General features: G+C 39.8%; 3 protein-coding genes, 1 long non-coding RNA gene and 1 pseudogene across 11 annotated transcripts; 3 read left to right on the top strand and 2 right to left on the bottom strand.

Moving 5' to 3' along the window:
• The first annotated feature begins 2,692 nt into the window (after positions 1-2,692).
• On the top strand, positions 2,693-9,226 carry kdm8 (lysine (K)-specific demethylase 8). Its single transcript, XM_041278350.1, has 9 exons — positions 2,693-2,952; positions 3,395-3,966; positions 4,670-4,836; positions 5,243-5,305; positions 5,470-5,472; positions 6,344-6,437; positions 7,040-7,189; positions 7,344-7,436; positions 8,581-9,226. Exons 2-9 carry the CDS (start codon positions 3,508-3,510, stop codon positions 8,743-8,745), a joined length of 1,194 nt encoding a protein of 397 aa, XP_041134284.1. The 5' UTR covers positions 2,693-2,952; positions 3,395-3,507; the 3' UTR covers positions 8,746-9,226.
• A 1,941-nt stretch (positions 9,227-11,167) lies between these two features.
• Positions 11,168-13,956, bottom strand: LOC121331139 (annotated as a pseudogene).
• Positions 13,957-17,892: 3,936 nt separating this feature from the next.
• Positions 17,893-29,541, top strand: LOC121331068. Of its 2 annotated transcripts, none has more exons than XM_041278221.1 (14): positions 17,893-18,015; positions 18,753-18,862; positions 19,242-19,386; positions 19,553-19,728; positions 20,132-20,283; positions 20,401-20,557; positions 20,735-20,855; positions 21,145-21,320; positions 21,688-21,833; positions 23,156-23,309; positions 25,294-25,390; positions 25,556-25,631; positions 26,051-26,139; positions 26,910-29,541. In XM_041278221.1, exons 2-14 carry the CDS (start codon positions 18,814-18,816, stop codon positions 28,354-28,356), a joined length of 2,985 nt encoding a protein of 994 aa, XP_041134155.1. In that variant the 5' UTR covers positions 17,893-18,015; positions 18,753-18,813; the 3' UTR covers positions 28,357-29,541. The 2 variants fall into 2 exon arrangements, with proteins under 2 accessions (XP_041134155.1, XP_041134154.1); XM_041278220.1 differs by having other exon boundaries at positions 17,893-18,037.
• Positions 29,542-34,775: 5,234 nt separating this feature from the next.
• LOC121330807 lies at positions 34,776-68,329 on the bottom strand. Of its 5 annotated transcripts, XR_005951898.1 has the most exons (10): positions 54,243-54,329; positions 53,712-53,916; positions 40,132-40,207; positions 39,572-39,654; positions 39,152-39,374; positions 38,963-39,063; positions 37,932-38,719; positions 36,029-37,204; positions 35,575-35,729; positions 34,776-35,074 (listed from the first exon to the last, which is right to left on the bottom strand). It is a non-coding gene; the product is annotated as an uncharacterized LOC121330807 (long non-coding RNA). The 5 variants fall into 5 exon arrangements; XR_005951895.1 differs by lacking the exon at positions 54,243-54,329 and adding an exon at positions 68,290-68,329 and having other exon boundaries at positions 35,575-37,204; XR_005951894.1 differs by having other exon boundaries at positions 35,575-37,204; positions 54,243-54,328.
• Positions 54,368-59,575, top strand: LOC121330805 (ubiquitin domain-containing protein UBFD1-like). 3 transcript variants are annotated; one of them, XM_041277609.1, is made up of 7 exons: positions 54,368-54,398; positions 55,320-55,574; positions 55,901-56,109; positions 57,771-57,836; positions 58,146-58,251; positions 58,857-58,939; positions 59,323-59,531. In XM_041277609.1, the coding sequence occupies exons 1-7, from the start codon at positions 54,383-54,385 to the stop codon at positions 59,431-59,433; spliced, it is 846 nt and encodes a 281-aa protein (XP_041133543.1). In that variant the 5' UTR covers positions 54,368-54,382; the 3' UTR covers positions 59,434-59,531. The 3 variants fall into 3 exon arrangements, with proteins under 3 accessions (XP_041133543.1, XP_041133545.1, XP_041133544.1); XM_041277610.1 differs by lacking the exon at positions 54,368-54,398 and adding an exon at positions 54,415-54,688 and having other exon boundaries at positions 59,323-59,575; XM_041277611.1 differs by lacking the exon at positions 59,323-59,531 and having other exon boundaries at positions 58,146-58,295; positions 58,857-58,924.
• Positions 68,330-71,507: the final 3,178 nt, after the last annotated feature.

Here is a 71,507-nt window from a genome sequence, read left to right as displayed (position 1 = left end):
GCAATGTACAGTAATTTTGTTGATTAATGAAATGAACACGAGACAGCAGCCACGGACGAGTGAACCTACGCGCAACTCTCTTTTTTTCATGATGCTGTAGTTTAGAAAGAAAATTAAAAAGTGCTATTCAGTGCTGTTCCCCTTCATGGGAAGCATGAGACACTTTGATGCACCAGCTTCAGAGATTGCTAATAGTCAGTCAAAGAGCCAGTACTTGCTGTGCATTTATCATAACTCTCCAGGCTTTAGGTTGCTTACCTATGCTTGACCATGCTTTCACTATGCTGTATTACACTGCTGTCCTTTGACTGTGGGAAGCTTTTATAAGGGTAGTCTTACACCACAACCATTGCTGTTATACCAAAAAACAAATCACAGTCGCCATGGTACCGTGGTGTACGGATGTATGACCTGAAATAAAATCAAGTTTTCATTATCTTTGAGTTTTAATTCAGCCAGGAATATCCCTACAGAGTTCATTTAAACAGCAACAACTAGAGGCTGTGGAAAACTCAAGAGAGGTGGCATGTTTCTGAAGCCGTGCTTTCATTGTGTTTGCAACTGGCACGCATATTAAACAGACTGCCCAGACCAGTACCGTTTAGCCAAATATCCTTCAAATCTGAGTAACCCAGCTTTTAATCGAATTCATCTCGACAGTGATGGATGATCACATCAACTTAAAACCTTGACTGAAGTCCAGGAACTCTGGATGGGAGCTGAGGCAAGCCCACAATGACAAATCAGGCCCTTTCAATTGTCTTTCATTCATGCAAACTTCATTAAGAGGTCTTTCCCCTGTTATTGGAGGATCTCTGATTATTGCAACAAAAGGACTTTGTCAGATTAAGGAAGAGCCGTGAAGCTTGTATTCTAGACTTCAGTTTGGAATATGTACATATTCCGAAAACAACACTGTACTGCAGACAAAACGTTGCTGCTGCTGCTGCTGCTGCTGCTGCTGCTGCATCCTGGTACCTAATCATTTAATGTAGATGAAAAACCAACAATCTGGTTGCAATTAGATTGTGTGACCTACAGCAAAGGTACCAGGATGCAGCCATTTATGTGTAGGATTGTATTTTAAATACTTCTCTATCCAGACATAACGCAAGAATCGAAATATTAATCAGCGCACTAACAAGGGGGCAGGTCATAAAGTTAATAAAGCCAATAAGAGGTAGGAAAATAGATGTTAAAACGTGGCTTAGTGCTCTTTTGAATAGGCAGACTGCTTTGACGAATCTTAAAGACTGTTAATAATTTCTTTGTGAACTTTGTGAAAGTCAAACAGACAATCAAAGGGATGGAACTGATTACTGCAGGTTGCAAGGAGGTAAATGAGTTGTGTGATCTGCTAAAACTGATTATCAAAAGTCCCATGTGAGATTAAAAGATTCCAGCACTAGCCCAGGCGCTTTTCTCCTTGAAACGCTCGCTCGCTCTCTCTCTCTCTCTCTCTCTCCTTAACACACCTCTGAAACTTTTAGAAATCACTGAGTTCCAGCGAGCATGTGGAGCAGCAGCTTCTATATGAGATTATACTGCAGGAAGAAAGGAAAAATAAAAACCTGCACCGCTGACACAAAAAGAAATTATGTGTTTAGAGAAAGGCCAGATGGTTCTGTACTGCCTCCCCCCTACCTCCAAAACACATGGCCAACAACACCTGCTGAAGTCTGACTAAACTCAGGGTGCCTCACAAGTTAGGTACAAAGTGTCTAACATTCCCAGATGTTACAGTTACATCATAATGCGTGGAGAGGTTACAGTAGGAACTTATGTAATCTAATGTATTTTATTCCAAATAAAAGATACTTTCCTGAACTAATCTCAAATATAGCACTCCTAGCTGGATTGCTATCCTCACAGACTCCCCTCTCCAATGCAATAAGCCCGACCGGCTGCATCAAGCAAGGGGCGATGCCTTTCTTAGGGACAGGTCTATCAAGTTTTACCTTTATAGAAAACAAACAAGTGCCAAGTCAGAAAAGAGAAGATACAGACAGTAATGATTAACCACAGTACCCCCTGCTACACACCTCCCCCCTGGCTACTGACTGCCACCCCAAGCATATCCATTACTTTGATTTGCAGTCAAGCCAGGTCACGTCTCACACCCATAACCTTACGCAATGGCTAATTAGACCTCTTTTACACCCCCAGTGGTAAGAAGGTGTTATAAATACGTCTTAACATACCAATAGGAAAGACTACGGAGTGGTAGTTTACCTGCAGTTTGGTGATATCTGTTCATAAACATGCTTTTACAGCAATGACAATACGACTCCCATTGCACAGCAGTTTGATCCATTCCTGGTTTTACTATGAGTTTAATAGGACACAGCTGATGTTGTTACCTCTGCACACTGGGGCTAATCACGTTCGTTTTAAGGTTGAGACATTTAATTTTTAAAAAAAGTCGCCGATTCACATAGAATTATGCTGCGGAAAATGATGCTTAGCAGCATGGATATTAAGGTGTATATCCATGCGTGATGGTAGCAACGTCATAGACAAGAAACTGATCAGAATATCACTGTTAAATTGTAGATGCATACCAATAAACTTACTCGCACACTGCGTTGTGAATCTCATCCAAATTCCCCGCGGAAATTGTGTGTAATACTTGGACCTGGCGGCACAAGGGCAGTACCTGAAAAAGCCTCGTTTCTACTCGGACAACATTTTAGGCAGCACAAGTAGTATTGCTGTGTGAATTACACTTTGTTTTTAAAGGTCGCGGTTACAATGTTTGTACCTGCAAACTCGAAATGGGTGATATCAAAACGTCGTGAGTGCGATTAAACTGTTCTGCAGCACATAACGTTCATATACAAACAATTAGCGAAACCATGCGATTGTTTTTTTTAAAAAATGCTGCGGACAGCGTACTACTAAGCGCTAGTTAAGAATGAATTACATTGGAATACTGTATACATGTGATTACAGGTAGGTAAAAGTTACAGTAAATTAGTAGTCAACATGAGGAAATAAGTATCTAAGTGTCTGCCTAAGGACAGGCATATAAACAGTAACATTGCAAGAGTCGTTCTGTTGCCACTGTGTACCGTACTGCAAATGCAAACGCTGTACCTTATCATCGCATAGCGGAAAGCACCCCAGACTGCTACAGACAAGTGAACTCATGGTGAAGACTAATGTATAGTTTCTTTAAAATAAAATGAATAACATGTATCTCTTCTAAAACTTTAACTTCATGGCATTTTTGCAGTTTTTAAAATTAGAATGAATTTCAGATAATTTTATTGGGGGGGGGGGGGGGGATAAGCGCCTGCCTCACTAATCACAGAGGAATGGCTTTATTTGACTGCACTTCGTTGTTTAAGACTCACCGGGTCAGTCACATTGACATAACTTTCCTTGTCTCCAGTAGCAGCTTGGGAAACACATCGGATGGAAGTGCCAAATTAAGAACTCCCCAACTACAACCCGACTGTGTTTTATGTGATATAATTCAGAAGACCAACAATAAAAAAAAGAGAAATGTCCAGTAGTCTCTGGATAGAGATAAAACCAGTCTTGCCAGCCTCCAAAGCAGAGTTTGCATTGGACTTCAGCGAGAAGATAGACACGAGCCTGGTCTCACTGCTTCAGGAAGCCAGGGAGCTGCTGTATGGGGGTGCAGACGCTGCTGCAGAATGCCTGCAGACCAGTCAGATCATACTCGACTACTCCTGGGAGAAACTGAACACGGGGACCTGGAGGGATGTGGATAAGGAGTGGAGGAGGGTTTACTCGCACGGCTGTCTCTTTAAGGCAGCATGTCTCTGTCGGGCAGGGGCATCTCAGGACACTGTTGCTGAAGCCATCAGGACCTGTGATCTGGGACTGTTGATGGGAGCCTCAATAATGGACAACGTCCTTGGAAGACTGATCAACGTCCTACAGAAACATGTTCCTGTGAGAAAGAGGGCATTGAAAGATGAAGATGAAAGCGGAAAGGTGAGGGGCAAGGTCCCGGCTTCTTATTGGTTATTCACAGTAGCTAGTTTGAAGGTGGTTTACTTAAACTGAATGCCTTATTTGTGAACAGGGAAGAACTGTATAAACACTTTTTATTCTAGCCAGGTACACTAATCAAAGGTCTTTTAGCAGTTGTGTAAACTGTAGAGCTAGGGGTGCAGTGTCCATGGCTAAACGTGCAAGGATCAATTCCCACGGCTGGCAAAAACCCTGTTCTGTGGTTAATGTCTGAATGGTTTCTGTCATTACATGCAATTTCCTTGTGGTGCTGACTGCACGTTTCGGTCAAATTCAGACCACATTTGTCAGATCAGATTGACACATGTTGATACTGAGAACCTCATTTACGTCTTTACAGCTAGGAGCGTTAACGCCAGTTTAGTACCTGGGCAGTGTATAGTAGCGTGACCTTAAATAAATGAAAACACACTGATCAAATTAATGCACAAGCAACAATTCCCTCTGATTTGTCTACAGCTTAAAATGAACCCTATCTGTCAAATCAGATTAGTGTCGTCATCTTTTTTTTTTTTTTTTTTTTTTTTTTTTTTTTAGTTTTTTCTCCCTGGTGACATTGGTTCCCATCACTTGTTATATGTTAGAGTGAGTTTTATGAGCACCACAGTGTACGCAAACAAGCACATCATGTCTGGTTACTTTGTGTATTTTAAATTGGTTACAGAAACCAAGAACAGTTGTGACACCAGGAATTAAACCAGAAGCAGCAGTTTCCAGAATTCATTGCCCTTCGCTGGAGCTCTTCAGAACGAATTACTTGATTCCTCAGAAACCTGTTATAGTACAAGGTGTCATAGAGCACTGGCCGGCCTTAAAGGAGCATCAGTGGAGGTAATGGTTCTCTTCAGCGTGTTGAAGAGCAGCAGCCCTGACTCTGCACCCAGCTAAAAGTAAACCCATCTCCCAAGAGACCCTCTTCTTATGAGGCTGTTGTAAGCATAACAAGTCTTTTCAGAAAGCAAATTTGACCATCTGCTCTGTGTACAACTGAAAGCACTTAAAAGTCCAGTACTGTAATACTGACTGAGACTGCGCATTATTAGTTTGATTACTTTTGACTGTGTTTAAACTAAAAACTGCATTAAAAAGCTTTGAAAATGAGTGCGTCGCTTGGAGGTTTTGGGGCCAGAGACGGCCGCAAACGAATTGCAGGAGTTATGAGCAGGAACAGTCACTTGTAAAGACTGAGCACACTTCATTAATATGAGTGCTGTGTTTATGCAATGTGTCCCTCCAGCATTGGCTACATCCGTCAAGCCGCCGGGTGTACAGACCCTGACAGGACCTCACCGAATAACTAGTGCAGTGGCCCGAAGGTCTATGTACTACTCTCCTTTCCATGTCTTTGACGACTGTCACTTGTCCTGTCAAGTATCTATGGTAGATAGAGACGGTCCAGACATGGATGACGACAGGATAACTTATGACTACTGCTTGTTTACATAGCACATAACATTGTTGCAGCACGTACCGACATGGGATATATATATATATATATATATATATATGTATGTATGTATATATATATATATATATATATATATATATATATATATATATATATATATATATATATATATATATATATTATTTTTTTTTTCTACACAGCTGAAGAAGGGATTTAAACCTTTTGTGTACATCCAAAAACATTTTTTTAATTTGTGTACACTGCAGTTATACCTCATTTCAACCATGAGTGTATATAAGTACACGGATGAAGGCTATATTCACATCCTGAGCCATTGTTAAAAAAAAAAAAAAAAAAAAAGAAGGCATAATACCGCAGTAGTGACGTCAAAAAGAGATCATTCCTCCAGAGAAAAATATACTTGAACTTTGACCCATTCGACTCCTGGAGACCATCACTTTCAATTCAAACACAAAATGTCTTGTTTTCAATCACTCGACAACACCGGCAGTACAGAAATGTTCATTTAATGATCAACAAAATGAGAACATTCGTATCTCAGAGAAACTGGAGAAACGGATAATGACACAAACGTCTGCACGGTACTGAAACACTACGTTTAAAAAAACAAAAAACAACAACTGTACTGCTGAATCTCATCTTCTTTAATATTAACAAGGGTATCCATGTATTATAAAAACACATAGCTGGGCCTCTTCAGTGAGTCACAGGAAAACAATTCCATCTCTGGTTTCTGTGATAGTTTATAAACTCGACCTTCGCTCTCGTAGTTTATAACGTCACAGAAACCCTAGATGGAATTATTTTCCTGTAATTCACTGAAGCCCATCTATTTTATATCTAGATTTCATTATAAACATGCTTCAGCACTGTATTATATTTTAATGTATATCTAGCTATGTCTATTTAAATATTCAGATCCCATCTATATCTTTGTTTCACTCATTGGCAGGACAGAGAGAGTGGCATGGGATACTTGGCTCAACATCAGCTCTTTGATCAGGTACCGCAGGAGCACTTCTGCATTGGCTTGAAGAGCTCTTCATCATTAACAAGCTTCCAACTGGGTGATACGCAAAGATATCGAAAGCCATCAAGCATACTTCATTTGTACCTTTCAAATATATTTCATTATTTCAGTATATTTGATACTGTGATTAAATTGCAACACATGTTCTGCTTCGTTGCTCTGTGTTCCAGTAATTGGTCGAGCTTCTAGACTGAAGAGCCGTTTTTGGGAAGCTTTTATTTGGCTGGTTCATGGCTGGCAGTTTTAAGTGTGTGCCCCTAAATGTACTTACTTCGTTCACAACGTGTTTGGAACGTATTGAGCTTTAAGCTCCCAAGTGTCCAGTAGTCTGATATTGGCGATGGTTTGACGTTTAAACCACATGACCAGGTGTTCAGCAGGTGTTCTGACCACTAATGTTATGCTGTTCATGTTGATGTCATGGTTTCCTCAGTAGAGTTAATTAAGTATTGACAGTCTCCTATATAGCATATCATTGCAGGGACACATTATGCATCTATTGTATCAACACAATTGATTTTGTGGGCACTGTTCGTTTCACAGACCCTTGTTTTCTCATGTTTTGTGAAAAACAGATACCGGAACTAAAGCAGGACATCTGTATTCCAGACTACTGCTGTCTGGGAGAGGGAGACGAAGAGGACATAACTATAAACGCCTGGTTTGGGCCAGGAGGGACTGTCTCTCCCCTACACCAGGATCCCGAGAACAACTTTTTAGCACAGGTAGTGGGACACTTGTGTACGTGTGAGGAAAAGTGAAACAGTGTATCACTGTATAATGGAATACAGTATTATAGGCTTGACTGTTACAACTGTAATTTGTTTAAACTCAGTTTATTATTCTTGAACAATAATACAATGATTGTATTTATTACAGGTAGTCGGAAGCAAGTATATTCGCTTGTACTCTCCAGATGAAACTGAAAAGTTGTATCCCCACCAGAGTCAACTGCTTCACAATACTAGCCAGGTAGAAATAATAGTCTTGGGCGTTACTATATCTGTTAGCAAAATAGCATGTGTGTGTTTTTGTTTGTTTTTTTTGCAAAGATTATGAAATATTTATGTCACTGCTCAAACATCTTTCTCAATACGTGTTTCTTTGTCATACTGGTAATGATTCTTAGGGAAAATCCTTGAACACAAAAGTTGTCCCGTTTGGGTTATCCCCACTTTGGGGAAACATTGGTAACCACTACCCTAGAGACACCTAAACAAGAAGACAAAGGAATCATTAATGCATGCTGACTGTAGGACTCCCCCTATAATTCTGAAATCAATTAAGCGATGGTGCTCTGTGTGTGTGTGTGTGTGTACCACCTTATAATTTAATGGAATTATGAAGCTTTAACCATTCTGCCTTATTTACAGAACTTTACTTAAATGAAAGGGGAAGTTCGTCCAGTTATTGGTTAGTTCAGTATTTTGACCAAAATCTGTACTGTTTGATATGAATTAGTTAAATAAAAGGTTAACCTTTTGTTTCATGCTATTTTGGTATTGTGATAACATCTTGCAGGAAATGCCTTCAAAGCTTGTTTTTTTTTTTTTGTTTTGTTTTGTTTTTAAACATACTGTACTCTAAGCTAACCTTTTATTTATAAAAAAAAAATACATAAGCATGAGCCACTATGCCTTACAGTTGCATCTACATACGTCCCAGTAGCAAGATTAGAGAGAATAACAGAAAAAAAAATTAAAAAATCCTGTTCCACAGCAGGGTTAGATTTTTCAATCAAGCAAAAGAGAGCAAGGTCTAAATAATCCTGAGGGACGCTGTACTTGCTTGTACCACCGACCTCAGCAGCTGCACTGAATCTGCACTGTTATGTTTTTCTTTCACTGTGAGTTCTAATATTTACATTATTGTAAATAAACTACAGGAATTTGTTTAAACTTGGCCACTGACATTATTTATTAAATGTGTTTTCCTAGAACTGCTATTGCTAGAATGGTAGCGTCTTTTGCATTTACCACTGCAAATGCAAAAAAACAGTAACATTGTTCCACGCCACAAGTAAAGTTGCACGTCAACACGACTAGGAGGTTTATTGGATAAGGAGTTCAGTAATGTCCTCTTATTTAATACAGGTAATTGGTTTGTTGTTCTCTAGGTGGAGGTTGAAAACCCAGATTTGCAGCGGTTTCCAGATTTTGCGAAGGCCCAGTTTCAGGAATGTGTTCTCCACCCAGGAGAAGTTCTTTTTATCCCTGTGAAGTACTGGCATTATGTGCGATCCCTTGATATCAGCTTCTCTGTCAGTTTTTGGTGGTCTTGACAAACGCTACTAAGAGACATAATAGTGGTTTGTTAATAAAGTGTTTCATCACTGACCTTTGTTTGAACTTCAGTAAGAGGAACTATTTGGTGACAGTTATTGGTGTAATAAAGTGATTTTATGGTTTTATGGTGATTTTATGGTTATAGTCAGTTGGTATATTAACTTGCACAAGGGCTGCTTGCCTGTCAAGGCTGTTGCTAATTGCTGGGCCATAAAAAAAATTAAAAAACAGTTGGAAGTCCTTGTGGCTGGCTTGAGGAAATTTAAAAGCATTTGACCCCTTGCAGATTTAAGTTTGGTGATGATGACTTTGACCAGCAGTCTGTAAATGTTATTACAACAAAGATATGAAAATGTAATGCTATTATATTTTAATGTACCTGGATACTGAATCACAATAAAAACACCAGATGTCTTTTGAAGTATGCTTAATTCTTATTTTTCTTCCACACTTTGTGAAATAACATTCCCATTAAACAAAAAATATGTTCACTTCCTCAGTCTGCTAGAGCGTGATGTTTTAGGGGATGGAGCTGAGTTTTCTTTTGATGACACTGGTTGACTAGGTGAAGGAATCTGGGACTGGGACCTATTTATCACTGACAGGAAAAAAAAATCCCATAAATGCCACGAACAAGAGGAAAAAACAGTTTCACAAAATCATTGACAGATGAACTTTACATGTCACACTTTCATTTGCTACCAAATCTGTATGCTTCTCAAAACTCCAGACTCCGTGTCAACTATAGAGTAAACATGGCTTACCCTGACCATACCTCAAGATTTGATTCATGGTCAATGAATTTACTTATTGCTGCAACCAATATGATAGGGATTTTATCTTGCGTTATCTTAGTTTTGCACAGTTTGGTTAATGCTTGTTTTAGCTATACACACATTTCTTGACGTTGAAACAATAAACCCACCCCCAGTGCATTGTCTCCCAACTTTGCATCTAAACTAGATAGGTTGTACAATTTGTTATTTGCATCGCTAATTTTCAATAACATGTCCTTCAACAGTTTTTACTTGACTACTGTAGCATAAAGACATAAATGGATATGTTGTTTCTCCAATAGCACCAGTTCCAATATAATGATGTTCATCAAGTCTATGCCATTTCTCCTTTAGCTACTCCAGGATTGCCCTGAAGGACAAATGCAGCATTCAATTATTATACCTCCAGCTGTTAATAGTTAAAGCACTGGCTGCTAAGAACATGCGTTTTACAGATTATATTAGATCACTATAGATTGTTCAAAGCAATAAAACGGTTAGTTTACCTGGAATCTCAGGAGGCCAGAACTCGTTACATGCAGGACAGTGGGGTTCAGTGTGACCTTGAAAATACCTTGCTACACAGGGCATGTGCTTTTTATCCCACAAGGGGTTTTCACACATCTGCCTGTAAGCAAAACAAAAATTGAACGCAATGTAATTCCCAGATAACGGAACGTGTGTGTGCCTTTACTGTTTTATACAATATCAGCTAAGGTCGGGATGATAACTGACAGGACAGGGAGTCTATTAAAAAGATATCAATGCATCACTATTTGAAGTAAAGAATTGCAGAGAATGTGTCACTCTTGGTAGGTACTGTTAATATAATTCAAACTGCATGGCTTGGTCGTTGCCCACTTACAGAAGAGACGTATAAAATGCAGGTTTGTGCTTCTGTGTATATCTTTTAAATGTGACTGTTCTTGTATAGCTTTAATCAAGATTATAGTAACAACAACTTTGGGTGAAAACCCAATAAGTCGGTCAACCCTCTTACATTTACTGCTTGAGACAAGAACTGCAATATTACTCAATGTTTTTGTTCTAATTTTTTTTTTTTAGAGTTAAATCTGGTTTTCAGATGACCAAGGCTTCATTTTTGTTTCTTAATTAAATTCTTCTGTTTAATTTTATTTGCACTGCATCTCAACTACTGCATGCAATTATCTATATACTGTACAACTACAACAGCATTAATCTCTGTCATGTCAACGTGTTCTTCCACTGCAAAGGAAATTACATTTCAAAAAATGTACTGCAAATGTACTGTACATTTCAAGAAGGTGCAATCAAAGGGAAGGAAGTCTCATGATATGAGTGCAGATATGAACTTTAATTATAGATAGGTGTCAGGGGGCAGAACCGGGTTAACTATTTACTCTATTTGCATCCAGAGTTAAAAACAAGTTTATGCAGATGTAAAAATTATTCTGCTGTGACAGCTGTGCAGGTCTTGTGTAAAATGGGGTTGGCATTGTTCCTAATGTATAAAAACGCATCATAAAACCATGCAGTGTGACTGTCAGTCATTATCCAGAATGGGGACCTTCAGTACATGACCATGGAAACTAAAAAACGCCATTTTCACCCCTGTACAGAATGAGTTACACTTCAATGCATGTTGTGAAAAAGAAAAACTAGCAGATAATGTAATTCTTTAATGAAATCCTGGGGTTAAACCTTGATCATAATGTGTGTGTGTATGTATACACTTACCTGTGTTGCAGATGTTACACAGTTTGACTAGATCCTGGTACATAGTCTGTATGTAATGTTCTATTTCCATAGTGCAATGGGTACGCCGTGTACATTCTCCATTATTCTAATAAAATAAAACAGGAACAGTTTTTAATATGACAAAAGCAAATAAAATACAATAGAACCCTGTTTTATCTGATTTGTCTTTATCTTATAAGAAAATAAAGCCCTTCTCTCAAGCCTGGCAGAGTGAAAAGAATGACAGGTGCACTTGACATGTGAAAACACCACAAGGGTTTCACCTGTCCTCATATATAATATACTAGCTGCTCCCAAAGTATAACTGTTTGTAATTACCCCTGTTTTACTGCACTAAGTATGTCTTTTAACAAAGGTAATGGTTCATAGAAAAAACAAGTTAGGTGCTCCCAAGTGGCGCATCCAGTAAAGGCACTGCCCGGAATGCAGGATGCGCCCTATAGTGCCTGCAGGCCAGCCTGTACGCAATTCAGAACTATGTGGTCCTCCGACGCTGTAAGTTCTGAGATGGCTGCACAGCGGGCTCACAGAGCCAAAAAAAGTGGATGGCTGACGGCACTTGTTTAGGCCGAGTTAGTTCTGTTGTGTCTCTCCTGTGTTAGTTCAGGGGTTGTGTCTCTCCCGTGTTAGTTCAGGGTTTGCGTCTCTCCCGTGTTAGTTCAGGGGTTGCGTCTCTCCCGTGTTAGTTCAGGGGTTGTGTCTCTCCTGTGTTAGTTCAGGGGTTGTGTCTCTCCCGAGTTAGTTCAGGGGTTGTGTCTCTCCCGAGTTAGTTCAGGGGTTGCGTCTCTCCCGTGTTAGTTCAGGGGTTGTGTCTCTCCCGTGTTAGTTCAGGGGTTGTGTCTCTCTCGTGTTAGTTCAGGGGTTGCGTCTCTCCCGTGTTAGTTCAGGGGTTGCGTCTCTCCCGTGTTAGTTCAGGGTTTGCGTCTCTCCCGTGTTAGTTCAGGGGTTGTGTCTCTCCCGTGTTAGTTCAGGGGTTGTGTCTCTCCCGTGTTAGATCAGGGGTTGTGTCTCTCCCGTGTTAGTTCAGGGGTTGTGTCTCTCCTGTGTTAGTTCAGGGGTTGTGTCTCTCCCGAGTTAGTTCAGGGTTTGCGTCTCTCCCGTGTTAGTTCAGGGGTTGTGTCTCTCCCGTGTTAGTTCAGGGGTTGCGTCTTTCCTGTGTTAGTTCAGGGGTTGCGTGTCTCCCGTGTTAGTTCAGGGATTGTGTCTCTCCCGAGTTAGTTCAAGGGTTGTATCTCTCCCGAGTTAGTTCAGGGTTTGCAGCAGTGAGCCAGGTTTAATTACAATTGGACATTCCAATATTGGGAAAAAAAAACTGGAAAAAAAATAAAAATAATTGTAAAAATATATTTAAAAAAAATAAAAAATAAGTTTGAACTTTAGCATTCATTACAAACGAGCTTGCTGTGTTTTTGGAGGGTCAGCACACATGATTTATTCTGAATACCTTCTGAATGTTATGATTCATCAAGTGGTCACTAATCATACAGTTATTTTTGTCTCGGTTCTAAAACCCTCACATACCATAAAGAATGCCAGTACCAAGTTCAACTCCAACCAGCGGTTCTCGAACTATTTCTTAAAGTGTATGTGTTACTTTTACAGGAGTTCTCCACTATTGCAGGTGATAAAATCAGACTATTGCAGCTTCACATGGGGGTTGCACAGTAAATAGTCAAATAATTTTACAGACAGAATCTTATTTTTTTTTTTATTTTATTGTCCCTTATTTTACCTCACAGAGCCACTTGTCCACTGCCAGCCTTTGAAGAACCACTTCTGCATCTTTCTTTTTCATTTTCTTTCACTGAAGTTTATCCTCCAGGTTTATAATGTCTGTGGAGCAGGCCGTCCCATTTTCAGATTCAACAATCAGATCCATCTAGAAATCAAACAGAACTGGTCAGCTGAAGCAGACAGAAACTACTGTGAGTAACATAAAACAAAGGCTTTGACACATCACACGCAAATCACAGAAGGCAATTTTCCCCCTAAAACAGAGAGAGGAATGCCCTGAAATCTCTTCCACTCCCCTTTGCAGATAACAGAAATCAGAGAAAAACTGTTGTGCAAAGAAGATGCCTCAGTCAAACTGTACTCACTGCTTTTCTGAACAAGTCTAACTCATTTTCTGAATAATCAGATGCCATTCTTGTTATTTCTGTATCCACAAGATTCACCTGCAAGGAGAAATCATTAGGCATACAAGTTAGAAGAGTAATGTATAGAATGTAAGCTGGGGAATCATTAGAGGCAAGGATTTACAGAAAGAAATAATAATAATAATAATAATATAATAATAATAATAATAATAATAATAATAATAATAATAATCATCATCATCATCATCATCACTTACTTACCAGAGCATAATACTGCTGGCCATCTTCCTCAGACATCCCCTTTCTGATCTGCATAAACACTGGCTGGAGGTGTGTGTTGATAATGTTGACAAACTCGTCCAGCTTATCAGGAGCGTGATTCACTGTAGGTTAAAAGAACACACCGAAATATTGAATCTCTTATAAATAAAATAAAATAAATCAACCATTTTAGAACAGGAAGACAACACAGATCAATTTCCAGCCCTGAGCGCTGACCATTGTCTTCTTCAGTTACACAGACATAATACAGAAGGGTAGTGTTATGCCCTTGTTATAAAATACTGTACGGTACTAGCATACCGAAAGCCATTACCGTTCCTTTTTAACACTTATGGAGCAGATTCTCTTTATTTGCCTTCTCTGTATGCACAGACACAGATCTTTCTAGTGCAAGCAGAGATGATGTATTGCCATCATAAGGAGGGAATTACACATGATTAACAGGTCCTCACAATAATACAGTATGTCGCCCAAAATGCATTACTACTAAAAGCTGAAATAGAATTTAAAGCAATATATCTTAAATACTTACACAGTATAATATTAGAATTGTAATTAGAAATGTGTGTATAGACTGAGCTTTTAACACCTGGTGCCTGCAGACCTACCACAGACCTTTCTTTAAATATGCATGACCGTTTGGGACAATTTCTGAGACAACTTTACTATCTAAAGTGATTCTATTTATGTCTGCATCTATGAAATAAGTGTTTGCCAGCTAACTGCTTTTTATCTTCAGGGTGTTCATGGGCTCAGCTGTGATGAAAGAAGCAACACATTAACCACCATAGGTAACAAAACAGAAGCAGATTACAGATTTATTTTGAGGTGCTATTGTAACCCTATTTCTTTGTCAGGTGAAGAGTAAGTGGGTCAATAGTGCAGATGTCACATGAGGGATGGAAAGAAGACTCCTGTTTTAATACAAGCTTGTGTGTCTCAGTAAACTCCTAGTAAAATCAAGAAAAGATCAGGAAAAGTCTTATTCCCATTCCTTCGTGTACCTGTGCATAGGTGCCTGTATCTGTCATACAAAAGCCTTTGCAAAGTAAATGAAAACCAAGAACAATCGTTGTCTTGCCTTCATGCATTTATCAGCCTACAGAGAGTTTAGATCCTTCCACTATACCATTGCACATCATGGTCTGCAAAAACCTTGGATGGCTATCTGTCATGGCCCCAGCCATGGTGAAAACAACTTTGTGACGGGCAAATCTAAAAAATAAATAAATAAATAAATGTATCACCTTTACTGTCTTCTTTAAAAAGCGTCAACGACCATTTTAAAATCTACCAGTTAATGCTACAAATTCTACCCGTAAGAAACCCTGAAAAGACTGCTGTCAGTGGTTATTCTTATCAGTGCTGAATACATTGAAATGTTTGACGGTACAAGGAAATCAGTTGTGTGTGTTACACATAAAAATAACAAACAAACAAAATGCAGTGACTTTCTTTAATTGTAACTTTTTCTATTGCTATATAAGAAAAAAATAAACAAGTGAAATAAATTAAATCATCTAAGAAAATTACTTTTTCACAAATACAGTTCCTCGACACCCAAAAACATTCTAACATTAACAAGGTTAAATAATTAAACATAAACACGCTGTACCGGGCACATTTACCACAAGTTTAAATACCAGTTAACCCAAATAAATAGTTTGTTATTCGCGTAAAGCAATTTCGGTTTCACTGCTTCTTTCTGATAAGGTTTGTGCTGTCTGTCGGGGAACCCAGGAAAGTGCTGTGACTGGACAACCACGATGTCTGGACCTGAACCACATTTAGTATTTCTGCTTTACAATGTACAAACTCTTTTTAAGAATAAGATGAACCTGTATGCATGAATATACTGTAGGGTTCTTGGTTACCGCAGGCAGGCGCATCACACAGGGCTAGACAATCCACACACAGGCGAACCCGGGACCTCTTGCACTAAAGCATAGCGCCAATACCGCTGTACAAAAGAGCCGGAGTGTATATCGGGCTTTTGTCTTTGTATGTGATTACGTCACCTACCAGCCCTGCTGCTGCCTTCCCCAGTGCACGCTACACTCCCCTGCCAGCCTCAAATCTGCCCCAGGCTTGCTCACTAGGCTACAGTCCGACGACTGCGTTCCAGGGTACCTGCATCCCTACTAACGCCAAAGTAGCGAGTCGGTTCACGCAGGCAGGCGCATCACACAGGGTGAGGCAATCCACGCTCTTTTGTAGCTGATTTTTTTCAATGGACTCAATAATGAGTCATTTGATTAGAAAACTTCCGTTGAGCCCCCCCCCAACTCACGACTGTATTTCCCGCTTTCCCATGTATTAAAAAAAAGATATATTAAAAGCACCCTTCTTTTTTGTTGTTGTGGTAAAAATGGTAAATTAGCATTATCTAAAGAAAGTCTAAATCACAGGAAAGAAAATTAGCTTTGCCTATTCCACACATTAATTTGCTTTTTTGCCTGGACATGGGATTTGATGGTGGTACGGCTAATTCCATAGCTTACTTTCCTTTAAGACTGGTAGGTTTAGGTTCCAATCTGTAAAATAAAAATAATTTGGGCAGGTCTGTCAACTCGATTTGAATTGGGACCCTGCCAAACCAGATTAGGATTGTGGGCTGCCAGAATCTCCCACTCGCGCTGACGGTGGAGATAGCGATTGGGTTTTCATTAAAACTACAGCAATCATACAAAAAACACAATATATACAGGTGATCTTTGACTTCTGTGTAATGTGTTTAGATTATAGACAGCAAATTGAACTGTGGCTTTGGTGAATTTCCATTACAAAGAAAACCAAAAAAAAAAAAGAAAAGCAAATAACACAGAACAACTTAACAAACCAGTTTGAATTGAAGTCAGATATTGCAGAAGTTACAGGTTGTTTTGCAGAAATTGTAGCCAACTATTTGTTTGTCTTTTCTGAAAGCTATTATTACGACACGGGGAAAAATGGGGAGATGCATTACTACACCAAAGCCACTTCCTTGTACAATGCATTTTAAATATAAAGGTATACTGTTCTCTACATAAAACCAGAAAGGGCCTCAGTCTATTTTGAATAGCAAATGGCCATGGACAAATAAACCGCCAGATTTATCTTATAAAACCCTTTTGTTCAGAAACAAGCAGTAACTGAGTCAGGCAGCATTTGAATGGTTTTGAATATGTTCTTTATTATCAAGCCTTCCGATTAGAAATGTCATCTACCCCATAATGAAGAACGAAGATTTTATGGTTAGCCTCGTTGCATATTACAGAAGGATTGGATATTGTGCACCTGAAGTCAAAGAATGATTATAAAAAGACTACAGATGAATGTAATACATTTCTGCTAAGTAATACACTAAAGATGTAAGCCAATTCAGGGCAGAAACCGTAATCCCACTGGTGCCTGGCAACGACTAATAATAATAATAATAATAATAAATAATAAATATCTTTACATAGCTGCTCTCATAATGGATCACCGTCACAAAACACTTCACAGAGGCAGGCTGTGAACTGCGCACTATATGCAGAGTCACTTACAATAGGACAGCGATTTAACATCTCATCCGCAGGACGGAGCACTAGGAGGTAAAGTGACCACCTCGGGGTCATACAGCGAGTTAGTCAGTGGCAGAGGTGGGATTTGAACGGAGACCTGGTTACAAACACTGGACTTTCATCGCTGGACCAAACTGCCTACTTGCAAAATTGCAAAAGTGTATTGGTTTGATATTAATAGTTTTCCAACAACTTAAAAAAATATCGCTTTCAAAAATATATATATATATAGATATATATAATTATATTATATATATATATCCTATATATATATAATATATATATAAATATATATATATATATATGATATAACAGGTGCCTATTAAATCCACGGCGAATTTAGGGGCGCTCAAACCAATGAGTCAGGTTCCAGAGAGCAAGAAATTATGAAAACTCTTGAGAAAATTTAATTACAGTTGTCAACACTTTATACTGTCTGTAAGGCTGGTCCGACCACACCATAAATATAAGAAGACACCGAAATTTTTTTTTTGCATCGAGTAATATATATATATATATATATATATATATATATATAAATATTATATATATATACTCGATGCAACATTAAAATTTTAAAGTCACATATATATATATATAAATATTTCGTAATCTAGAAGGGTGTGTATCTGATTAATTCTTAGCGCCCTCCTCTAGGTTTATACAAAGCAGTTCCTCATAGCAGCCCGGTCTGTATTCGTTGAGCTGCATTGGTGCGTTTAAAACGCTGGGTTTAACGAAAGCCGCTGTTAATCAGAGGCAGCGCTTTATTGTGTAGCTGTCATATGCACGAAGTGGAAACACTGACTCTTGGAGAATGGAAGGTGAAGAAACACAGTCTTCTTGGTTTGTTTGTTTTTGTTTGTCGGTTTACAGTGCATCAGTGGCGCGTGTTTCATTAACAGCTGGCGTGTGGCATACGTTTTCTGTAAAAAGAAGGGAAAACTGCTTTAAAACTCAAATGTTTAGATGAAACAAGCTGGACTAGAAACGACAGTATGGTATTGCGCGCAGAAAACTAAAGAGCAGGGTGTGCTAAACAGACAGCAATAACTGATATGCTTTATTGATCCTGCTTGTGTTATTATTATTATTTATTATTATTATTATTATTATTATTATTATTATTATTATTATTATTATTATTATTTAGCAGACGCTTTTTTTAATCCAAGCGATTTACAGAAATTAAACAAAATTGCACCAGGAAACACAAAAGTAGCTGTACAGAGTGTATATGATGAGTGTATATGAGTATATGATACCCCGGCAGTTTGAACATGGTGTCTTAGAAATGTTCAGTTTGTTTTGACATAGGATAAACACAGCAGGGTGCTTTGAGAGCAGGGATATGAAAGAATACAGAATGTGTTAAACCGAAAGCACCGACAACAACGCAGTATCCTAATTAGCTGAATGCAGGGAATGTGATTGTGTGATGTCCTGTTTGATTATTAATATTCTTTGAAAACGCTGTTGCTTTTTCAGGTTTTGTAAATGATGCAGATTATTATAAATAATGATGCGATGTATTTCCTTGTATCCCCTTTTTTTGTTCCAGAATCAAGATAAAAACAACTGTGTGTTTGCCACAGTGAAGATTGAAAAGATCACAAAGCAACATGGATTCGATTACAGTGGTAGTTCTATTGCAGCTTGCATACAGAATTGGTAAGGGTGAGCGTTGTTACCTTTACCTGATGTGACCACCATTGACAGTTTAACATTATTACCAAGCTCGGTTCACACTGATAACAAGGTAAACTGGGTGGTCTTCCAGACCTTGATCAGAACTTATCTTGGATTTTCTAATATTACATGCAGTAAAATAAATCTAAGAGATAATGTGTATTATTATTATTATTATTATTATTATTATTATTATTATTATTATTATTATTATTATTATTATTAGTAGTAGTAGTAGTAGTGGTAGTGGTAGTAGTATTAAGATGCCATTGCCAACACTTTTATTCTTACTTGCGAAGGGTTTTTAAAAGAACATTTCAATATATTTGTATTTCATTATTGTTATTATATTTAAATACAGCTTATGCAGGCGTAGAACTGCAACCACAAAGCCTGCAGTGCACCAATGACTTTTTAAGAGAAATGGTCTGCACTTGGGATGCAGGGCCCAAAGTGAACTGCAATACTGACTATACTCTACACTATCAGAAGACAGCTGGATCTAAGTGAGTGAAGTGTTTGTCTCATTATACAATATTCTCTGTGCAGTACCAGACTGCAGTGTGAAGTAGTGCTGTTTTAGTTTCAATTTTCAATTGTAACCTGATGCATTGAAATATCACGTAAAATAAATGTACACTAATTCAGTATTTTAACTGCGCACGTTTTCAGAAAGGGCACATGTTTCCCACACAACTTCAGAGTCGACCCAGAGAGGGGGGGCTTATCAACGCATTGCATCTGCCGCTTTGAGGTTCCAGGTTTTGACTCCACTGATGAATACGAAGTGGAAGTTTTTTCCAATGGCAGAGGAGTGTTGAACAGTACCATCCGTGTTGCTGAAACAAGTAAGGAGGTGGAGAACATGTACTGTGCAGAAGACATTTCATTCGGTCAGCAAAGAACTGAAGTAAAGTAAAAGAAATATTCTCAATGATAAACTGCTTAACTAAAAAAACTAAGACCGCCACTCTGCACCCCTTTGGCAATACATATTTAGACATCTGGCTTGCTAGCCCTCTTGCTAAGCTGTGCACAAACCAATTGACCAGTTGACCACTATACAGTAGCATGGTCTCGTTATAATGAAATGTAAAAGCACTGGGTATAAAACTACATCTTCCAATCTTCGAAAAAGCTGGAACAAATTTGGCTTCCATTAGGACAACCATCGGTTAACATGTATCAATCTGTCAGTACCTGGAGATGCTAGAAAATACTTTTTTCATTGTTGTCTTTTTTTTTTTTTAGTAAAAACGGCAGCTCCACATATCCTTTCAGTTGTGGAAGACGAAGATAAAAATGTAACCCTCTTGTGGAACAGCAGGTACTCAAAAAACGAACCCCTGCAAGAGTTTCTGATATTTCAAGTCATGTACAGAAAGAGAGACAATCTGACAGAGGTAAAACGGCTTATTCAAACTGCATGAGACGATATTTACCGAAACAATAAGAGACACCCTGTACACGATGCATCAACTTAATAACAACAATCATAATAACCATGTCTTTTTTTTAAGGATTCTGTAGCAATAGAGGAACCAGGTGATATGAAATATAAAATGCACTGGCTGTCACTAGGAACTGAAAACCAGTATATCTTCAGAGTGCGTGCAAAGCTGAAGGCGTTCACTGCCACGTGGAGTGACTGGAGCCCTGATGTCGTAAAGCCCAAAGGTGGGTAACTGGTTCTGTGCAGGAGCATTAAGGCAGCCTGTGGTTTGTTTGTGTTTGTAGGCATCAAGTGCAGATTTTGCACTGCAGAAAAAGATGCCCAGGTAACATGTTGTTGTATCCAATGTTTTTATGTATTTCTTTAAAACACAAAAATCCTTTTCTTTATTATTTATGCAGGGAGTCTAATATGTTACAATGACTACATTGACGAAATGGTCTGCGTCTGGAACACTAGCATGCAAATAAACTGCAGTGGGGGGTACACTCTGTCCTTTACAAGACTGAGACGCCCATTAAAGTACGTAACTTCTGATTTGAATCTTTCTTTTTTCAGAATATAGCCCATGTGTGCAGTCTCATTTGATTGTGCTTCATTGATAGCTTAGTTTAATTTGAAAGTCGGTCTTTAATTACTGTGGCAATAATAACAGTAATGACTTTATTACCTAATTAGGCATCTCAGTAGGGGCTAGAGACTAATAAAAACATGTTCGATTTCCTTACTTATGGTTCAGTGTTTTAAAGATAAGGTGGTTTATCTTGCAATTCAAGTTTTTAAAGGTGTGGGTTAACTTTTATTCTTTCAGAAATGATTCCTGTGTTCTAAGGAATGTTGGTACAGACCCAAACTCTTTATCCACACTCTGCGAATGCAAAATGCCCAAACTTGTAGATGAATTTTTAATCGGTGACATATACATTGTAGAAGTCTGGCATCAAGAGAATGCTATACTCCTGTCATATGTCATTCCAAGTGAGACCAGTAAGTAGGACTTTAGCTGGTTATTATTATTATTATTATTATTATTATTATTATTATTATTATTATTATTATTATTATTTAAGAATTCAGTACAGTCTTTAAGCGAGATCTCAGTAAGAAACCACACTTGTGAGAATGCAGTCACGTTTCGTTCTGAGGTATGTCCTGTCCCGAGTTTCCATTAATGATTACTGTGAGATTTCCTGCAGCTTGCCTCCTTCTTGTGATGCGCACTTTGAAAATTGCACATAATGTATTTTGTATCAATAATAATAATACTTTTTTTTTTTTTTTTTTTTTGGTAAGAGAGCAGTAATTAGTATCAGCTAACTGAAATCGTTTCATTGTTTTATTTGTATTGTTACAGTCAAACCAAGAGCTCCTCACAATCTTTCTGTCTCACTGAGTGAAAATAATAACTTCAACCTTACTTGGAAAATAAATTCAAACAAAACCTTCTATGAAAAACTGGATTTTCAAGTCAGCCTCAAAAAGAAGGAGGAACCAGACGAGGTAAGGAGAAAATGAGCAAATCTCGCATTGCAGCGTTAGACCCACATTGCAGGGTTGTTTCCAGGATCAAAACATGAAACACCTTGAATTTGAAAAGGTTTACTGCTGTCCACTGAGCCAGTAGCATAGCAATGTGTACTAAAGCATTGGTAAAGCAAAGATAACATAGGGAACTCATCTACAGTAAAGCATAGGAAATGTGTAGTAAAATCGTAAAAACTTGATCAACACATAGATTTACCAGGAGGAACCTTTATAATGGGAGGTTCAGAAAACAAGTACGTCCATTAATCATTATTTTTTGATCTGGGCCAAAACTACCTCCAAAGCACCATCAGATGATTCACCCGTTCACATCGCAGACGTAAGAGTGATCGTCAGATCAAGGTTTACAATCAGCTCTCTTTACAAGGTTACAATCAGCCCTCTTTACAAGGTTACAATCAGCCCTCTTTACAAGGTTACAATCAGCTCTCTTTACAAGGTTGCAATCAGTCCTCTTTACAAGGTTACAATCAGCTCTCTTTACAAGGTTACAATCAGCCCTCTTTACAAGATTACAATCAGCCCTCTTTACAAGGTTACAATCAGCCCTCTTTACAAGATTACAATCAGTCCTCTTTACAATGTTACAATCAGTCCTGTTTACAAGTTTACAATCAGTCCTCTTTACAAAGTTACAATCAGCCCTCTTTACAAGGTTACGATCAGCTCTCTTTACAAGGTTACAATCAGCCCTCTTTACAAGGTTACAATCAGCTCTCTTTACAAGGTTACAATCAGCTCTCTTTACAAGGTTACAATCAGCCCTCTTTACAAGGTTACAATCAGCTCTCTTTACAAGGTTACAATCAGCTCTCTTTACAAGGTTACAATCAGCTCTCTTTACAAGGTTACAATCATCCCTCTTTACAAGGTTACAATCATCTCTATTTACCAGGTTACAATCATCCCTCTTTACAAGGTTACAATCAGCTCTCTTTACAAGGTTACAATCAGCTCTCTTTACAAGCTTACAATCATCCCTCTTTACAAGGTTACAATCAGCCCTTTTACAAGTTTACAATCAGTATTTTGGGGTTCTAAAAGCCCGTCTGTGTTCTTGTAAGAAAAATAAAAAATGATACATATGTAACCTGTTAAAAGTATTTCTGTTCTCTTAGCAAAACTACATACTGTACACACCAACACAGATTGTCAACCCCATCATTACTCAGGAATCAATGCATTGACTTAGGAAACAGAATATTCATTGCTGTACATTTATAGTTTTATGTACTGTTAATACTGTGTTTTTTTTGTTTTTATTTTCTTGACCACAGAAAGCGCAACTAAGAAATGTCTTGGGTGTGTCCCTCCAGATAATAAGAAGTTCTTTAGTCCCTGGGCATAGTTATGTGGTAAAGGTCCGGTCCTTTTCCAAAGACTATCACTCCCAGTACAGTGACTGGAGCCCGGAGCTCGAGTGGCAAAACGGTAAGTCCAGCTGGCAGTACTAAATGCCAGCATGCAGCTGCGTGTCCATTAAGGATGCATGAAATAAAATAGGGGGACACTGAAGTAGTAGACTGTTTCATCTTTCCACAGGATCTTAATTGCACTCAGTGAATGTAAAGGGGCTCAATGAACCATCCAGGCACTAAAATAGCTCCCTTGATTTAGCAGAATAAAAGAACGATTTCATTGATAATCAAAAGTTTGTTCCAAACAACCACAGCTCCAATTTCAAATGTTGCAGTTGCAGTTCAAGTTAATTATAAAATGTTATAGCTAACTTGAAATATGCAACTGTTCAAGAGCTGAAAACAAGTAAAAAGGTCTAATTAAGCAAATTATCAGTTCAATTAAGGGTCTAGTTGAGTAATTGAGAGCTCGGTTGGAATGAAAACCAGCAGCCACAGGGGGTCCCCAGGACCGAGTTTGAGAAGCCCTGGTTTAGACACAGACCACAGGTAGAGAGAGTGGTTTCCTGATGGGTCGGATGACACTCATCACTCAACACGACAGCGTGCGTGTATTGTTTTTGTTTAATACCTGTTTTTTTTTTTTTTAAAGGAAAACAACACCCATTTTTACTAAACTACAACCAACCCTTATAAAAGTTTACGACGGTGAAGGTGCACTGCAGTTTTCCCATGCTTTTCCCATGGTTAGACTATGCATGTAGTATAGTTTACCATGCTTTGCCACATTTTAATATGCTTTACCATACCTCACTATCCTTTACAGTGCTTACTTATGCATTAACTATGCTTTATTACACTTTTACTAAGTTAACTTTTATAAGGGAAAGAACTAAGTAATACAACTGAAAGGGCATATTGACAATGGGTGCATGGCAAAGAATAAAACAATTTGAACTGTGTAAAACTAGCAGGGAATTGTCCAGTACCATAGTTTCCCTGCTCCAGGTTTCAATGACTATGTTTGTGTCTAGATTCATACGATCGCAGTGGTTTTATTACTCTCTGAAAGCTGCCCTTTGCACTTACACTTGTTTCTAATTGAAACCCAAAGGTCCTGTTTTTCAGTTCTGTAGCTTTAAGGGCATGCCGTCTACAGTACTATTTCCTATTCCTTCATTTTTTACCTGTTTAATATAATCTCAGGTGGAACACTCGCAATGGGATTTTAAACAGGTAATGAGTCTAACATTAGGAGACATGTCCATAATGTAAAGTTCCTCTCTTCTGGTGGAATTTTGCACATGTCAATATAGGGCATTGATTTGCATCCAATACCTGCGAGTGGGCAGATTGTACTTCATTTTGGTCATGACTCATGTATTGACATTTACACACAGCTGGCTTTGTTTAAGCAACATACTTAGGGGCTGAACCTTTTAGTTTGAAGACCGGTTGCAGACTACTCATGTCTAAAGGTGTAAAGATATACCAATGTGAGGAGATACGTATCGCGATACCATATGACTCGCGATACATGCAATGTGTCCAGATTGGCTACTTGTAGGATGCATAATAAGCTCAGATGATCGTTTAGAGATGGACCATTTTATTAAAAAAACTACAATTAAATGAGATGGAAGGTGTGTTTTCATACCAACTATGAAACTCACTTTATTCTTCACTCAAGAACCATCTGGTGAACTACACTGAGCTCTGTTGTGGTTTAGTTCTCGTATCGCCATACAAATGATACATATTTTTAAACGATAGGCTATACCATGTAAATAAAGTATAATGATTCACTGATGCTTGATACATTGTTACACCCCTAATCATGTCTGTATAAAAGTACTAAAGGACAGGAACACCATGAATCATTTTTCTTCCAGCGTGCATTTCAAAAGTGGTTCAATCCATTGAGGTCTAAGCACTGCTGCCTGCCTTTTAAGATATTTAGAAGTATAAAATGCATAACAGATACAGTTTGGCGTCAGACATTCTATGATTCAACAATAAAATCCCTCTTCCTAATTCTTTCTCCCTGAGTTCTCCAGATCCTGTGGCAACACTTGACTCAGTGAACATAGCTATCCCTATAGTCTGTGTATCTGTCCTGGTGGTAATCATTTCCTGTTATCATTGCACCCGCATGTAAGTTCAATATTAAAGGATACTTCACTTACTCTTTTGTTTATTAACTGTTTAAAAAAAAATGCTTCTGTTTTAATACCCTGCCATCTATAATACAGCCTTTTAGATGTTTTGATTTGAAATTAATCAAATCTGTTTTTTTGTTTTTTTGGGGTTTTTTTGCAGAGCCAAGGTGAAATTGTGTGATAAGATACCTAATCCAGCAAAAAGCATCCTGACCTTTCATTCTGAGAAATCCCAGGTAAATAAAACAGAAGATTCATTAAATAGAAAAGTGCATCTGTCAATCAGACCGTATCTGATTTGAATTTTAAAGAAATCACTAACTGATAACTGAATGCTTTACTATGGTCTGTTTGGCTTGCTGGTTTAGATGACAGTAAACAGAGCATCTGGTCTGACAAGGCTTTACAAATCAAACCGGTGGCAGTGCAGGTCTATCTCTTAGGCAGGTCTTTCCATAAGAAGTTTAACCGTTCATTGAAGAAGTTAATTGTTAGTAGAGGACTTTGATAAAACGTACTGAACACTCTACCATGATCTATATACTGTACAATATTGTGATCTAGCTGCAAACTGGTTAGCAAGAACCGATTCTTATGTGTTTACCTGTTCAAATTGTGTTGTCAACGTGGTGCTTTCCTCTTCCCTTCCCCATAGTTATTATTTCCACCCAGTGCTTGCCAGGAAACCATTAGCTCACTGGAGATTGAAGGAGGGGAAACTGGAAAGCCCAAAGTAAAGCCATGGTGAGCATTTGAAATTGTGCGTGCGTGCGTGTGCGTGTGTGTGCATGCGTGCATGCGTGCGTGTGTGAGTGTGTGTGTGAGTGTGTGTGTGTGTGTGTGTGAGTGTGTGTGTGTGCTTGTGCGTGTGCGCGTGAGTGTGTGCGTGTGCGTGCGTGCACGCATGTGTGTGTGAGTGTGTGTGTGTGTGTGTGTGTGTGAGTGTGTGTGTGTGCTTGTGCTTGTGCGTGTGCGCGTGAGTGTGTGCGTGTGCTTGTGCGTGTGCGTGCGTGCATGCATGTGTGTGTGAGTGTGTGTGTGTGTGTGCGTGTGTGCGTGCGTGTGTGTGTGTGTGTGTGTGTGTGTGTGTGTGTGTGTGTGTGTGTGTGTGGGTGCGTGTGTATGTGTGTGCATGCATGCGTGCGTGCATGTGTGCGTGTGTCAGTGTGTGTGCGTGCGTGCATGCGTGCATGTGTGTGTGTGTGCGTGCGTGTGTGTGTGTGCGTGAGTGCGTGCATGCGTGCGTGTGTGTGTCAGTGTGTGTGTGTGCGTGTGTGCGTGTGTGTGTTTTCTGTGACCAAGCTCTTTTTTCACAGCTTTAATGTTGAATGAGTCTCTGCTTTTCGTTTGACTCGACTGTGTCAAATCATCGACAGAGAAGGATACATTTCTCTGCCTTCTCACAGTTGTGTTGGAGCCTGACCTTGCATTTAATATCAAGAAATATTTGATCTGCTCTCACTGATGCATTAACATTATTTACTACCTTAATATATGTATATATATATATACAGGTTGAATCCAAACCTGTGTGAGAAAAGCGCTCCAGATTTACGTGCTATTGATGACTACGACCAGACCAGCGTCTTCATAAAGCAGAGGGTTGAAGAAGGGCATCAGGCAGTTGAGACCTCTTCAGAATATCAAGGCTGTCCCTTTTCCGGTGACACCAATGGATACTACCCTAGCAACATCAACACATACACTCTCAACAGGAGCGATGAGGGGCAGCCGTTGGGCTTTGAATTAATGCAGAGTTTCCAAGCGGGTGCTGCATGCAGCAATGTGAAAATAGACACACACGCCGGGTATAAAAGCATTGACAGTTGCACGTCAGCAGACAGTAAAAACAACCCAGTGGACCTTGGCTTTGACGAGCAGGACTCGCTGTTGGCAGGTTTAACCGTTCACAGGTGGAGAGAAAGTCTTGATAAAAATTGGCAGGGCCCAGAGGAATCCTTCAATTCTTGCAAATCAAGGTATAAACATACTTCTTATTTGTGGGTATCTGTTAAGCAAGAGACTGCTTCGCACAAAGCGAGCTCTCCGGGTTTGGTTTTAGATGTAATCCCTCATGAGTGTTTACACCTAAACAGAACCAAACTTAAAGCAAATGTTTCTGTGATATGCTGTGACCTCAGCTACAGGACCCTTGAGAGTCTGTTACATGAGCCCGCTCCTGATCAGAGTGCAGATAATGCTACTGTGCAGCAGATTCCAAACCATTTAACACCTCCAGTCCCATTTGCCTTTCGCACAGCCCCAATGAAGGATGCTGTGCAGTTATCCACCCCGGCTGTCTTGAACATTTATGAATACCAGCCATTCAAGAGCTGCTCGGTCCGTCCTCTCCCAAACCAAAACTCACAGCTGCCCGCTTCAGTTTCTCAGCTCGGTGATGATGTGTCAGTAACGTATTCTGGTCCGCTAAATAAAAAAGCCTGGAAAACACTTAACTGTAGACTGCCAAAAGTGAAAGTGATTGATGGCTACCAGAGTTACGATGCCCTTGCAGGAATCATCCAGAGCAGATTCACCAAGGCCCCTGCAGCTGAAAGCCGGCAGCTAGATAACTCCACAGATCAGGGGTCGTCTGCTGACAGTCCGGTTTATTGCGATCAAGCCTACAAATCTGTTCAAAACCTGCTTGAAATGACTGCGAGAGAGCTGCCTTTCATCAAAACAATGGAGCAGGCTGTGAATGTGGAGGATCAAGAAGGTGACAGTTTTCCGATCCTAGACTTCACAGCATCGAACTTATGTGTCTCAGAGTACCAGCCCTTACAGAGTAAGGTTGCTAAGAGCAACGCTATACAAGCACCTTCAGATCATGGAAATCCTAGCAGTCCATGCACAAGAGAGACACAGGAGACCCTCTCAGAGAACGTGATAAGCACGTGTCCTTCCAGCTTCCTTCAGGGCCTCGGATACAATGCCAATTGTTGTGCATTCCAGTTCTAACATTTTCTCCACACACACATGCATCACATCTTCCATGTGCTCATGAGTATCACAGTGTAACAAACCCAAGAGAACATGACTGTTAAAGGTTAACAAGAGGTCTTGTGCTGTCAGTCCTTACTGTTATGGATCATGTTAATTTTAAAAAGATATTTCTTATTCTGATTCTGCACCTCTGCACAATGCTGAAGGATGTATGCCAAAAAAGAAGCACTGTGCTAGAGAAATCTCAGCCTGGTTGATGTTTAAATGACTACTTACCAATTAACATTTAAAGTGTGGGTAAATAGATATGTCTTAACTGATAGAGATCTGTGTGTCAAGGGTTATATCTGCAGCCTCTTTTATAATTAGAGAGTAAGTAGCTTCAGGAGTCATTGTAGTTTTTTTTTTTTACGTTCCCCACTTATTTGTAATCATTCTGGTTCTTGAAAGGCTGTTCAGTGTCTGGCACTTAGGACTCTCCAGACAAGTTCAAAGAAAGGTACATGCAGATTTAAAGAATGATACCTCAATCTGGGAGCGGCAGACCCACTCCGAATGGTTGCAGATCTGGACTTTAAAGTGTCTTACTTTTATTAAAAGTGAGCATGCACACACAGCTGAGAAAGCTGTTTAGTCTTTCAGGTTCATACGCAGTTCATGTCCTGTTGTGCAATCGTGGCCAATCCATGTCAGCCAAAGAGATCGCACTCATGCTGTATATTTTTGAAACAGCTGCCTGTGGAATTGCATGAGATAGAGCTGGGTGATAAGTACCCAAGGATGTGGTCAGGTTTCCTGTTATTCTTCATTGTAGTCTCAGACCTACAATGATCCTGTGTACTGGGAAAGTGTTGGAGGGGATCAGAACACTAGCAATGTCACAGAAGTAGTTTTGCAATACCTGTACGCTACGTCTGTACACAACGACAACATCACACTTTAAACCAGACATCTCCCTGCACATAAACCTGATAGCCCATATTGCTTACTTTTTTTGCTTTCATATATATATATATATATATATATATATATATATATATATATATATATATATATATATATATATATATATATATATATATATTTGTGTTTTACACTCTTTTTGGAGTGACATATCTTTGGCCTACCAGTTTTGATGGATATCTTTAAGACATTGTTATGTCAGGTAAAATAAAGCAAAACTAACATGCTTGTACAATATCGGTAATTTGCCATTGTTACATGTTTTATAAATAATTGGTTAATTCACTTTTAGGCCGTAATATTTTTTCCTGCACAAGGACTGTTTTCAATATTTGTTCATGTGTTGTTGACAGTGAAAGAAAGAGGAAGGGACTGTATTACCTAATATAATATTTCATCAAGAAATAGAAAGAGGAAGGGGCTGTATTACCTAATATAATATTTCATCAAGAAATAGAAAGGTCAGTGGCAAATGACGGTTTCCTCAGGATGTTTTGGCCGTACTTCTCAAAAATGTAGTTATGTAATTAGGACGACAATGCAAATTACTGCAGTCATAGTTATTTAGGGGAGCGGACATTTAAATGTCCCTCTCTGCAAACTAATTAGGGAAATAATTACTTTTAATATCGCGAGGAGAGCTTGCACGCTTTGCCATGAAGATAGAAATATTTAACAAGATACCGCCGCGCATTAGCTACTTGTTCGTCTGGTTACCTTTCCAACACACACACACACACACACACACACACACACACACACACACACAAATTTAATTTCTACATGTGTTACTACTTAGTATTTATATTTGTGTGTGTTATATTTCATTAACACTAGAACTGCCTTTTACAATACATGTTTGTATTTAGAATATAACCTACATTTTTATATATGTATATACGCAAACCTGTTGTTATCTCTACTGGACCTGGCAGCCATCAATTCCTTCGTTTTGTACAAGGAATGCACCAGGGATAAATATCAGTAGGAGAGATTTCATCTTGAAGCAAGCCTCAGCACTTCAGCATAAACATTTCAATCACAAAACTGCAAAGCTGCAGCCAGGCTGCAGCAGCTCGACCTGGATTCTGTGCTGCGAGTGACACACACGCAAGATAAATCATGTTACTTTCATTTTAGATGAAAAACAACTTTTGTTTTTACAGTTTTGTATGTGCATATACCTGTTTACACATTAGTTTCTTTTGAAGTGTTCATTTTATTATAGTTTTTCATTTTTCATTTAGTGCTTTATATGTGGTAAGTTAGAAAATAAACTCCTTTATGTTTAATTGCTCATTTAAACACAGCGCTTTGGCTGTGCAGATGGTTGATATGATGAGCTTGAATAATACCTTTGAGTTGTATCCGATAGCTTGTCTTTCATTTTAATATTGATGGTGTTTAAAATGTACCGATTGTTGTAGGTATGAGTATAACCGTGGCGGTTTGGGTTTGAATTTCTTTTGCGGTTTTGTGTGTCAACCTCACAGAGTCAAGACTGTAGAATCAATTTTCATGTCCATGTAAACCCAGCAATTAAAGAACATTTTCAAACACCCAACCCTTTACATACAAACAGTTCTGTTCCCAGAAGTGGGGTGTTTGTGAGTCATGGCTGACAGGCACAGACTTGCTTTGTGATGTCTACAGCATGCTGGTAATATTACAAGGAAAACACCTACGTGTTTACATTGGCATTTCCTGAAAATGTATTTTACAACCCAGGATTAAACTATGTGGGCTATCCTGCTATTAACAGTGTGTGTGTGTGTGTGTGTGTGCGTGCGTGCGTGTGTGTGTGTGCGTGTGTGTGCGTGGTGGGTGTGTGTGCGTGTGTGTGTGTGTGTGTGTGTGTGTGTGTGTGTGTGTGTGCATGCGTCGCGTGTGTGTGCGTGTGTGTGTGTGTGTGTGGTGTGTGTGTGTGTGTGTGTGTACGTGCGTGCGTGCGTGTGTGTGTGTGTGTGTGTGTGCGTGGTGGGTGTGCGTGCGTGTGCGTGTGTGTGTGTGTGTGTGCATGTGTGTGTGTGTGTGTGTGTACACACACTGTATGAGCAATCAAGCAGCTACCATTAAGGGTTTCTCAGAATTCCAGTACATCCTATCCTGTGTATAAGAGTCCTGGAGTGTAATATCGGATAACGAGAGCAATGGCAAAGAACACTGTAAATGTGTCGAAATAAAAGTAATATCCCATGCATGTGGATACAAATCTTTCTTAACCACTCTGGACCTGGTTCCCTATTAAACCTGTGGGATAAATTATGAAAAAGATGTATCGCTATCATGAAAAAGACACTGTGCTTTATAGCACCACAGCAGAAATATCCTGGTGAGGGCTGTCCTCTGCTGGCTGATGCAGAAAAAAATGCACATGATAGGGAAATGGAGAAATGTATTTTTCTTTTAGCATAGGTAGATGAATACCATTTTACTGAAACACCATTGTCAGGACACAGCCTGTAAACCGAAGGAAATCAATTTAATAATCAAAAGATTACAGAAACCCTCAGAAAATTTTCAGCTTTTGTTGCATTATAGCCTGGAATTAAAATGCATTAAAATAGTTGTGGTTTTTTTTTTTCATTTATCTACACATCCTACCCCACAATTTCCAAGTGAAAAAAATATTCTAGAAATTCGTAGAAAATGAATTAAAAATAAAAACTGAAATAGCTTGGTTGGATAAGTGTCCACCCCCCTTGTAATAGCAATCCTAAATTAGCTCAGGTGTAACCAATGGCCTTCACAATCACACACCAAGTTAAGTGGCCTCCGACTGTGTTAAATTGTAGTGATTCACATGATTTCAGGATAAATTCAGCAGTTCCTGTAGGTTCCCTCTGCTGGGTAGTGCATTTCAAAGCAAAGACTCAACCAAAAGAACTCTGGGACAAAGTTGTTGAAAGGCACAGATCATGGGATGGGTATAAAAAAAATCAAAGGCCTTGAATATCCCTTGGAGCATGGTCAAGACGATTATTAAGAAGTAGAAGGTGTATGGCACCACCAAGACCCTGCTGAGATCAGGCCAGCCCTCCAAACTGGATGACCGAGCAAGGAAAAGACTGATCAGAGAGGCTACCAAGAGGCCAATGGCAACTTTGCAAGAGCTACAGGCCAAGACTGGTCAAAGTGTGCATGTGACAACAATATCCCAAGCACTCCACAAATCCGGCCTGTATGGTAGGGTGGCAAGAAGGAAGGCATTACTCAAGAAAGCCAAACATTTGAAGCATGCAAAAAAACACTCGGGAGATTCTGTAGCCTTGTGGAAAAAAAGTTCTGTGGTCTGACGAAACTGAAATGGAACTTCTTGGCCTAAATGCAAAGTGCTATGTTTGGCGCAAACCCAACACAGTGCATCACCACAAGAACATCATCCCTACTGTGAAGCATGGTGGTGGCAGCATCATGTTATGGGAATGTTTTAATGGCAGGGACTGGGACACTTGTCAGGATAGAAGGGAAAATGAATGGAGCAAAGTACAGAGAAGTCCTTGAGGAAAACCTGCTGCCCAAAGCACATAGCCAAAGCTACACTGTAGTGGTTAAGGAACACAAAGTTAAATGTCCTTGAGTTGCCCAGTCAGAGCCCTGACTTAAATCCAAACAAAAAATTGTGGCATGACTTGAAGATTGCTGCCCATCAACACCCCCCAAGGAACTTGACAGAGCTTGAACAGTTTTGTAAAGAATGGTCAAATATTACTAAATCTAGGTGTGCAAAGTTGGTAGAGACCTATCCCAACAGACTCACAGCGGTAATTGTTACCAAAGGTGCTTCCACCAAGTATTAACTCAGGGGGGTGTAGACTTATCCAATTCTGATCTTTCAATTTTGTATTTTTAATACATAACTTTTTTACCCTTAACAGTGTGGAGTATGGTGTGTAGATAAGTGGGAAAAAAATCCTCATTTAAATGCATGAAACTCTGAGGCACTGACACAACAAAATGTGAAAAACGTTCAAGGGGGTGTAGACTTTCTATAGGTACTGTGTATATATACATATATACAGTACCTATAGAAAGTCTACACCCCCTTGAACGTTTTTTCACATTTTGTTGTGTCAGTGCCTCAGAGTCAAATATATATATATATATATATATATATATATATATATATATATATATATGTCCAATATCTCAGTTTGTATGTATTATATATATATATATATATATATAGATATATATATATATTATTTAATAAAAAACACTATGTACATACAAGTAGATAAGAAACCCCTGCAGTATGCAGTACACACTTGCATGCCCGATCTTGTTATTATAGGTAGATATCAATCTAGTGAGCTACTTTTTCTACAGACATAACAAAAATAAAGGATCTTGGTCACAGAGGCGTCAAGGAGATTAAAAATAAATAAATAAAAAAGGCAGGCAAGCTTTTATTTAAAAGACGCCGATTGTACAATTGCATTATTACACATGAAAACAACTCAACCGTGCAAGAACATCCTTCAGAAGAGACATTGGACCATATTCATAATGAAGCATTATACTGCCAACAACTGCAATGGGGTCCCATGCCTTTACTAGCACGTTAATACTTTATGAATATGCTACACTGTTTGTAACTACAGCTGGTGATGTAAACAGGACTGTATTTGGTTTTCGATTGATCAGAGTATAGTTACACTGTATCCCCAGTATGACTTTGCAAGCAATTGTGATCAGACCTTTATTGTAAACTTATTTAACCTTCATGACATGTCACAAATTAGCTGCTAACCAGTGACAGTGTGGTCTTCAGATACAATGCAAATATTCTATTCTGCTGGTGTCTGGCGACAGAACAGGTTAATGCAATGTGCCTCTTCGAGGCCTGGAGAAACAAGACCTCTTACTTTATTAGAAGAACACAGTCCCAGAAGAACAACCAGGAGGGCTTTATGAACTCATTATTCTTGAAGGAAGTTGTCACCCTGACCCTTGGCAGATTCTCCATGGCTCTTTGTTGTCGTCAGACATTTTTAAATGTTTGATGAAGATGAACAGAGGTAATAAAACACACAACCTTACTCACAGATTACAAGTGCCTCGGGGAACTGCAATGCTTCATTATAACCGGCAGTAGTTCAAACTAATAATAATTTATATTTTAATATATATTTATATTTTTTAATTGTTTTTTTTTTTTTATACAAGTCATACTTAATTTGCTTGACGTAAACATAAATCCATGAAACCTCACAACCGGTTTATATTGAAAACACTTTAAAATAAGTGTTTACTCAGGATGAATTCATTTCATCTTCAATATAAAATTACTAATTACTTCATTCAAGTTCAAATTCAGCAGGGAATCTGTGTGTTAATAGTAATCGTAACTTTTAAAGTGCTGCGGCAGGGATGGAAATAAGGCTCCTATTGCATAGCCGTTTCGCCCCTTCCAGGTTTTAATATGAGCTGGATTAGCCCCAGTGTACAGGAAACAAGCTCAAGTGTGTCTTATTATTGTAAAACCAGGAATGGATCAAATTGCTATGCAATGGGAGTCATATTTCCATCCCTGTACAGTATACCAACGGTCTTCATTTTGAATCTCTTCTAACATTCAACTCTTTCATGATGTTCATATTTGGAACCCGTTTGCTCTTTGCACAGAGTCCTGGCGGAGAAGGTCAGCAAGTTCCCTTCAGTGATTGGTCCAGGAGCCGATTTCTGGAAAGTGCTCCACCTCTCCAACCTCGCAGAAGGACTGGCCGCCTTGTGTGACGCTCAGCTTTAACATTAACCACACCTTCTCCTAAACACAAAACAATATGTCCGCTTACTAGACAAGCTAGTGGAAACATGGATGTATTTGATAGGTAGCACAAGCTGTTCCATAGAAATACCAGAACACACAAGGTCAATTGCATGAGAATCGTTTCTACTAGAAGTATCTTTCGATGTCTTCAATGCTGATGAAAGTCTTTGTTTTTAACCAGTGAGGTGTAAGGTCTCTCTTTGCTTTGTGCATTGCCTTGGGCTCAGAGACACAAGAGTATTACTGCATACTACTACAACTACTAAATAATAATCGAGGGCCCCTTTTCAAAATTCGAAGTCCAAGCATGGCAATCAAATTACATACGCTTGTTCTTTATATTAAAAAGGTAATTAAACTTTCTACCCTCAATGAATGATTCATTACATTATAAATCATGTAACTGCTCCAAAAAGTAGTGGACGGCACAGTAATGTGTGCCAAGATTCTTTACTGCTGCAAACTGTTTCTACACTGGATAATAAAATATGGCTTACCTGGCTGAATGGAGTCCAGTGAAACAAAAACATCAGACAGAGAACTGTCCATGGGCTCCCCCTGGGCGGGGCTGACAGGTTTAGTGTGCCGTGCCAAGCTTGTGATTGGATGTGATTGGAGGTGACCTAGGGCTGACTTGGTCTGTAGGACAGGCCTGGACAGGTGAGCGGAACACAAATGTTAAGAGAATCCCGACAGAAATCAACGTTGCTTTTTAATGAAACCCCTTTGCCACGTTCTTTACATAGCTCAGCAATAGTTCTAGATGCCCACGTGTGAATTATACAGGGAGTGCTACTTATATACTTAATGCATTTAGTTTGGTGGATCGAAAAAAATTGCACTGCTCGAGTGGTTATGGCCAAGTTGTTGTCAACCCCCTCCTCCCCCTCCTAATATCTTCACTTCTGTACAAACAAAGAGCCCCCTGCTGTGTCCGTGCTCTGTGTGTACCCAGGCTTGTTTAGCTGAGCCTGAGGTGTCAGAAGCCGTCGCAAGGAATCTCTTCGACGCTGCTCCAGGTGGTCCTGCACACTGCCCTGGCTGCTGCTGCTGCTGCTCTTACTCACTGCAGCTCTCAGCCCTTCACGACTCTTACTACCGCTGAACCCACCCTGGCTCACAGGCTGAACAGAACAGATGAAAACAAAACCAGGCAGATCAGTGTGCAAGTCTAGAATAGGAAAATGAAGAAATCCGTTGAAAAAATAATACCTCCTACCTGATCTAACGCCAAGTTATACATTTCTGAAATCAGTGGGAAAGACATAAAAGAGGAACCAGGCGCTTTGTTCTTCAAACTGCAATCTCCTGTCTCCAGCCTCTGATATTCCGGCCGCTAGCCTTGACCGCAACGGTGCCCTGCCACACCTTGTCCTTGCCAGTAACCCCTTAGTCCCAGTGTGAGTCAGCCCAGCCCATCATTCAAGATTGCTCTGTCCTGAAGCAAGGTTCACACTGCAAGCCGGAGAGTCCCAAATGGTTGTACTGTTTGGTTTTTAAAGTAATAGATATTATATAGTACAGCTAAATCCTAAACAGAGTGGCTTTCAACTTCTCACCTCATATTTGCCTTGCAAGACAAATAACTGTAATTAAATCTGTACAGAAAGGAGACTAGGCAGTTGCTATCTCTGACTCGTATCTCTCACCTGTTTAAGTGGAGCATGGTGCTTTCAACAGGGCTGTGTTTTTCTCCTGAGTTAAACGCTACAGACTAGTAGCTGCAAATAGGGAACTTTGCAATTTTATGCTTAATTGCACCAGCACACCAAAACTGGGACTCCCCTGCCTCTAGTCTAGAGTGCTGCTATGCTATGCCCACAATCCCAAGCAGGAATAAGTACTAAGCAGGCTAATAGGGTTTCAAGAGAATTATCACACAAAATACCCACCAGCCATCTCGCCCCGCTGGAACCCTGCTGCATCCCTGAACTTTTCAAGAAACACCCACCAGCCATCTCGCCCCGCTGGAACCCTGCTGCATCCCTGAACTTTTCAAGCTCCTTTTGAACTACCCTCCAGTTAAACCCGAGAGGATTCCGCACCTAATGCTTCGTCGTTATCAACGGTGTCACCGGCCAGTCGGAAAAGGGTCGGTCTCAGCTTCTCACACCTGTCATACAGGCCCTGCAGCGAATGCAAAACCAGGTGAATCCCTTCACAGTACAATCCTGAAGTTCATACACACTTATTATCAGTGTGAAATAACTTGTGGAATGATGTTATTAAACACAGCAAAAGCTCTAACTTCATAGTGTTTATCTTTAATTACACAGCAAAAGCGATCCAAGTATCTATCGGTTATAATAGGTATAAAAGCATCATTGTGATGGGGATGCGCTATCTAGACTTGACTGGTAATAGCTCCATTAATATTGAAAAGCACATCAGCAGCTGCCTTTTCTCAGTTGTCAATGACAATTACCGGTCCATTAAATGTCAGCAATTAAGAGGAGTGCTAAACAAGACTTTAAAACCCATTTTCTTACCTCTTACTCTAATTCAGGATATACATACTAATGAAATATAATGCTGTAGGTAAAAAGAAACTTTTTATTCCTGTTATCTAATCCCCTGCAGTGTGGTAAGTCACATGATATGAATGCAGTCAGACCACTGGAGTGAAACTGGACTAATGGATTTCGTACTTTATAATTTCACAGCGCTGGGAGGGTGGGGTAGTAAATATATGCCAAGTTCTAATATCTAATAAGAGGTAAGGAATTCATTGATTTAAAAACCTTGATATGTGCTATAACCCTAATACTTGCACTAACCCTAATCGTTACTCTGACTGAGTCTGACCCCCCCTAACAATGCTGGCCTCTGTGCCGAGAGTTTCTCCAGGCCTCACCTTCATGATGTCCCCCCTCCTGTAATTAGTCGGCATCTCATTCAGGAGCTTCGTGTTGTTCTGAACCTCTTCAATGGTGTTTATTCGTTTAGACACCTTCTCCATCTTGTCTTGGTTCTGGAAAATGATTAAATGTTAGAAAGATTTTTAAACAAACATTGCAATTTTTACACTGCCAATATCACTTTGAAATGAACTGAGCCACTTTTAAGACCGTAAAGTGTAAAATTTTACAAATCAAAATCTTAAAACAGTATTTTACTTAACATTTTATCGCAAATCATTTGTGAAAATCGGTGTAACAGTTGAAATAAAAACAAAAGTAAATTATAAAAATTATAAATATATAAATCAAGTTTGTTTTTTTCAATGAAAATGTGTATGACAGTTCAAATGGGAAATGGTTGCATAGACACAGAATTAAACATAGATTTAAAGCCTTAGTTTTGTTCATCCAAGAAATCTGCAATTAGGTTGCAACTAATCACCATTTTAGAAGGAACCCTCCATGCAACATGGCAGACTGGCAGATCTTGTGTGTGCCCATGCTGTATAGGGTTATTTATAATTAGCATTAGCATGCCCTGTGTAATATTTACATAGCGGTGAATTCAAATACATTACAGATTCAACATTGTTTCCCAGTTGTATCAACCAAACCGTCCACAAGCACAGCACCATAGTGTAACGAAACAGCACTTTGCCTCCTAGCGTCATCATCATTTCACATCATCTGTCTTTGTGTTCATTCCTTTTCCTGGGTCTGACGCCGCCCACTTCGGCCGTCTCTGTGACACAGGGTTATAGATGTTTTTGGTTGTTTATAACATCTACATGATATGGTATGTTTCCATTTGAGATTGAATATCTTTTAATAATAACTCCTGGAATAAACAGATAACTTGACTGGAATTACTAAGATGATATTTTTCACAGAATTGTACACAAACAGTAATATGTACAATTGGTGGTATTAATGCAGTAATAGGGAGCACCATTTGACCACCTCTAAGATGTCATTATAAAACTACCTTGGATTTATCTTCCTCATCAAACACTGAGCTTCCTGTTCTTGGACAAGGTGGTGGCCACAGAGTGTTCTCTGGTAACTTGGGGTCTTTTTTGATAATACCTAAGAAAAAGAGGGGTTTTCATTTGGCAGTTAGATTGAGCTAAGCGGTTGCCTAGGGTTGGAATTGCACCTTATAAAGTGTACCGACCTTGCTTCTTCAGGATCTGATGGGCCTGTTCAAGCCTTGATTTCACTCTCTCGGTACTCCATGTTCCCAGATACTTTGATAATCAAACGCAGTGATCAGATGGCTTCACTCATGTTAAACACATTTTTAAAAATCCTCTCCTTTCACCTGTGGGACCCGAATTCAATTCCACACTGCGACACCCATGTTAATTGAGTTCAGCTGGTTTCGGCAGACCTCAGACCTGAAAAGTGAATTTTTGCCAACAACAGAATATTGAAATTGTGCTGATCTAAATGTTATTATTGATATTATTATAATTACTACTAGTGCATAGAAATAACATCAAAACATGAGCAATTCTACAAACTAGAGGAGGCATTCACCCCACAAGTGCTCCTAGAATTATTATTATTAATAATAATACACTGATTACCGTACCTTTGGCACAAGACTGATCAATTCATTCAGAAATCTGAACTTTCCAGCTTCACTGTGAAACCTTTTCATGCAGGTCTAAAAAACTAGAAAAAAAAATTAAAAAATAAACCCTAGTATAGTGTATATCTGTATATGCCTTTGACATTGACATGAACACACATGTGTAAGAGATAACGCACATCTGCTGCTCACCAGCCTCTCGTATGAACACTTGACACAAAGCACTAATGTGCAGCACTGTATCTGCTCAGGTCTGAACGGAACTGATTTCTGGTGTGGACTGAAAAACCAGCAGGCATGCAGATCTGCAGTGGAGTGTTATTACTGCAAGTAAACCCAGCCCAGGCTCTGCACTGTCAGGCTGGATGGATGCTTTGAAGAGGCCGGAGGAAACGAGAACAGATGCTACAAGATAGCCTGGGAGACGTGTTCCTGAGAGCTGCTGATGTTTTCCTTTTCGAAGGAACTCAAGGGTTTTTTGTGACTTTGTTCCTAACATCACAGTTATCATGGAGCAGCACATATTCCAAAATCATTTCATTTGGAAATATAGCACTTACTGTGAGTGCGTGCAGTTATTTCTTCTCCTGGGGGGATTGGATTTTATGAGCCAGGAGGCGAGTAGCAATCTGTGGGCTTAGAAAAGTGAGAACATGTTCTTTTAAATTATATTAACACCTAATACACACACACACATGCAATACAGGAACATTAAACATGCCAGTCCAATAAATGTCCAAAACACAAACAGAAAACTGATGCACAGAAAATAAAAACCTACATTTCTTTTAGTGCACAAATATGCAAGTTAAAATTGCGGTTTTGTAGCACCTGCTGTAGAAATGACAGTCAGAATTAGAATGCATTAACAGCCCTGTGCAAACCTCATGTTTACAGCATGCATGCCCTGGCTGTTCTGTATACCACAGCAAGTCGGGCTGCCTTTGGTAATATACCCTTCTAGTTCTTTTGTTGACCTGCTCACAGAATCCCTTGATGAATTCCCACTTCTCCTCTTTGTTACTGGGGTTTGTGGCTCTGTCTGAAATCACATGATTGTTAGTGTATTCCCCTGGATCAAGAGTCACAGGACTGGGAAGCGGATAAAACACACCGCATCACATTACAGCGAACGCACAGCACCCCACTGCAGCTAGCGGCTGAGTTCCCGTCAGTAGCAACGTAACAGAGTCGATTAGCCGGGAGTATACAGCACAGTGCATTCAGAGTGTCTTTTACGGAGTACCGTAAAATCCTATACCTGTAGCACACGTTGCATTTTAACTAAACAATAAAATACAAGCTTATTATTCTAGATTGAGGTTTAGTGGGAAAACATGAATGCGTTGAAAAGATGTGTGTCTTGGAGTCTGCAGAAGACTGCGCCGAACAGTTCAACATCATACGTCCACTTCCTGTTTTTAATATATTTATATCTACGTTTACACATTAAAAGTTTGTACCTTTTCTACGCATGTCATATCCTTTAGTTGCCCATAACGATACTTAACTTGCTTTTCCAATGGCTTGTTAAACATTCCATAACGCATTAACCCTAAACTAACCGTGCACGATGCCACATGTTAACTTTATTTACATTGTGTATTAAATACAAAATAAATTAACTCACAAAAAAAAAAAAAAAAAAAAAACGTACACTGTATTAGCTAATAATGTGTTTCCCAATGCGCAACAGTGTAAATCCGGCTGTAATATAAAATGCCACCATTTGCACAAATTAACAATTAGCTACTTCCGAATTCTATTTCAGTGTAAACTACATCCTCGAAAAAACACCAGCAGTGTCTATTACACAGTGATATATCATGTTTTATTTTAAAAACGCGAACAGTACTTGGCTAAAAAGGGTACTGTTACAGTTCCAATGGTACCATAGATATTATTTATTGAAATGTGTATTGACTTGAGATTTTATATTCAATATTAACATTGCAGGTGAAGGGTTTGCATATTTTCTTAAAAAGGGATCAAATATGTCAAACTAAGACACAGACGGGTTAAGCAAACCCTTTCATGTAAACAGAAAATTTTTCTCTCTCTCTCTCTCTCTCTCTCTCTCTCTATCTATATATATATATATATATATATATATAGTGGCAGGACAGTGGCCCTGCAACTGTAAACATGTGTATTCTGTGGCAGGGAAAGGGTTAAAAGCCTCCCTGCCAGCCTAAATAGTTTAATTAGTGTTAATTGTTTTATTGTTTTGGCAGTTGGCCTCATTGTTATTAAACTAGAGCCAGCACCCTAAACCTGTTTCTCTGGTGCATATAAACCCCAGAGTGAGTTCATTCTGGGCGGCTGCTGTGTGCACAGACCGACTGTGTGTCATATTCTGTGTAAAAAGATACTGTGTGTTTTGGTATTTCATGCCAGTAAACGGCTTCGCTGTCCTGCACGTTATTCAGGGAACCTGCTTAAATGTGTAGTAAGCGCTCTGAAGAGCTAGGTGTTGATTTAGTTGTGTTTGTTTTGTTTTGTTGTTATTATTATTTTTGTTGTTTAAAATAAAAGTGCACAAATAAAGCTCTAAAAAAATCAAATTTCAGTTTCTGGGTCACGTTTTTTTATAGAGGCACAAACCCAAAATAAGGCCATGTTGGTCACAGTCAGAGATATAAACACACATATATTCCCATGCAAAGAGAGATAGTAAATAGTTTTATGAAAACCAGACAAGTGGTTCTTAAGATAAATCATTTCAACAGCTTAGCCAATCAGGCATCAGTACCTTCAGCAACAGCGAGCTACATTCACAGTACATGGTAAAACAAATGCCCATGCAAAGTTTAAATTCAGGCAAGAGTATGTAAGCCACTGATCAGAACAGCACCACTGTACAGTATCCATTTACCTCTGAGAATCCAGTATACTCTAAATAACACACTTCCATCCATCCCATCATGCTGTCATTTTACTAACTTTATTATAAGTGTACAACTGAGACCATCAACACCCATAATAGATATAGATAGATAGATAGATAGATATCTATATATATATATATATATATATATATATATATATATATATATATATATATATATATATATATATATATATATATATATATATATATATATATATATATATATATATATATATATATATATATATAAATAATAGATCTATATAATATTATTTAATATATATATATATATATATATATATATATATATGAGTCTGGAAAAATGTCCTTCAGATATCCTTCAAATATTTACACGACATACAGAATGCTGACTTTCATGATGAAGCCGACAGTGTTTCCTGTTACAGGTCCTCCGAAAAGCTCCCAGTGCCGACTGGGGACCCCCAGAGCTCTGCTTGTGTATCAAGAGGGGTGGGGTACATTGCTTTTGCTGATTTGACTGTTTGCAATATAAATAAAGTATAAAAAAACAAAAACAAAGTACTGGTCCCAGGGTCCCAAAGCATAGCAAAGTTCAAAACAGACAACAGCATGTGCCAGAAAACAGACGTCAAGTTCACTGCTATCCTTTGAATGCACCTCTAAAAATATTTTCTTTTACTTGTATTAATTCCTTGAAGATAAAATGCAGACATAGCTGTCTGTATGGGAGATAATGTTGGTTTCAACAAGCTGGTCCGCCCAGGTTCGGTTCTCGCTAGCTTAGTCCTGAACGCTAGATGTTACGTATATACCTGTTGTCCGCTCAGAGCCAGTCGGATGAAACAAGGGTGCAATGTTATGTTTATAAAAGAAGAAATGTGGACACTACAGTACCCCTGTAACTGTTCCCAAATCTAAAATCGGAGATCTACAATTCATAAGCTCTTACTCTAAAACCAATTTGCTGCTACTTGCTAGTCTACTTCGGGAGAAACCTTCAGCAGCTGACCTCGTGGCACTGAGGGTCTAACCCACAGATAGGAGTACAGGTCTTGAAGGCAGATTATGACCCTGCAAACAGAAAACAAACCGTAGTTAAGTGTCATTTTGCTTCAGGATGCTCTCTACATTACAAAGAGCTCAGCTTTCAGTTGTGTTTTTTTTTTTTTTTTCACAACAGATCTTATTTGCATTTTCATCAACTTTTACTTTAGGCTCCCTTAGAGAGTCTCAAAATGGAAATTGAATTACAATCCATGAAACAATTACTCCAGTACCTAAAAGCTCCTCCTGGTGAAGTATCTTGCTAAATGATCATAATGGACCATTACTACTTAATGCAAAGGATTAAAACCAGAGTGGCTTTTATTTAGATGCCTGTACTTAAACACATTACTCCAATTGCACATAAAATAGAAGAGATAAAAAGCCAAATATTGAAACGTCAGCTGTAATCATCTTTACAACCATGTTACTCTCCCACACCTCTGTCGCTCCACTGAAACACACACAAAGGCTTACACTCTTTCAGTACACAAACTGACTTGCCAGAAAGTTGCGTCCACAGCAGGTAGGACCATATGCCTCCTGATGCAGTGTCTCAGTGGGAGCAGCTATGTTTAGTTGTGTTTCAGAGTTGTGCTGCTTGTTAATACAGTACCTACCCTGGCAGATATACTGAGTACAGGAATTGTTCTTTTTTTTTTTTAATAGAAACACTCCCTGCTGTACACTAAAAATAAAATTAGCAGCCAGCACCTCCCAAGGGCAACTTTCCCATCAGGAATTTGGCAAGAAGCTTCTACATTCCAAGGTATCCTATTACATTCCCAAATGTATTTCTATCTCTACTACTGTAAATCTACAAATCAGAAATCCCTTATAACAGTACAAACTACCCAGAATTACAATTTTACAGTTTTACATCGTTCATAGTGCCCTCTGTTGGAACATCATCCACTTTGCTAAATGTTCCCAGATATAGATATGGATATTTTGACTGCTTTTTCCATTCAGCTGAAAGAGGATAATTTTGATGGCGATTGAAGGAATATGCAAATCAATAGAAGTACGTTCCTCAGCGGAAGGCCGCGCTCGATATATTGTGTCTGCAGAACATCTTCTCTGTGCGCTGCTCCTCATACTCTCGCTGTATGAGAACCTGCAGATCCTTAACCAGAGCCTGTCGCTGATTAGCATCGCTAATTCTCTCAAGCAAATTAATCCTTAGAAAAAAAGACAGCATAATGCCCGAGTTATCTTCACACACAGACACACAAACAGAAAGAGGACCTCAGGTGTCGAAGCAATGCAAATTCTGAGAAAAGCCACCACCAGCTCACAAAAAAGAAACTGAACGCTGTAGTCAACACCACCCAGTCTCCTTGGCTACACTGATCATTCCACAACAAGCATGCTATTGATGTATTAATTTAGAGTACAGTGTATGTAAATTAAAAGCTTATCATACCACTGTGTGTGTGTGTGTGTGTATACATACATATATACACACAGACACATACTGAGCATCAAAAGAAACATATCACTTATATTTGAGCATTAAAAGAAACTTATCACTTAGATTTAGATAAAATTCACTAAATGCGATCGAAAAATGACAAACTGTGTTTTAGAGCAGGTGCACTGACTTTTATTGTGCTGATTACCAATTAACACCACAAAGATGCTGCAAAATGATCTGACGATCTTGGGCAGCTGTTGCGACTCTTGGTCTCCCAGTTTGTGGCCTGGATTGATGTCTGGTTGTACAGTCTCGCCAGGTTTGAAATTGCTGGCTGTGTGCACCCAAGATGGCAAGCCACAGTACGCTGCCCTAGTCCAGCCTCCATCATGCCGATTGCAAAGAAGGTGCTGCTCTCTTGGAAAATTGTTTTTTTCTGTGATTTTCTTTATTGCTTTAATTCAAACTTGCAACTCAACAGCTAAAAATCACTCCATATGCAGCGTCCAATCAACTGTCTCACGAATTAGGTGATTAAGTGCACATGCTTCAGGCACAGTCACTCAAGCGTGTCGTGGTCAAGGATGAATGATCAGGTGATTAAAAAGAAACCAAAAACATTTTGTTTCATTTATGTACCTTATTTTTTCCCGAAAAGAAATGTGTTATAATAGTGATAAGTTTCTTTTGATGCTCGGTATGTGATATATATATATATATATATATATATATATATTATATATATATATATATATATATATATATACATACATACATACATACACACACACACACACACAGTATGTATGTGATACATATATATATCATCACATGTTTCTGATGGTGCAAGCCTATATTTAATACAGAAAAAGCATTAATTCACGAACAGCATTTAGGACACTTTATATCTACTGTACTGACAGCAGCTAGTGGTCCCTTATTTTAAAGTAATAATAAAAGACAATATACACTATATATACAGATCTAGATCATGGCTAAAAGTCTGATGCTAGAAAAGAGATTAAAATTAACAAGGTGAAATTAAAAAAAAAAAAAAAACAATAGATATGATTTCTGAAGAGAACCAGCTAATAGGCAAACTAATCTGACAGTGAAGCTGGCTGTTGTCGGTGTCTCTGGCGTGTTCTTAACTAGCAATTTACAAAACCAGCTGCCTGTTAGCACACAATGTGTGTTAATCTTGCAGTAACAAAGTCTGTAGTGGAGGTGCATCCACAGAAGCAACACTTGCATGGCTACATGTTTGTAATTTGACCGATTCTCTCTGTTCAAGGTGTCGTCAACTCAACAAAACACGACTGCTAAAACATGCGCTATCGCCACACTTATAGCACAACACCTCTGCTGCTCGGTTTGTTCAGTGACCCACCTGTTAAACTCAGGAAGCTGCTCGATATCCAGGAGAGCAGAATGGGTTGTTATTTTGGTCACATCTGACCAAGTCGATTTTCTGTACAAGCAAGAGGCACTGAGGGTGCAAAATCAAACAATTCATTGTTCCTAAACAACCTTTTAGTGCCATCTTGGGGAAAACCTAGAGGATTTCCCTGTTGCCAATCTGAGTAGTTCTATTCAAATTATAACTCATGCAGCAGCCACATCGCTGCTTCTCTGTTCCTGCTAAAAAGGTGTATCCCTACGCCATCTAGAGGTAAAATAATATCAATGCAGCTTGCAGATACTCTAGAGCAGAGTTTCTCAATCCTGATCTTGGGGACCCTTGTTTCTGCCGGTTTTCATTCCAACTCAGTTCTCAATTACTTAAATCAAACCCTTAATTGAACTAATAATGTGCTTAATTAGACCTTTTTAATTGTTCTCAGCTCCTAAACATTTGCCAATTTGAAGTTACTTATAAAATTGTATCATTAACTTGAACTCTCCAGCTGTTTAAAAGCTGAAAACAATTAAAAGGGTCTAATTAAGCTAATGAATAGTTCAATTAAGGGTTTGATTAAGTAACTGAGAACTCAGCTGGAATGAAAACCAGCAGACACAGGGGTCCCCCAGGACCAGGATTGGGGAAACCCTGATCTACAGGCTATGGCTAATACTATTTATAAGGAATCATTAAGAAATTAAGTAAGCACATCCTGGTTCATAACGCAAATACTTATGCGCGGTGGCACTGAAACTGCAGACACCTCTGCAAGAAAATAAAAGCTTTACAAGTAAAATTAGAGGTAGCAGTGCATTGAACAGTGTGGGCATGGTTTTAATCTTGCGTATAAAGTGGCCGCATCCTGTCGATGTTTTAAAGTGCTAACCTGGAGGTGAGGGGGCTGGAAGGGACAGAACCCATGGATGGCCCTCATACCTTACAGTAAAAACCAGGGGCCTTGCCTGTGAATCCTGAGACACAGTTGGTTATGATATCAAGCTGCACTCCAGGCAGGTACCCTGCTAGTGCGAAATGTTCAATGATGATATGTTCCTGCCGCTTGGAAAGATTGCTTCATTCCCTGCTCATGAACAAGGGGAGGTGTGCGAATGTGGGGGGCTTCCCAGCTGAAAGCTGGTGCTTGGGGGTTGAGACTTGCCACTCCGTGCCACGCAGGACGTGGCTCATTAACCATGCTGGCTAAATGGTACGTGGGGAAATGTGGCAAAGTGGCTAGTGGAGGGGAACAGGTATAACGGTGATGCGATGCAGGAGTGACAGGCAGACAACAGTTTCCAGTGACAAGGTGCTTTTATTTATAATCCAGGTCTGGTGACCGTTAAATAATAAATCCCCGGCTATACACAACAATGTGTAAAGCACGGGGATAGCAATAATACAGACACAGTCCCGAACAAAACGAACACACGGTCACCAGTCCTGGGTGAGTGCAGACGTGCTTGTGGTGGGTGAAGACACTGTATTTCGTGACGGTTCCGTGCAGTGGTGATCCGGATTGTGCTGACCCTGGTCGACAGCTCCGGACCGGTGAGTTAACTGTCTGGTGGTGCAAAACGCAGACAATTACAAACAAACACAACAAAACACAACACGTAATTCTCTTTACAACGAGAGCTCCTCTCTCGCTCCTTCTCTCTCCAAACGTTAACCCAAACGAAGGAAAAGACCAGCGTTACCCTGGCCCCTATATGTAATCCCGCATGATATCAAGATAAACGGTTGCAGCTGCCTTATTACTTGCAGCTGCCTCTCGTTTACCTTTCAAATCAATACGGTCTTACAACAGAGTCTCGCTTCTTTCCAGGCTGACCCACTTCCCTGACCCGGAAACGAACTGTCAGGCCAGCCCTTCCAGATACTTCTCCTCCCGTTCTTTAGCGCCCTCACAGGTTGGGAGGAAGATTTATCACCAGAACTCATCTTTCCGTCACATATCCCACCGCTCAGAGTGGAGCCGAAGGAACACTCGGCTAAATCTACCTTCCCCATTACTCCCCCCTCCCGGGAAAAATAATCCGCATTTTGGTGGTCTTTCCCCGCACGGTGTACCATGTGGTACATGAAGGGCTGCAATGCCAGATACCACCGAGTTATCCGGGCATTGCTGTCCTTCATTGTGCTTAACCACTTGAGTGGGGCGTGGTCTGTGACCAGATCAAATGAGTGTCCCAGCAGGTAGTATCGTAAAGAGTGAGTAGCCCATTTAATGGCCAAACACTCTTTTTCGACTACGGAGTAGTTGCGTTCCCGAGGTAACATTTTTTTACTGAGGTATAATATCGGGTGCTCTACTCCAGCTACTTTTTGGGACAAGACTGCACCCAAACCTACATCCGATGCGTCGGTGTGGAGGATGAATCTCTTGGTGAAATCTGGTGTGATAAGAGTGGGGGCCTGGCAAAGTGTACGCTTAATAGTATCAAACGCTCCCTGACACTCAGCTGACCATTTAATTAAATTTGGAGCACTCTTTTTGGTGAGGTCGACTAACGGGTTAACCACTGTGGCGTACTCGGGGATGAAGCGGCGGTAATAACCGGCTAAGCCCAGTAGTGACCTCACCTGAGTCTTGGTTTTGGGGATCGCTGCATCAACCAAAGCCTGGATTTTGGTGACTACAGGTCTCACCCTTCCATTCCCCATTAAAAATCCCAAATATTGAGTCTCTGTTTTGGCAAACGCACATTTCCTCAAGTTAGCTGTCAGCCGGGCTGCCCTTAGAGACTGAAGAACGGCTGCAACCCTAGCCAAATGCTCTCGCCAGGTGGAGCTGTATATCACCACGTCATCAATATACGCTGCTGCATATTCATGATGTGGGCGTAAAACCTGGTCCATCAGTCTCTGAAAGGCAGCGGGCGCACCATGTAGCCCAAACGGCATGGTTTTAAAGTGGAACAGCCCTTCTGGTGTTGAAAATGCAGTTTTCTCTCTGGAGCTGCGGGTTAAAGGGATTTGCCAGTATCCCTTCGTCAGGTCCACAGTGGAAATAAACCTCGCTTTTCCCAGTCTGTCTAAAAGTTCGTCGACCCGAGGCATGGGATATGCATCGAACTTAGCAATAGCGTTCACCTTTCTGAAATCCACACAGAAGCGGTTGGTGCCGTCTTTCTTAGCCACTATGACGATCGGACTGCACCACTCGCTCCTGGAAGGCTCAATCACCCCAAGCTCGAGCATATCCCATACCTCTTTGCGAACGCCACTTCGTCGACTTTCCGGGATCCGGTACGGCCTCTCTCGCACTGTGACACCTGGTGGAGAGATAATGTCATATTCAACTAAGTTTGCTCTGCCGGGCACGTCAGAAAAAACATCGCTGAACTCCTCAATAAGCTTACGCAGCTCTGCTGATCCGGAACCAATTGTTCCCCCATAGAAATCGCTCTTGTGCTCGGGGTCTCTGAACAGGGACCTAAATCATCCTCCATATTGCCTGGGGCTATAAATAAGACCTCCCTTGCCTGCCAGGGCTTTAATAAATTGACATGATAAATTTCACGTTCATTTCGGCGATCGGGCTGTCTAATTTCATAATTTACTTTCCCTATAGCCCGAATCACCTCATACGGCCCCTGCCATTTAGCACACAGTTTCGATTCAGATGAGGGAAGTAGCAGCATTACCTTGTCCCCTGGTTGAAAGGTTCAAATCCATGCATTTTTGTTGTAATGCTGCTGTTGTCAGTGCTGAGCCGATCTGAGGTTGTCTTGGGCCAAACGACCGACCAAATCCAGCCGATCTCGTAGTAGGAGCACATACTTCACTACATTTTTAGACGAGCCTTTGTGCTCCTCCCACCCCTCCCTCAGCAGGTCGAGAATGCCGCGAGGCTGCCGGCCGTACAGGAGCTCAAAGGGGGAGAACCCCGTTGAACTCTGCGGCACTTCTCTCACCGCAAAAAGGAGGTAGGGAAGAAGCGATGCCCAATGTTTCTGCTCCTGTGTTACAAATCGCCTCAGCATCGACTTTAAGGTCTGATTAAAACGTTCAACCAAACCGTCCGATTGTGGATGATAAACGGACGTCCTGATGGGACGTATTTTTAATATTTTGTACACCTGCTGTAACGTATTGGACAAAAAATTGGTTCCGTGATCAGTCAAAATCTCCTTGGGGATCCCTACTCTAGCCATAATCTGCGCTAACTCGGTGGCTATTGCAGCTGCACTAGTGGACCTCAATGGAACTGCCTCTGGGTATCGCGTTGCATAATCCACCACTACTAATATATGCGTATACCCAGAGTCAGAAGGTAGCAAAGGGCCCATTATGTCCATTGCAATGCGCTCGAACGGAGTGGAAATAATCGGCAGTGGGACCAAAGGGGCGGGGCGCACTCGACCTGGCGCTACTCGCTGGCAGTCTGGGCATGTGGCTACATATTTCGACACATCAGTATGAAGACCGAGCCAATAGAATCGAGCCAATATTCGCTCCCTCGTCTTCTCGGCTCCGAGGTGCCCCGCAAAAGGGATATCATGCGCCAGCCTCATGACCTCGGTCCGACAAGACGGGGGAACCAATAATTGTGTTACAGGCTGTCCTGTGCCCGCGGCTAGGTTTACCCTATATAGTAATTGCCCCTTTATACTGAAATGTGGATATACTAGCGGCCCAGCGCCATCAACATCCTTACCTTCAATGGACCGGACCTGCCCCCAAGCGTGCACCAGTGACGGGTCGTTCTTTTGGCCCCACACTAGGTCCGCGCTTGAGTACCACGGGTCCGGTATATTGAGAGGGGCTGGAATAACCTCTGCCCTAGTCGGCCCAGTAACCTCGCTCTCTCGGTCACACTGCGTTCCCACTCCCTTCGACTGGCGTTTGTTACCATTACAGCACTCTCCCACCAGACCCCAGCCTTGTCTCAAAGACGCTCCCTCCCATTTCGCGGTCCGTCTCTCCTTATTTGTTTTTCTAGGACGGAACAGAGGGGAAAACATTTCAGGATGAAAAGGAAACACATCACCAATCCGTTCCTTTTTCCCTTTTTCTGCCACGTTTACGTGTGTGGCTGAGACTGCCATTATTTGCACCAATTCTTTGAATTTTGGCCAGTCTCGGCCCAGAATAACTGGGTGCGGCAACCTTTCCGCCACCCCGACTACAAGGTGACGTTTTATCGGTCCTACCGATAAATATACTTTTAGGGTGGGGTATGCCGCCGTGTCTCCATGGATACAGGAGATGGCCACCTGACCTTGTGGCCGCCACGACATACCGCCCAAGAGAGCTGTCCTGATCAAGGTCTGCTCACACCCTGTGTCCACTAACGCGTGGGTTTTCACATTCCCTAAAACCACGTCAATCAGACAGGGCCCCTCCCAACCGTTTTCCCCCTGCTTACCCGTTCCAGGTGTCCAGTTGCATGCAGCCACGTCACACTCCATAGCAGCGGGGCATGACCTGGCCCTATGTCCTGGCTGGTTACACCTAAAACAGAGTGGAGGGACAGAGGGGGCATAGGTTAAATATCTGTCCCGCTGCTGGTAGGGCAACGGGGCAGGGGCAACACCTCTACCCCAGCTGGGGGCCATCCTCGGTCTCCATGGGGGGGAGGCAAGGGGGCCCAACGGGGTCGGCGGTCTGGGAGGTCTGGGTGCCGGGAACGAGGGTGATGGTGGTGGTGTTGGAGGAGAGGGAGGGAGAGGTTGGTTCCTGAGCAGGGCAGGGGCTGACAGGATCCCGACCCGGGCTGACGTCAGAGAGTCCTCAAAATCTTCGGCCAATTTGACCGCCTCCTCCAGGGTGTCAGGGTTGTGGCGCCGTACCCACGCCTGAGTTTCGGCGCCGACCACATGGCAGAATTGTTCCACCACAATGGCTTCCCCCATTTGTTGAGCGGTCTTCTTCTCTGGGGTCAGCCAATGGACCATGTGGTCGCACAACCGCTGTGCCACCACCCTGGGGCGTGTCTCCGGGGCTCTCCGGTACTCGCGGAACCGCGTCCGGTGGGTCTCCGCGGTGATGTTGAGACGACGGAGGATAGCCTGCTTGACTAGGTCATAGTCAGTGGCGTACTGGTCGCTCAGGGCTTGGTAAGCTGCCTGCGCTTCCCCGATCAGGCAAGGTCCTAGCTGGCTTGCCCAGAACTCCCGAGGCCATCCCGCCGCGGTTGCCAGCCGCTCGAACGCCACCAAAAATGCCTCCGGATCATCCTCCGCCGTCATTTTCATGGCCCGTGCCTTCGGGGCCGACATCAATGATGTTCCGGTAGGGGTCGCTCCTGCAGCAACGATCAGCCCTACCCGTTCAATGAGCGCCGTATAGCGCTCCTCCCTCCGTCTCTCCTCTGCATCCCGTCTGGTCTCCAGTGCCTGCAGCAACTCCGCCAGCGCGTTGCGGTCCATAGTCCCGTGTTCTGACACCACGTGTGGCAAAGTGGCTAGTGGAGGGGAACAGGTATAACGGTGATGCGATGCAGGAGTGACAGGCAGACAACAGTTTCCAGTGACAAGGTGCTTTTATTTATAATCCAGGTCTGGTGACCGTTAAATAATAAATCCCCGGCTATACACAACAATGTGTAAAGCACGGGGATAGCAATAACACAGACACAGTCCCGAACAAAACGAACACACGGTCACCAGTCCTGGGTGAGTGCAGACGTGCTTGTGGTGGGTGAAGACACTGTATTTCGTGACGGTTCCGTGCAGTGGTGATCCGGATTGTGCTGACCCTGGTCGACAGCTCCGGATAGGTGAGTTAACTGTCTGGTGGTGCAAAACGCAGACAATTACAAACAAACACAACAAAACACAACACGTAATTCTCTTTACAACGAGAGCTCCTCTCTCGCTCCTTCTCTCTCCAAACGTTAACCCAAACGAAGGAAAAGACCAGCGTTACCCTGGCCCCTATATGTAATCCCGCATGATATCAAGATAAACGGTTGCAGCTGCCTTATTACTTGCAGCTGCCTCTCGTTTATCTCTCAAATCAATACGGTCTTACAACAGAGTCGCGCTTCCATCCAGGCTGACCCACTTCCCTGACCCGGAAACGAACTGTCAGGCCAGCCCTTCCAGATGCTTCTCCTCCCGTTCTTTAGCGCCCTCACAGGTTGGGAGGAAGATTTATCACCAGAACTCATCTTTCCGTCACAGGAAACCATTACAAAAAGTATATGTCTAGACTGTTTCTTTCCTCAGTCTGTTTTGCAGGGCCTACTTTTTGAGCAACACCAGTCTCCGAGTGCTACAGAAATAAAGCTCCCATTGCATGGCAGTTTGATCCATTTCTGGTTGTACTATGAGTTTAACAGAGCACACCTGAACTTGTTACCTGTACACACTAGGGTTATCACCAGGAATGGGTGAAACTGCTATGCAATGGGAGTCTTATTTCCACCCCTGTCCATGTTATGCTTGAGTTGAATCACCTTGATGTAAAGAATGCATGGTGATAGTGTGTACATGTGGTCACTAGTTCCTGCCCATTCCAGCATGTTCTCGATCCTCTCTGCAGCCCCCGGGACAAGCCGGCTCTTGTCTGTGTCTTCCAGTCTCAGGAGGAAACTCCCTCCGTGCTTTTTTGCAAGTATGTAGTTGTAGAGAGCAGTGTGGAGGCATCCCAGAGGCAGGAAACTGGTAACAGTAATAAGAACACAGTGGTTGGATTTATCATTAATAAAACATTCAACATCTGCATACTTTTTTTTATAATTAAATTGTGACTTTAAACAGACCTTAATGTGTATTTTATATATATGCGTTTAAGTATATATCCGTTTATATTATGTAATCCGTTTAAGTAGTGTAATGTATTTGTAAGAACCATTTCCATGACCAGTGTGAACAAATTTAAATTACGTAGTGCTTCATTGTAAATTACAAATACAATCTTATATTTGTGTACCATCTGAGAAAAAATACAACAACACAGAAAATGAGAAAATTGAAAAATGAGATACTTCTAAAGCACAGCCACAGATACCGGTACATCTTCCGTGCAGGCCTTTTATAGAGCGCCAGATCACTACGGAAGCCCCGCTGCTCAATCTTCAGCACGCACGTTTCCCAGCAGGCATACTGCTCACTGTACACAATAATCATGGCGTGTGAGGATGGTGGGTATTGACATAGCATCCTACTTTTACACCGTTACAACAGCATTTCAGAAAAAGACAGAGGAAATGTGAATTGTAACTATTGGTAATGTTGATGGCTATTGTGTTAAGAGTTTGAGAGGGCCTGTAGTACAAACTGTATACGTACTCGGTCGCATTTGTGCATGCTTATGACAGTGTAGCTAAAATGGTTACATATAGTTTTGGACAAGAATGCCAAAATACCTTCCACGTAGGACTATAAAAGACACACGCGTTTGCAAGTGTATGCTATAACTGTCGTGTTCGTGGTAAGTTCCGACTTTCTTTTTTTTTTTTTAGAATTGTTTGGGTGTCGTTTATTACAGCTGTCATGCGCTGTTAAGACGAGCAACCGAAATAAGAAGATGACATTGTGTACCGTATAATTAACTTGCATTTTAAAAAAGCGTTAATGTGTTCTCTTTAATATTTTGTGTTTGTCGATTTATAGAACAAATAACGATTATTTTCACGTTCAAATAATAATAATATTATTAATAATACCGTTATAGTACAACAGGAAAGTTACAGAGATGGAGTAGTTACTGAATTAGAATCGCCTGCAAATTGCTGATTCAATAAAGTTTTTGAACCACAGGAAAACACGTTCTGGAGAAGACTATTTTTAGACTAACATTGCGCACTAGTTTTTGTGGGGTCTTAATCAGAACCGGTAAAATAAATCTGTACATGTGATTACTTGCACAATAGGTTAACGAAATCATGTTAGATTAAATACCACAAAGCGGTGTGTAATTCCATATCTTAACGTAACATTATTCAGCAGGTCCCATTAAACTTCATGAAGCAATATGTCTTGATTCTATAGGGTGAAACTAAACTTTTGGCCATAGCTGTAAGTGCCTTCAGTGACTTTTATGCCGTTAATTTATTTCGAAGGAAATGAAGCTGTTGTTATGGAAACAGAAGGCAGTCCTGAGAAAGAGGAGTCAGCCTGTGCAAACCTAGGAGACGGGGATGCACAAGCTAACGAGCAAAGCGTCCGAGACAACAGCTCTCAGTGCCAAACCTCCGTCAGCAACGGAAAAGAAGCGGTGGATTTGAAAATTATTTGGAACAAGAATAAGTATGATTTGAGAATCCCTCTCGATGGCACAGGAGCCAGTTTAAAAGAGAGGATCCACTCGCTGACAGGTGAGGCTGCATCGTCTCGTTGGGCGTCCTGGTAGCCTGACAGCTACCACATAGGGTAGGGGTCAATTCCTGTCTTTCAATTACAATTACATTTTTCAATTCCAATTCCTTTGAAGGAATTGAAATTGGAATTGATCCTTCAAAAATGTAATAACGGTTGTGTCATTTTAAATTACAGTTTTGATCAATGAGGTGATGGAATTGACGTGGAATTGAAACTGAAAAACAGGAATTGACCCCAACACTGGTCCCACAGATGAGTGTAATGCACAGATTTCATACAACACTGACCCACTGATCCCAGCGCAATGTGTTCCACTCTTCAGGTCTTCCACCCTCTATGCAAAAAGTGATGTACAAGGGTCTCCTGCCTGAGGACAAAACCCTACGCGAAATTAAAGTAACCAACGGGGCAAAAATAATGGTCGTAGGATCAACGATTAATGACGTTTTAGCGGTTAACACGCCTAAAGAAGTCATTCAACAAGAAGTGAAAGCAGAGGAAAACAAAAAGGAACCTCTATGCCAGCAAAAGGTAGCTAAATTGAAAATATTTTGATAGTTCATGTGATCTCTGTCGCTGATGGTTCATGTGATCTCTCAGTAGCTGATGGTTCATGTGATCTCTCAGTCGCTGATGGTTCATGTGATCTCTCAGTAGCTGATGGTTCATGTGATCTCTCAGTAGCTGATGGTTCATGTGATCTCTGTCTCAGTAGCTGATGGTTCATGTGATCTCTCAGTAGCTGATGGTTCATGTGATCTCTCAGTAGCTGATGGTTCATGTGATCTCTCAGTAGCTGATGGATCTCTCAGTGTGATCTCTCAGTAGCTGATGGTTCATGTGATCTCTCAGTCGCTGATGGTTCATGTGATCTGTCTCAGTAGCTGATGGTTCATGTGATCTCTCAGTAGCTGATGGTTCATGTGATCTCTGTCTCAGTAGCTGATGGTTCATGTGATCTCTCAGTAGCTGATGGTTCATGTGATCTCTCAGTAGCTGATGGTTCATGTGATCTCTGTCTCAGTAGCTGATGGTTCATGTGATCTCTCAGTAGCTGATGGTTCATGTGATCTCTCAGTAGCTGATGGTTCATGTGATCTCTCAGTAGCTGATGGTTCATGTGATCTCTCAGTAGCTGATGGTTCATGTGATCTCTCAGTAGCTGATGGTTCATGTGATCTCTCAGTAGCTGATGGTTCATGTGATCTCTCAGTAGCTGATGGTTCATGTGATCTCTCTGTCGCTGATGGTTCATGTGATCTCTGTCTCAGTCGCTGATGGTTCATGTGATCTCTGTCTCAGTCGCTGATGGTTCATGTGATCTCTGTCGCTGATGGTTCATGTGATCTCTCAGTCGCTGATGGTTCATGTGATCTCTCAGTAGCTGATGGCTCATGTGATCTCTCTGTCGCTGATGGTTCATGTGATCTCTCAGTAGCTGATGGTTCATGTGATCTCTGTCTCAGTAGCTGATGGTTCATGTGATCTCTGTCTCAGTCGCTGATGGTTCATGTGATCTCTGTCTCAGTCGCTGATGGTTCATGTCAGTAGCTGATCTCAGTCGCTGATGGTTCATGTGATCTCTCAGTAGCTGATGGTTCATGTGATCTCTCAGTAGCTGATGGTTCATGTGATCTCTCAGTAGCTGATGGTTCATGTGATCTCTGTCTCAGTAGCTGATGGTTCATGTGATCTCTCAGTAGCTGATGGTTCATGTGATCTCTCAGTAGCTGATGGTTCATGTGATCTCTCAGTCTCATGTAGCTGATGGTTCATGTGATCTCTGTCTCAGTCGATGGTTGTTCATGTGATCTCTGTCTCAGTCGATGGTGGTTCATGTGATCTCTCAGTAGCTGATGGTTCATGTGATCTCTCTGTCGCTGATGGTTCATGTGATCTGTCAGTAGCTGATGGTTCATGTGATCTGTCAGTAGCTGATGGTTCATGTGATCTCTGTCTCGGTCGCTGACGCTCCATGTGATCTCAGTTGCTGACGGTCACAATTTTAGTAGTGGGGTTTACTCCCTAGGGTGGGCCTGCATAAAGGAGAGGGCTGTTCTGTGGTCATTCTGAGAGTTTACAAGTGAAGATCATGTTCTGTGTTAGAAATTAAACATTAAACTGCACGATGGTTGCGTTCATTTTGACTGCGGTGCTGGGAAAACTAAATATGTGCACAAATTCTCTTCTAGCAACACAGAAAAGTGTTAGACAAAGGAAAACCGGAAGACATAATGCCCTCTGTAAAAGGAACAAAGGTAAGCATCATTTTTAATACGTTGTGTGTGAAAGCCTCATATCTCACTCCATACTCAACAAAGCCCTGTTTTAATTTAGAATATTTCTCTAGGTGTTTGTAGTCATTTTGCTATTATTGATTTTCAGTTGTTGGAACTGTAAAGTGATGGGGAGTGTATTTTATCCATTGCAGGTTACTCTCAGTGGATGCTAGTGTTCATTAACAGAGTTAATAAGCACACAAGAACAGTAATGAAGCCATTTATCACAACAGAGCCCTTTCACCACCACTAGGGGAGCCGCTGATCATTTTTTCATTTGTTCTGCAGGAACGCTTGCCAACAGTGCCTTTATCTGGAATGTACAACAAATCAGGTGGGAAAGTGAGGTTAACGTTTAAACTGGAGCAGGATCAACTCTGGATCGGAACCAAGGGTAAGAGCAGCCAGGCACGAGCTGCTGTCTGTGCTGCCATCCAGGTGGGGGAGGCTGAGTTCAGAGACAGACTCAAAATGAAAAATAGTCTGTCTTGCAGTTCATATGTGTACATCATGCATGTGTTTTTATTATAAAGAAGAAACCAAGCTTGGTTTGGTTTGTGTAACATGTTAAATGGTATTTGTATAGTATGCACTCGTATGCAGTCATATGTCATAGTGAGGCTTCACCCTCCTCTGTTGTGGTTGGTATACCTGTGACCCAGTTCCAGATTCCAGAAAGAAAGACCGCCACCCAATCAGAAATCCTGAAATGTCAAGTGGGTCCCATTTCTGGAAAAGGTTAGGAGCCACCGCTGCCAGTGGGAAACCTGCTCAGAGATGGGTTGATGGTTCTAGCTTCTCTGGTTGGTTTAGATTTTCCTATCAAATCAATAGAAATTCCTCCATTATGTGTTGGATCAGTTCACCCTGTGCAGGATGAATTTTATTGTTTGAAACAAAAAACAGTAAGTGACCATTTTCATGCTGTTAAAAAAAAAAAAAAAAAAAAAAAAAAAAAAAAAAAGCACTAGTTTTGTTGTTGTTTTTTGTTTTTTACAGAGAGAACAGAGAAGCTCCCAATGGGCTCGATCAAAAATGTTGTAACTGAACCTATTGAAGGACATGATGACTATTACATGATGGTAGGTACTAAGACAGTGGTCCTCAAAGTTGTGCCCGCAGGCAAATTCGTGCCCACGAAGCCAGACAATTGTGCCCGCGGCAGCTGTTCTTAAATTATGGGTTGTTAACACATTTCTGTCGGGTCGTAGCGTAGGAAAATAAAGAAAGCTTTAAACACGTTTTCCAACAAAAACGCCACAGCAGTCTGTTGACAGTAGTGCTAGTTTAAGCTGTGCTTGTACGTACGAATATGAAAAAGCAAAAAAAAACACAATATCTGACCAATTACACAATTCACCCCCCACAGTATTGAAATTATAGGTACGGAGACAGAAAAAAAAAGTAATGTTAAAATAAGTATCTAATATGTAAATTTTTATTTTTTTATTTATTTTTTTTGTAGGCATTTCAGCTTGGTCCAACAGAAGCATCTTACTATTGGATTTACTGGGTTCCTGTGCAGTATGTTGATGCAATCAAAGATACAGTCCTTGGAAAGTGGCAGTACTTTTGAGTCTGCCTCGTGGAGAACTGAGATTTTAAAAACCAAAGGACATTAAGGAGACAACCAACTGAGTCTGGCCATCCTGAAGAACTCTGACCATGAAAAAAATAGTAAAAGAAAAAAAAACAGAAAAATTAAAAAAGAAAAATATATATATATATATATATATATATATATATATATATATATATATATATATTATATATATATATACGCTAACCCACGGTGCCATAGGCATTGCGTTATCTGTCTTTATTTATTTTTTAATCCTTTTAAGTTGCAGTATCCCTTTTCATGGGCCTACTTCATCTTGCCTTTTGAAAAACCTGATTTAAACCTGTGAAACAGATTGAGCACAGATTACTGACCCTGCAGCCACTCTCAGAAAATAAAACGATGAATTGAAGGAAATATTACCGCCCGATAAAATAAATTTTTTAAAAGACCGTCGTCTGTTCTTAATTGAGACAGAGGGCTATGCAAGAGATACAAGCCAAGTGTGTTTGGAGCGCTAACTAGATCTGTGTAATTCGTGTTTTTATTTATAAAAAGACAAAGCTGCTTACGGTAAGATTACTAAGGGACAAGGTAATATTGCTCGTTCTGGACTGAAAATATTTTTCTCTAGAAATAATTTTAGACTGAAGCAACTGCATTCCTGTCTCCTCAGAGTTTACACTCATTTTCGGCTTTGTAGATTTACTGTTTTGAATATATGAAATATTGAAATTACTTGTCAACTGTGTGAACACAGCAGCATTTTAATTCAGCTAATTGGGGTATGTTGACTGATGATTGAAGCATTTAGTCATGAGCGGTTTCACCAAAAAAAAAAAAATAATAATTTTAAAAAGCATTGTGTTCTCATTCTTATTTTGTATCTGCCAGTAAAATACCTTGCCAAACACACTGGTCTAGTGTAATCCCATCATCATTAAATTTTACTTTCAGTTTTTCTTATGTTTGAATGGACATTTTTAGGTGTGTTTTGGGGTTTTTTTTGTGTGTATATATAATTTCCTGTAAATAGTAAATAGATTTTCCTGGTTTTCAAATATAGCCTGGACAGAATACAATCTCAACGCATCATAGCCAGTATTTAGTTTTAAAGTATAAAAGCCGATTACTTTTTTAGTATCAAACCTTGTAAAAAGGACTAGATATGTTTTTATATTATTATTATTATTATTATTATTATTATTATTATTATTACATACATACAGTATTTATTAATAGCTGTTCCTATCTGTCTTAAGCAATTTAAAAGATTTCAAGGTGGGCTATTTGAAGTAATTCATGGGTGTTGCAGCTTGAAAAACATTATCAGGAAACAAAAAAAACAAGGACCCTTAATTTGTTAAAATGCAATACCACTGTCTTATTTTTTACACTAGTAACAGATTGAAGTCCTGCAACAATATTTAATTATTTCTTTATTTTTTGTAGGTTTTATTTTTTTATTTTTACATTTTTCACAATTTGAACCTATGGGACAACTTCCCATTTCTCTGATTGGGCCAAAGTATATTGTCTAATTATAGGGGTACAACTGTTCAGCATGTGTCAAAGAATCATGATACTTTCTTATCATGGTGTATCTTAACAGAGAAAAGCTCTGGCCAAAGGTTTTGCAGCACCTTGATTTTTAGGTTTGAGACTTTTTTTTTTTTTTTTTTTTTTAACTGTAGAATTTACAAATGTTGCTTCATAAAGTCGAATGAAACCTGCTGAATAATGTTCTGTTAACCTGTTGAATTCCATGCCGCTTTGTAGTTTTCCATATACTTGATGAGAAACTGGCAAAAATATGACATTTTGAAGTCTAAAATGAAATATTGTACTGCTATTATGACTTCCAGTAGACTTTTGTGATATCATGTTGTAGTTTCTTTGATTACATGATTTTAAATAAAATATCTAAATTATGTTTTAATTATATTATTATTATTATTATTATTATTATTATTATTATTATTATTATTGTCTCAATTCTAAAATTGTAGGTGTTGCAAAACTTTTAGCCATAGCTGTAGATTCCAAATTAATTCTTCATGAATAGGGTACCTATCTGCAGCACTGCATGCCACCAAAAAAGATCCCCATTGTGCAATTTCAAGTATCGTGCGAGCCTTACCTCTGCTGTCATGAGGGTGTAACCAACTCAAAATGAAACTCTGGAATTCGATGTATTGCCAGATGTTTTATCATTGATGCATATGAGTTACCAAAATACCTGTGTATATGTAGTTTTGGTTTTTTTCTAAATGGCATTACATATTCAGATCTGGTTATAACCTGAGCCTGTTTGTTATCTGCTCTCCAGTGCATTTGAGATGAACTCTACAATATTATTCAGACCTTCACCAATGACCGATGATCTATACCTGTTTGCCTTCTGGTTAAAAACACACCCTGGTTACTTTATTGCCACCTGACTGACCCTATTATAATATTGGGCTACAGTTTGCCCTGATCACAGTCTTGACATATAGTTGCCGTAGATTCTTCAGAGTGCTGGAAGGTGACTAGACAGACGCAAATCTCTCAAGTAATTACAATTTCACAGAGAGGTGGGCAGATGACTGTGAAGACAATAACGAATAAAACAATTAGTTTAGCGTAGGCATAGGAACTGCCGGGGCCAAGGGGGGGCCAGGCCATACCAATATTTAGTTTTGGGGGGCCAGATTATCTTTTGCCCCACCCCCAATAGTCGCAGGAAACTAAATCCGCTGGCCATCACAGATACTGCCGTCACAATTACGATTTTTTTTTACATTTTGCTGGTCCCAGGGAAATAACGGTAATTTCATGATGCGCCAGTTAAGAACAACCAATGAGAGCGGTGTGAGGACACCCGAAATTGTAACATGCATTTTTTTCACTTTCAAGGAAGTCTTGAAGAAGGTTGCCTGGTAACAGTTCAATGAAGAGCTAAGGTATGCATTTTACTATTTTTCTTAAGAGCAGAATATTTAGACTACTAATGCGCATTAGCCTACAAACAGTAAATAGCTCTGAGAAGGTTTCATTTTGGGGGGGGGGGGGGCAACTCCCTTGGATTAATACAGTCCATAGTCAATTTGTAGATAAAAGTATTCTTGCATGGTCATGTTTCAAAAGTCAGCGAGCAACAATGTTTACGCGTTTCGACAGTTTGCCTTCATCAGAACGCTGTGAAAGGCATGTGTTTCAAACATTTAAATATTTCAAAGCCAGGACCACACCTTATATCAATAATTAAAAACAATTTGCACCTAATCAGGAGTCAGTTAGTTAACAGTCAAAATTGTTTTGACAGGTGATAATCAAAACATGATTACGAACACTTCAAACATTACAAAAGTAATTAATAAATATGTATATCTCCTCGGAAAATATTAGATTAACGGACATAAATTAATATTGTCGTTGAGACCCAATGGTTCTTATGTGTTCAAAGTAAGAATCCAATGTGCTTCTCTACGTAGCAGAATATTTATCAAATTCCCCCCTCTAGCTGGTACGTTGATTTTCTCCAAACCCACAAACCTCAGTGACTGCTGAGAAGATCCTGAGATGTTGGGCTTGTGTGAAGTGTTTTGCCATAGCATGGTCATGATTCTGATTTCGAATAGCTGCTTTGTGTTCTGCAATCCATGTTTTCACTAAGCTTCTCTTAGGTTGTCCAATATAGACCAGACCACACGGGCAAGTTAACATAAATTACACCAGCAATGTTGTAATTTATAAACCCTTTTATTTAAATTTTTATCCCTGACCTTGGATGGGGAAAATGGTTTGTATTCGTGGTGTTGGAACAATGTACACGATGCCCACGTCTGTAATTACATTAGGAGGGTTAATTGAAAGCCAAGTTTGATGATATTCTATTTTAGGACTAAAGGAATGCACCAAGATATCCCTTATATTCTTGGCGCGTTTAACTTTTTGGATGGTATTTCGGAAGGTGTTATGAACCTAATTTATTAATGAAGTTACTGTCACTGCAGATAAGATACGGTGTCACAAAAGTAGTTAAGTACTAACTGTATCCACAGATTTCCTTAGTTCTTTTCTTTGCTAAGTAAGTCATTATTATAAATATTATGGCGCTTTATCCGTGGCGACTTCCAGGGTTTTTCAAGCATTCAAATTATTATGCAACTGTAAGCATATTTCTTATTTTTTATTCAATTTTTTCTGTACTACTTTCAATATTAAATGCTTGAAACTAATTTTCCACAAAAAAAAATGTAATCAGGTTGATCATTATATAATTTCATACATGACATGTTACAGTTAACCGAAATATAGCACAGCAAAGAGGCAAAGGCAGGAAGCAACTCACCTTGTTTAGCTTTGGCATTAAATGCACTCTAATGCATCAAGACCTGCTTGAGTTTCACCATGACTCTCCAAAACCACTGTATGTTGTTGCATATATTTAAACAGAGAACTGACAATTTGTGCCTGACAGATATGTGTGTCAGTGTAAATGAGAGGAGGCGCAACTTTTTTGCTATATATATATATATATCATTTTGTAACCTGTCCCCCCAATGTCAAACATCTTCCTATGCCTATGTGTAGTTCTAGGAAGTAACATTTAAATTGTTGTTCTGTCTGTTGTCTTGTCTAACCATTACCATTGTTTTGTGTAATTTGACTTTGACAGTTTGCTAATGACACATGTTTTAGTGGCATAGTTAAGCGGTAATAGAAGTCATTTTTTTATTTCCTGGTAGCTAACAGAACTGTTTTAGTTAAGCAACATTCGCAGTTATATAACTATATTTTTAAGGTATTCTACATGTCAGTTTGGGTGCGGTTGAATACCGTGGGCTGTTACTTAATTGCAAACCATGCCAAACTGCATTGAACTCTGAGGTCATGGAAGGTGCCTTAAGCCTTTCTCATGCTCCTCAATTCACATACACTCTCAATCTTTGCTCTTTGTTGGTCTCTGCTTCGTGTCTTCTGCTGTTGCTTTCTGTGATGTGTATCGGCGAGGGTTAACTTTTGCAACCTCCCCCAACAGTTATAAGCAGCCGCATGCACAGTGGGTGATGAGAAAGAGAAATAGTGTGTAGCTCTCCTAGTGAACCATAATCTGTACCATAATGTCAGTTGCATCAGCTGCATGCATTTCTCATTAAGAAAAAACAAATATTCCTGATGCCACAAGTGATTATTCTCCATCAGTCATGTTGTACCAGTCGCAAAGTCTCAAATACAGAGCGACCAGGCAGAGTCTGGCTAAAGGTGTGTGTTTTCTATGTACTGTTTAAAGTCGTAAGCGAGCAAACTTTTTTCTTTTTAAAGCAGTAGAACTGTATGGCAGACTTTTTCTGTGTCTCTGGTTTTGTAATTCCTTTGTTTTTTGTTTGTTTTTTTTGTTTTCACGTTAATGAGGGCTCCATCTGCCAGTGATGAAGTGAGAAATTCTCTTAATGGTCCGTTTCTCCAGCCACAGCTTACTGTCCATGTGTTGAAGTCAAATAAGGAATAAAACAGTTAGTTTAGGTCTAGGAAGTAATATTTAAATTGTTGTTCTGTCTATTGTTTTGCTATTTTTTATCCATTACTGTTGTTTTGTATAATTTGACTTTGACAGTTTGCTAACGACACAGTTTTCACTGGAATAGTTAATACTGTTCTTTGTTGTGTTCTTTTCTGGTAGCTAACAGAACAATTTTAGTTATGCAGCATTTTGTAATTATGTAAAAGGTGTGCTTCAGCTGCACTGTAAATGTTAGTTTGGGTGTGGTTGAATACTGTGGGCTGTAAGTGATAGGGCCCTGTTTTTCAGGTATCGGGTTGAAGATTAGTTCATTTAAAATTTAAAAACAAGCAAACAAAACGTACAGTAGATGTTGCGATGGGATTTTTATTACTTTTTATTACATCTTATTAGCTTATTAACTTGACATTGTCAAAGCATTACAATGGACAAACAGGTACATCCTGGTACCTGTGCTTTAGGTCACATGATCTAATTGCTGCTTGACCATTGGAGGGAGTTTGAACTATAAAAAAGGAAGTGATTAGGTACCAGGAAGCAGAAGCAGCATTTAATTTCAAGCAGATGCATGATATCCCAGATTAAACTGTAACATTTTATATCTAAGCCTATATTTCCAACACAAGAAAATGAAGGCCGTGTTGCATTTAAAAATCAATAAATATACTAATTCCCTTATTTGGCATACCATGGTAAAATAGAATATTGCAGTGAAACATAGTAAAAGCACAGGTTGGCATGGTAAAATGGTTAAACATGGCAAGACATGGTAAAAGCATACCCGACTGCACAATTGCCATCCAAATCAAATTAGCTTGCAAACTTTTACAAGGGGCGAGAAGCAGAGCCAGTGGTTAAAAAGCAAAGGTACATTCATGGCGGAGTAATGAGGGAGAGTGGTTAATAAAGATCGAATCTGATGCATCAACAGTGCATGCTGTGATAGAGCACACACATCAAGGTGAACAAAGTATCTCTTCAATATATATTTCTCCTTTCTGAAAACAAAGTACTGCTGATAATTTTGGGTGTTCTGCAGTGTAATGTCATGACTTAGGTGCATGATTTAGGTGAACATGTTGGAATGCCATTGCTGTGCTTGCAGCTGATTGCTCAAAGGTACAGAACTTGATAAGCAGGTCTCCTCGGCAGGGATGGAGAAATCTAGAAAAGTGGTTTTGTGACAGGATAGGGCCACGGCTAGTGGTTGCAATAGAGGCTTTTTGTGAATCCTGAGATTTCAGTGTCTCAAATCCCAGGATGCTAACATGTCTACGGAAAAAAAAAAAAAAATGCGGTCGCAGACAGATAAGATCCTGGTAAAACTTTTAGCATTTACAAAAATAGCTTTGTTTAAATCTGTCCCCTTACCTTATTAACCCCTGAATTCAAGTAGTTAGTCACACAGCAAAGGGGATTGTGAAAGCAGAATGAAAAGAGATAAACTTGAGTACAGTTTTTTTTTTTGTTTTTTGTTAATGTCAAATACAGGCAAATAAGCAAAAAAAAAAAACGGAAATGATGCTTCCTGCTATGCAGTTTTCATAAAACAAATAGCAAATTCCAGTTAATTGTAGAACTGACCGTATATACTGAATGTCTCTTTTGTCGCGGTCAATAAAAGTAGTTTTTCATTTCCCTCTGTCATGTTGAGTGGAGTAGCTGCAGACCGTGGTTGTTATCATTAAAGCAAATTTCAAACCTCATTGTTTTAATTTCAGCGGCAAAGGCTGGTTGCCTAGTTAGTAAAAACAGTTAATGTGGTTAATAAAGAAACAGTTTGATAACTGGTCTCATTTCAGATATAGGCATTCATTTACATATCAGACCTCATTTTTGCTGCCTTTTGTCACAACGTCAAACACTCCCTCCCTCCCTCACTTAACTGACTATAAAAACCTGCTACAGCAGATACTGTTACATTACTTCAGACAGTCAGAGAATATGAACTGAGATCCAGATCAAGGAAAACAGGTAGGGATCACTGACTAACTAAATGAAGGAATTAGTAATTATTTGGGTTAGAGTTAAGTGCAGTGGTTGATATGAAGCGAACCACATTGATTTATTGCATCCTGACATACCATGCATATAGAAGGGTGCATTTCTTCAGGAAAGGGTCACTTTGTTTTAGGGGGCATTAAGTATGCAGTAAGACCTTCCCGGGTTGGCATTATTGGGCAATAATGAGACCCAGCATCGCAAGCAGAGATCCTTTTAGCCCCTGGAAGGTCCGGTATTTCCCAATAACGCCCACTCTGATTGTTCTTGCTGTGCTTAGAAAAAGGACAAACTAGTTTTGTGGTTTAAAATTTGAACAGAGAAGTTTTGTTTATTTTTAATCCTGCCGAGTAGGTGGCGCAAGGATATCTGTTTAAATAAGTGATTCATTTGGATTTTAATAATAAATAAATACAAATGTTTATAAAAAGTAAAAAAGAATGGTAAAATTTTAAAGTAATAGACAAAGGTAAAGATAAGGGTCTGGTAATGTGGCAAGGCAAATAATAATAATATATAAATGATATATGTTAAAAAATATTTTGTATTAAAAGATATATGTTAATACATCTCTAAATAACTTCCTGTTCAATTAGGAGATACCTCTAAATCAAATAGATGTATATATAAAATTTAATTTAAAATATCTCTAAATGATCATTTGGCTTGCCAAACTGGTTGTGGTATCTAGCAGATGAAGAGTTTTGTTACTCAGTTGCTTGTAATGGGAACGATTTCTTAAGGAATGTGAAGTTGCAGGTTTTTGACACTGAAAAAATATGCTAAAAACATTCAGAAAGGAGAAACACCCAAAGTCACCAGACCAGAAATAATAAAATTAAGGCTTTTAACTTAGGAACTTGTGCAACAGGTTTTAACATCTATCAAGTAGGTCACTCCCAAGATGGCAATAGGGAAAAAAGGAAAACCCTGATTAAGGGTTTTTTGCTGTATTTTTTTTTAATTGAGCAAGGACTTATAAAATTACCAGCACCATTCCCAAGCACACGATCAAGCACAGTTAAAAAAGCTGATTAGCTCAAACGAAAACACTTCAATTTAACAGCAATTGTTTCAATTCAGCAACAATCAGATGACAAGTTAAAAAAAGGCTCAGCCCTTAGCAGCAGTGTATACTACAAAACAATCTATCTCAAACAAACAAATGTTAACCTATATGTGGGGTTCAAGGGGCAGAGCTAGGCACCAACAACCTATCATCTCCTGTCATCAATTAAATCTACCTTATTTAAACATTAGTCACCTCTACCTAGCTGTCTTGTGTTTTTTCGTTTGGCATAACCCTAAGCGATTTTTCAAGACCCATCAACTTTCGTATACCTCAATAGTGGAATACTTACAGCAGTCGTCATTGGATTCAGAGGATTCCCAGGATTTTCTGTCATTACCAGATCATTCTCCTCCAGCTTCAATCCAGGGTCCATCCAGTCTCCGTTTTTCTGCCCTTCTGGTATTTCAGTTACATCTGATCAGGCTCCCGACCAGGCTCTCGTCCAGGTTCCAGTTCAAATGTTGCCTACCGTTCCTGCCACTCAAACATCGAATCGGCACCGATCCAAGCGACTTCGGCCTCAGGACGCCCCTCCGGATCGATTGTTTTGGAAGCCTCTTCGTATGTCAGATAACCTCAGAGACGGTGCCCCTCTTGGTATGTCGGGTCACCTCAAAGACAGTGGCCCCCCCTCCTGTTTGTCGGGTCTCCTCAGCGACAGAACCCCCCCTACTGTATATGTTGGGTCAGGAAGAGCCGGAACCTCTTTTGTGTTAACAACACCAATTTATGTTTTTCTTTCCGGTTCGCGAGCCTCTTCGTATGTTGGGTAACCTCAGAGACGGTGCCCCTCTCGTGTGTTGGGTAACCTCAAAGACGGTGGCCCCCCTCCTGTTTATCGTGTTTATCGATCAAGTAAATGTTGGGCCTTGAAGAGGCGGAACCCCTCTCTCCATGTGTATATGTTTTCTAACTCTGTCACTAAACACTATTAGGGGCCATAGCTCCGCCCCGTGAATCTCAAATATGTATTCACACACACACAAAAATAATTTCACAATCCCAAAATATAAAGTGCAATAATACTAAGCAACTGGTGCTTTAGACTGGTCAGGCTCTCACATTAACAAACTGTATCACGATCAGTGCACAGTAGCGATGCAATCACAGTAAAATTACACATTTAAAATAAGCAATTCTTATTTTTTTTTTAGAATCATAATAGTATTTTTCGGATAAAAATTGTGCTAATGATGATTTGGAGTAAATAAATTGAGAATCTAGCCCTATGTCTTTCCATATCTTCATCATGATTTTTATTATTATTATTATTATTATTATTATTATTATTATTATTATTATTATTATTATAGTAAAGACCAAACTATTGTTAAAGGTTATACAGTAATCTTTACTAATAGCAGAGATGCGCCACATTTGGTCAGATGTGTCCACTGTGTTTTGTAACATATCCACCAAAGTCATCTTTGAAAAGAAAAAAAAAAATTAAAACAATTTAAAGATTTAAACAACTGAAAACAAATTTTATTCGTGGATTTTTTTTTAATAAAACAATTACTTTAATCAACAAAAAAAAAAGGATATTCATTAAAGTGGTTATTTAGAATACAGCTGGATGGAATGAAGGAGCCTGCTTTAGACCAGGGTAATCCACAGAGTATTTTACAGCACTTTCAAATCACCAGGAATTTCATTAGAGCTGGCTTTCCCAATCCTCTTCCTGGTTTTCATTAAAACTGAGTTTTCAGTTACTTAATTGAACCCTTAATTGAACTATTCATTTTCTTAATTAGACCTTTTTATTTGTTTTCATCTTTTAAACAGTTGGAGAGTTCAAGTTAACTATACAATTTTATAACTAACTGTTTAGGAGCTGAGAACAATTAAAAATGTCTAAGCGTATTATTAGTTTGATCAAGTAACTAGAACTCCATTGGAATGAAAATCAGCAGACACAGGGGTCCCCAGGACCAGGATTGAGAAACCGTGCTGCAGAGTACCTCTAAAAGAAATGGCTGATGCAAGCCAGGATCTATCTCCACCCTAGCACTAATCTTCTAGAATACGCTTTAAAAATACAGTTGTAATTCTGTCAGATTATGCATTGATGAAATCATTCCAGGCAACTGGTTTCATATTTTCTTTTAGTGTTTAATCTGAATAGGTATGCATGTACGCCCATGCAATAACAACACACTAAACTTAAGCTTCTAATAAGGTCCAATAAAGTATTTTAGGGTGCAGCTGGAATAAAAACCTGCAGCGACACCGGCTCTCTAGGACCGAGTTGTGCACCACTGCACTAGACAGTACAGCAGCACCATCTATATCAGGGCTTCTCAAACTCGGTCCTGGGGACCCCCTGTGGCTGCTGGTTTTCATTCCAAATGAGCTCTCAAATTACTTAACTAGACCCTTAATTGAACTGATAAGTTTCTTAATTAGACCTTTTTACTTGTTTTCAGCTCTTGAACAGTTGCAGATTTCAAGTTAGCTACCTTAATTGAACTGATAAGTTTCTTAATTAGACCTTTTTACTTGTTTTCAGCTCTTGAACAGTTGCAGATTTCAAGTTAGCTATAACATTTTATAAGTAACTTCATCTGCAACTGTTTAAGAGCTGAAAACAAGTAAAAAGGTCTAATTAAGAAACTTATTAGTTTAATTAAGGGTCTAGATGAGTAATTGAGAGCTCAGTTGGAATGAAAACCAGCAGCCACAGGGGGTCCCCAGGACCGAGTTTGAGAAGCCCTGACATAGTTACATACTGGTGCACAAAAGAAATGCAACACTCAGGTCTAATGAATTTAATCAAATATTTTAAACATAGATATCAAAAAAAATAACAGAAAATGTGAACAAAAATACAGATCAAAGAATCCTGATAAGTTTTCAGTATGAAACATGACAGTGTCAAAATCAAAACATTACAAAGTTAGTATTGATCTCCCTGACCATTAACACAATCCTGGCAGCGTTGACGCATAGACCTGATTAGTCTGGATAGACTGCTGTGGGATGTTCCGCCACTCTTCTTGTGCCGCTGCAGCCAGCTTGCACTGGTTGGCTGGTATCGGTGTTTGGCACTGGCGATTCGGTCCCACAGATGTTCTATTGGACTCAGGTCAGGAGAAAAAGATGTCCAAGGCAAGACCTCGACATTGTTTTCTTGAAGTTCGTGCAATTGTAATCCTAGCGCTGTGTGGTCTTGCACTGTCCTGCTGGAAAATCGACACTTCCAGATTGACTTGCAGAAATGGACAAACTGCCACAAGGACTTCATTACTGTATTGCTGAGCAGTAAGGTTGACCTCAATCTGCACCAAAGGCATTCTTGTGTTATATTCCTCCCCACATCATCACACTTTCACTGCCCCATCGATTGGCTTGAATCAGCAACAGTTAGGGTTTTTACAAAATCACGTGACTTGAGCTCAGTATTTTGTTATCCCAAGGAACAATGCTACTCAAACAATCAACAAACCTATCTGCTCACTATTTAAAATGTAAATAATATTACATATGTGCCCAATGAGCGATTGATAT

The sequence above is a fragment of the Polyodon spathula genome, chromosome 18 (assembly GCF_017654505.1).
Source record: "Polyodon spathula isolate WHYD16114869_AA chromosome 18, ASM1765450v1, whole genome shotgun sequence".
Classification (NCBI taxonomy): Eukaryota; Metazoa; Chordata; class Actinopteri; order Acipenseriformes; family Polyodontidae; genus Polyodon; species Polyodon spathula.
Note: the sequence above shows the minus strand (reverse complement) of the source record. Positions and strands in the feature narration are given on the sequence as shown.

Excerpts from the sequence above, each read along its gene's own strand:
- kdm8 (XM_041278350.1), top strand. The coding sequence starts at position 3,508 with ATGTCCAGTAGTCTCTGGATAGAGATAAAACCAGTCTTGCCAGCCTCC. Across the intron at positions 3,967-4,669 it reads ATGAAGATGAAAGCGGAAAG|AAACCAAGAACAGTTGTGAC; the intron begins GTGAGGGGCAAG and ends AATTGGTTACAG. Across the intron at positions 7,190-7,343 it reads AGAACAACTTTTTAGCACAG|GTAGTCGGAAGCAAGTATAT; the intron begins GTAGTGGGACAC and ends TATTTATTACAG.
- LOC121331068 (XM_041278221.1), top strand. The coding sequence starts at position 18,814 with ATGGATTCGATTACAGTGGTAGTTCTATTGCAGCTTGCATACAGAATT. Across the intron at positions 20,856-21,144 it reads AGACTGAGACGCCCATTAAA|AAATGATTCCTGTGTTCTAA; the intron begins GTACGTAACTTC and ends TTATTCTTTCAG. Across the intron at positions 25,632-26,050 it reads TTCATTCTGAGAAATCCCAG|TTATTATTTCCACCCAGTGC; the intron begins GTAAATAAAACA and ends CCTTCCCCATAG.
- LOC121330805 (XM_041277609.1), top strand. Across the intron at positions 57,837-58,145 it reads CCTCTGTAAAAGGAACAAAG|GAACGCTTGCCAACAGTGCC; the intron begins GTAAGCATCATT and ends TTTGTTCTGCAG. Across the intron at positions 58,252-58,856 it reads ACTCTGGATCGGAACCAAGG|AGAGAACAGAGAAGCTCCCA; the intron begins GTAAGAGCAGCC and ends TGTTTTTTACAG.